This window comes from Lethenteron reissneri, chromosome 25 (assembly GCF_015708825.2).
Source record: "Lethenteron reissneri isolate LAM-NWPU_2019-01 chromosome 25, ASM1570882v1, whole genome shotgun sequence".
NCBI lineage: Eukaryota > Metazoa > Chordata > Hyperoartia > Petromyzontiformes > Petromyzontidae > Lethenteron > Lethenteron reissneri.
In genome coordinates this window covers 6,858,077-6,917,380 of record NC_083803.1, presented here as the reverse complement: position 1 = coordinate 6,917,380, position 59,304 = coordinate 6,858,077, and the positions used below count along the sequence as shown (strand labels likewise).

At 41.4% G+C, this 59,304-nt stretch overlaps 2 protein-coding genes across 2 annotated transcripts; both read right to left on the bottom strand.

Moving 5' to 3' along the window:
- Positions 1-6,653: 6,653 nt before the first annotated feature.
- On the bottom strand, positions 6,654-20,609 carry LOC133347119 (glia maturation factor gamma-like). The gene is made up of 7 exons (XM_061559103.1): positions 20,487-20,609; positions 17,677-17,773; positions 15,539-15,588; positions 14,034-14,083; positions 13,108-13,190; positions 12,449-12,522; positions 6,654-9,936 (listed from the first exon to the last, which is right to left on the bottom strand). The coding sequence occupies exons 1-7, from the start codon at positions 20,487-20,489 to the stop codon at positions 9,865-9,867; spliced, it is 429 nt and encodes a 142-aa protein (XP_061415087.1). The 5' UTR covers positions 20,490-20,609; the 3' UTR covers positions 6,654-9,864.
- Positions 20,610-27,632: 7,023 nt separating this feature from the next.
- On the bottom strand, positions 27,633-35,463 carry LOC133347118 (leucine-rich repeat-containing protein 15-like). The gene is made up of 4 exons (XM_061559102.1): positions 35,079-35,463; positions 32,837-33,030; positions 30,594-31,292; positions 27,633-30,043 (listed from the first exon to the last, which is right to left on the bottom strand). The coding sequence occupies exons 1-4, from the start codon at positions 35,081-35,083 to the stop codon at positions 29,859-29,861; spliced, it is 1,083 nt and encodes a 360-aa protein (XP_061415086.1). The 5' UTR covers positions 35,084-35,463; the 3' UTR covers positions 27,633-29,858.
- Positions 35,464-59,304: the final 23,841 nt, after the last annotated feature.

Sequence of the window (59,304 nt, the reverse complement as noted above, 5' to 3'; positions counted from 1 at the left end):
TGTTTTTTTAATCTTTTTTTTTAGCTTGGAGAGGCCTTCATCTAGCAGTTGCTTGATCCTGACTAATGCGTATATACATTGTCATGTGGAATAAACTTAGATGCGTAACTCGTTTGCTTTTTCTAGTACTGTACAAATTGCTTGGTAAACACGTTTGTACAGCCATTTATTATTTCATCATCAGCTCCGATCATGTAAAGTTTAAACTTTTATGCCATACAGTATCATTTACAGGGGTAACGGTCACTTTTAAGATCTTTTACACAATTGTCTACTCACAACCCATCATTATTTTTACCCTGCTGATGAGACTCAATGTTGAAACCGGTTCCATAGTTGCTTTTTCAATAAATGTTGCTGGAAAACATGTCCCCAAGATCGAAAGATTAAGATTGTATTTTATGACAAGGCTAATGCTTACTGTATCAAGTTAGGAAGAATTATATTTACATTAATACAAAGCGTACATGTATAAGCCATTTGTGGAGATGGAACTAATATTGAGACAGGGACACGCTGCAAGAACGTTTTGATGGTGCATTATAGGTCAAGAATGACGGCGACCACCTTCGAGGAGATGGAGCGATGTCATCAGCTCGTGTACAATTCCTTAGTGGAATGTTACAGCGCAGGATCGTGAGAGATTACCATGGCAGCGATGATGATGATCTGTACAATTTTTATATAACAATTTACATTTATAAGGCATAATTCATCCAGGGGTCTCTGCGCCATGCATAAAGTTATAAACATTTTATTCTATTTCACGAGGCATTCGACGGTATTTTTAAACAGCACAGTATAACCCAATTACAGTCAGCCATTATCTATTCACTGCTGGATGAAGGCCTCATGTTGTCACGGTCTTGCGCCGTACGTCATCTCTTGTTTGCTCCGCCTTTTGGCTGCCATTTCGCCAGTCTCGTCAATTGGCCATCATTTAGAAGTACTGTATGTGTTCTTCCCTAGCCCACTGTTTAAAGTCAATGTGACGTTTTTTGTGATCAATGTTTTATTCCCTTCACTGCAATTCCCAGCACGTGTTTTGTAATTCTCAGCTTGATAGCCCATTTTATGTCAGAATCCCAGTTTTTGCTCTGTGGCACAGCTGATATGCTCAGTTTGAAAACCCTCTTCATTAGAGGCATTGGAATGTTGTTTTTCATAATAAAATTCCACTTTACAAAGCACTCTAACCAATTATGTACTGTGATTTATATCAGGCACCATAGCTGGGAAGTCACTCGTTCTGCAAAGAATGTAAAGTTTACATGTGTTTACGCGAAAACTTCCGTCGATTACTATACTGTATTGAAAGCTCTTTTACAGTGTCTTTTCCCATAGATGTGTAATGCTGTGCGGCCATTTGTTTGCACATTCAGTGAATAAATTGTGAGCACTTATCCTGGCAACAGGCTTCTGCTTATGTCTCACTCAAAAGCCCTCATGTCATCCAATAGTACAAGAGAAAAATGCTGATTCAAGATCTCTTCCCAGCTTATCCATGAAGAATGTTTACTTTTTAGGTGTATAGATGGCATGGATGTATGTAATTCAGGAAATACAACTAATTGAAGAGAATTGCTATTTACATCACCTGCACTATAATATAACAATGAAATCAACCTTTCCCACTTGAGTAATTGAATATGACATTCTGGTGGTGCATTGCTACAATTTATCTTGGAGTTAGCGATTTAAATCTTGATGAATCAGAAAGTACCAGATGCCTCTGGACACATCACGTTTTTCAAGTGAAACAAATACAGTAACTGATTTCTTGTTAAATATTTTAGCATACACACGTATTATTTTTCTTATAAATTCATGTGGGAATCCTGCTCGGAGACTTTAGCATGTAACAAAAATATGTTCTAGCTAAATTTATAATTTTCTTAAAAATATAATATGCCAATACTTTAATAAAGTGGTGTATTATGGAAAAAATAAGCAGAGTAATACATTGCCAAAGGAACTAAAAAAAGTTATTGGTTTATAAAGGATTTCATTCTTGAATAATCTGCTTATTTTTAATGGTGGCATTTGTTATTGTTGTATGGAAAGTGAAGCTACAATAATTCAGTAAATGAAATCCTTGTGAATAACATTCTGAGGCCAAACACTGTGGCCTTATGAGTTTTTAAAGAAATTTTCTGCGGGTTTGTAAGGCGTGTAGTCCAAAGGGTCCATGCAGACACTGAAACCAGTTGTCCAGAAGGTCCGTTTCTTAAGTGAATGAGGCAGACAATAGTCCCTTTTTCCTGTAAAATGTATACTGTATGATCATTTTTACCAACCCACCACTGAATTAAGGTCTTTTCACGCCATGTCGGTCCTGTGGGTTATTTGACCATACTTCACACCGGTCAGTACAGGTGTGTCAAGGAGGAGATCAAGCACTGGCTCAGATATTCCTGGCCTCTGAGGGTATGCATAGCCTGGAATTGAACTCGGGTGATTGAGCTCATAGCAGTGTGCTAACCACTATGCCACTGTTCCACCCTATAAACTACATGTACTATACATAACCTAACATAATTAGATGAAATTAACAGGCAGGGATGTATCATCGTATGACAAGATACTAAATACTGTAGTTTATTTCCAGTGTAATTTGCTAAATACTGAAGAAATACTGCTAAACACTGAAGGAATACGTCGTTTAACTTACACTCACTCCCTGAAGACAATTGCTGTCCTCGGGGAGCTAGGAACAATTATTAAGGAGTGCTGAAAAAAACCCATGCAAAAAGAACTAAGGATATTCAAATGCAAATACTGTAGTTTATTTCCAGTGTAATTTGCTAAATAATCTGAAATGTTCACAAGTCTTTTGCATATATATTACTTTTTGTTATGAAACTGCTTTTTATCCATGTAATATTTTCAAAGGATACCATTACATTAATTCCTTTGCTTTCATCTTAATTAAACAGAAATTGCCAAATAACCAATACATTTTATAAAGCAGTATTCTAATTTGCTAAATGTGGGAAATACCATAGCAACAACCAAAGTAAAATCATTTTCACAAAACTTTTAGCACCTTTACTCTAGATCAACATGTAAATATTTTTTTCTGAGCCAGCCCAGTTACACGGGTTTAGATTAATATGCAAATTTGAAAGTATTACATTTATTTATGTCAATACATTTATGCAAATCCGTATTTTTTTTATGGATCAAAAATATACCTGTTTGTGCGACACACTGATGAGGTAACAATTGACATCAGTTGTTTGACATCACACTGAACAAATATGAGAGTGATGTGCCTCCCGAGAAACCAAGTTAAGATGACATTTTTGTGACCTTGAAATTTGCAATAATAAAGTCAGCTTGTTAAATTCATTGCTTTGTTTTATTTATATTGCCGGTGCTCGACTTCTGGTGGGGGAGCAACGTGAGTGGTCGATGTGAGCATGAAATAAAACTTATGGATATTTAATTAAGTACAGATTTCCAAGTACATTTGGTTAAAATTAATGCTATAAATGATATAGAAGTACCATATATGATGCTATGTAATGACATACCATGGACATAAAGAGAAAGTTACAGGAAGCTATCATATAACAAGTTAAACATTGTAGTCATACAAAACGTTTAATCGAATTTATCCATGTTTGTGAAGAAACATATCACTATTGAAACCGACGATGACAAATTACATTTTACATGTGATAATATGGTGATTTGCAGTGAAACTGGCATACAATGAAAACCAAAGGGATCAATGTTTCTAAGCCAATGCAAATTAAGTTAACATTTTTTTGTCTTGTCCCACCTTTTTTTTTTCAATTATGCTATCGACCTCAGGTGATGAGATGAAACAAGTGGATCACCCCATGTTAGACAATAGACCAGAGAAGGAGAACTCTCAAGTGGCCTTTCTAAGCCACACTTGGGGGCAGAAGCAGCACTTTCCCACCCACCTTGCTGCAGAGTAATGTTCGTCACGTGACATTCACATTTATATACGTTTTTGATTCTCAGTTGGGAAATATACAAATCAAGTGCAGAACCACATTTTACATTATAATTTTTTTGTGCAATTACTGGTGACCATCAATTCACTACAATATAGAACCCGGATGGCTGAAACCCAGCTTCAAACCCCAGCTCTCAGCAGTGCCAGCTCAGCCCTCTGACTTCTGACCTACCCAGCCATCCATCTCTTACGTAAAACATTGTTATACAGTATTACATAAACAAAAACTATGTTTTTTTTGTATATTCAGCATACATTTTGAAATGTTTGTCACGTAAACAATGTTTATTTTCAATATCATTTCTTACGCATTTTCTTACGAATACAAATGTAAGCGTTTAAAAAATATATCACAGGGTATGTTAAATGCTCTGTTAGAGTAATCACGTGCTCATGATCAATTTGATTGCTTTGTTTGGGGTTCTGGTTCGTGCTCAACACACAGTCAGCTAACTGATCAAATGGAAAGGAGCTTTAAACAAAACTTCAAATGTCAACAGCAAGACAATGAGGACCCCTGCTACGAACAAAACTATTAGTAAAGCCAATTATTGTCGTATGTTCATAAACTGTGCTTTATTTGTATGAAAACTACTTTCACGTGTATTTCCTCAAACGTAAATAATCTTGATTTGAAGCTTTCGTTACTGCAGGAATCCATACTCTTTGGTTCTTTCGCTAAAGTCACGTAGGTAGAAATAAAAAGATATCAAATAAAACAGATCACGACGTTTCGATCGCAACACAAGCAATCCTCATCAGGTGAGAACACCACAGCAAGAAAAAAATGCTGAAGTGGGCGAGAGAGCTGCCGTGGCAAGAGGTTATATAGGTAAGAAAGGGGGGAGGAGCAAGGGGGGAGAGAGAGGGGGTGTGTGGGGTAGTGGAAGGAGGTTGGCTGCGTGAGCGCTAGGGGGAGAAGTGAAGCTGGGGGGGAAGTAGGCGGGGCTAGAAGTGGAAAGCTGGGGAAACGGGCGGAAAGTGACTCGGAAAAATAGACTAGTAACCGGCAGGTATGATGGAAACAACCACAACAGTTAAGGCTTTACCTGGTTAATAACATCCTTCCAATGATTGCTCAATTTGTATCAATCTTCTCGGTTGAAGTTAAGTCTATGTTTATATATCTGGATGGCTTCATGAACAAACCTTTGAACATACCTTTGATAGTAGCCCGAAGGTTTGCAGAGTATTGGTTCTGCCATGTTTCAGATCTGCCTTGTGTTCGCGAACACGGTCGGAGACATGTCATTTCGTTTCCCCAATGTAACAGCCACCACAGGTGCAACTTAGTTTGTCGACTCCAGGATATTGCACGTCAGGAATGACATCCTTCACAGATGGGATTAGATCAGGGATTTTGTGTACTGTATTGAATCGGACCTGGATCTTGTGTTTGTTTAAGATTTTGGAAATATTTTTGGTAACACCTGCTATGTATGGTAAAGTGATGGTTTTGATTGGCTTTGCGAATAATGCGGTCCGAGTACCCATTCATCTTGAGGGTCTGGTGTACGTGTTCCAGTTCACTCGCTAGGTGGTGTTGGTCAGAAATTGCAGTGGGCCCAATGGTGTAATGTTTTGATGAGGGAATTCTTCTGGGCCGGATGGTGGTGGGAATCAGGTTTCAGATAGGAATCTGTGTGGGTAGATTTCCTGTAGACAGTGTCCCAACGAGCCATCAGGTCTCTTCTCAAAGAAAACATCCAGGAATGGTAGCTTACCATCCTTCTCCACTTCCATGGTTAATTTGATGGATGGGTGTATGTAATTGATTTGTTTGAGAAATTGGTTCAATGCTGGCAGGCCATGTGGCCAAATGACGAAAGTGTCATCTATGTATCTCTTCCACAAGGAAGGACGTAGGGTGGATGTCTGGATGGCATCTGCTTCAAATTTCTCCATGAAAACATTCGCTATCACTGATGCAGTTTACATTGTGACATACACAACACCCGTTAAAATAATTGCAACACAATTTATTGCAAAACTAAATGTACTACATTGTACAGAATCTACTTAGCCTGTACGGTTGTAAAAATACTAACAAGTGGTATATGCAAGTATGAACTATATTTATAGCGCATCATATAAAGAATGCAACAAGCTAATTCTGTTAGATTATTTAAAAGATAACGGATATTTAAACATTTGAAATGTAGAAACTGGTTAAGATGTCATGTATGTGACCCTAGTGGTGCTAAGTAATCACACTGGTCAGCTATTTTTTCAGACGCTACATTACTCAACACTGCACGAATTAATGCATCGTTGTGTTATTTACCCAGACCAACTTGGGTGCCCACTGATCGATGCGGTAGAGCCTGCAAACAACAGATGCTGTGCCCCTGTTGAGTCCCACTCCAAAGTAGTGGGCAGCTGTTATAGGGCAATTCAAGTCCAGCCCAACAGTTTATTCTGGCAACCAAACAGCTGAGGTGAGAAGCTATGCCTATTTACAAATACTACATGACTGATACATGTGTGACTGCTAAATAAATCAGACATTCAACGTCTTGTGCTTTCGCTACATCTCGCTAATTCTATGCAGCTGAAATCATTTATTGAATGCCATATCTCATTTACAAGGGACTCATCTTTACGCTGTATTGATTTCACGTTGAGTCCAGCTTTATTGATAGACATAATGGTGACTAAATGGTCTCGAAAGACAAAACTGTTTTATTGCTCGTAATTTTGACAGGTTTTTATCACACAATGTGGAGGAATATGATGTAAAAATTTTAACATGTCTTTTTAAAACATACCACACAATTCAAAAAATAACCAATAATAATATAATGATCAGAAATACAATACAAAGCAGTAAAACAGTGCTTACCTCCAAGGCAAAGTAAACAACTTGTAAATAAATGTCACATTTGATAGTCAACCCCAGCATTGAGTATATATCAGCTCTTCACACGAGGGCACTGGAGTCTTGGGAATCTAGTCCTACTTATGTCCTTCATTGAGCACAGTCTGCTACGTGTTTTCTTGTTTTCTTATAATGAATGACTGATCCTGCTAATAACGAGAATGTTGCGCGCGCTTGAATTTAGTTTAACCCGATTAACCACACCTGGCTGAGAAAAGCATCGACTGCACACCCACTATAAACATGGGAAACAGTGCCTTCTCATCCATCAGCGCAATAAAGCACAAACACGATATCACCCTTTAAGCAATGTATTTGTGTAATCATGCTTTAGACATTTTTTGTAAAAGCACACTAAAACGGTAACCACTTAATTATTATATATTGTACATTTTTATGTAAGCTATGCCCTTTAAAAAAAAACAATTATTTTAAAACGTTCTTTAAAAAATAAGGAAATATTTCAGGATCATGACCCTTACAAGTAATTGTATAAGATGAAAACAAATGAGATGAGAATTCAATTAAACTTTAAGGACATATGCATGTGTAAACTAAACAAAACGTCAAAAGTATGATTAACTGCTTAATGCAGTAAATAATTTTGCTAGGGGCCTTGTTAAAAATTAATCAGGTTTTAAGCATAAGTACAAAAAAATGTATTTTCAACAGCAGCAACAGCAGAAAAAAGGGTCATACACACATTGAGTTAATACCCTCCACTTCGCCTATAAAACACTTTACATTTAGCAACCACGGACTTGTTCCCTGCAGTATTAATTTAACGACCTGACCAAACTTGTCATATCGAAACATTTCCCAGTAAGTTTAACAATGGCAAGTGATAATTAACAGCAACACTGTACACATCAATAACATTCATCTCGTATATCGCTATACCCTTCTTTGACAACTGCATTTCAAAATTAAAAGTGCAATGGCCTGGAGGTGGCATCACCATTATGCTATGCGATATGTGCATGGCCACAGCTGATATTATCAATGGTAGTCACCATCCTATTCCAATGTATTATTTTTTATAGGTTTCACAAACCCATTATTGAGCTCAACCTTAAGGCCAGAATCCTTCCAATGGGTGTACAAAATAGCATTTTAGCATGGGCAAAGGTCTTTCACACATGCAGTCATGACACTCCTGGCAAAATAACCATTTAGAAGACATGAGGACTGATCACAAATCGGTGGGTAAATTGTCACAAAGGAATGGTGTCCCTGATAAGTAAAATTACTTTATTTTCTGCTGCTGGGCAGTGGTTTATGTAAAAGTTGACACCACACACTGCCTAGCTGCTTTTTACAATGCAAGTCTTAGAAATTATTCATTTAAGTTCGCCAAATTTTGGCATGCTATACAATATAATTTTTTAAATCCGAAAATTGTGCAGAAATTACACTTATTACATGAAGCTCGCAGACACAGCATTGTAACAGTGCATGACATATATTGTGGGGAAATGTTTAGACACCTTTGAATGGTAAGTACCGTAAACAAATTATGAAAGTAATGTAATGTTGTACTGTATTGCATAACAGTAATACAGAACAACACTTTAGATCTATTTTAAAAACACAATTGATGTCAAAAAATGTAAAAGTCCTTTCGAAACATACCAAAGCACAGCATCAAAAAATAAATAATAAACTAACAATATCATTTTCAGAAATACAATACAAAGCAGTAAAACAGTGCTTTGTATTGTAATACAGAACAAAACTTTAAACCCTATTTCCCAAGAGTGTTACAAGAGAGAATATAAAGCATTATTATAGCTTTTCAACTTAAAAAAAAAATCTTTGACAATATTGTATTTAATATATGGCAGACATTTTCCCTGTCATGTAAGGAAAACAAACGCTCTTGTATAACCGGCAGGGATACTGCTCAGTAAAAGTATCACTTAAAAATACTTCCAAATCTCTTCCTCATTTCGTACATTTCGAAAAATCTATCAAAAGCTCTCACATTGATCTCTCATTGCAATGTTTTCATTACAATGCTGGTCGACTGGAGGACTTGCTTCTGAAAGCCATTGGTACGAGACGAGTGTGTCAAGTAAGGCTGAATTTGAGAATGTTGGCTTATCATTTGAGGTAGAAAACATGTTGGTAAAAAAAAATACCATGCTGTATTGCATTTACCAAACATTCACAACTGCACTTTAAAAGGTTTACTCATGCATAGCGATAAAACGTGTACTACATTGGCATACGACTGTCATGTTTGCATAAAATACCGCTTATGCTACCGTTAACGTGTATGGCTATAGGCTATGTTAGCTCCCATGGTGTTTCCTGATGTCACCTTTCATTAACTGTAAAACAAACGTCTAAGTATCTCCATTTATCACGAAATTTTGTAAAAATGTATCTGTGTACATACCATGAAGTAAACAGGCATTTCTTAAATCATGTCAGTCGGAAGTGCATTTAATATACAGCCTCCATTGCACTGCTATATTTTCTGAAAAGGTGACAATCACGTCCATTTACCCTGAATCAAAATGTTTAAAACACTACCAGGAACCTACTTTCCGAGGATGTGGTTATCAAAGCAATCACGTTCTTATTGAAAACTGTTTATAAATAAGCACGTGTTGTAGACATTGAAAGGGTTTTATATATTAAAAAAAACAATGGGCCTTTTTTTTAATAGGCCAAAACTGGAAGGGTATACTGAGGGATTTCTCATTGTACCACTCTTGATCCCACATGGGTTGTTAGTTATGGCCGCCACCTCTGAGCTATGAAAAACCAAGGGCATATCATGAGAGGAAGAAGAATATATCATTATGCCAGAAGAGAGAACTAGATGTCAATGCCTTATCTTGAGCGGTGTATTATTATTATTCAATTGATAATAACTGGGACTTTTAATGTTCCAGGAACACTTCGAGATTTCACAGGACAACTACGTTAAAAATCCTGGGAAAACAAGGACAGGTGGCAACCCTCATCATAGTACCTCATCCGTGTTTTAGCGGAAAAACTTGAGTTTGTCTTGAAGCCACTCTTCTGTGAGCTCCTCCACACTGCGGATCTCAAACACCTGATGGGGAGAGTGAGTGAGGCAATACATCTGCAACTAATAGGCATGTAACGAGACAGAACATCGAGGACAGTACAAGTGAGGCAGTTGGTTTACACGAGACAGACATTTCTACCAAGTATATGCAAGCCAAATCATGGTGGGGGTATCATTGACTACAGGCCTACGATTTAAACAACAAAATAAAACAAATACATATATTGTAAATTAAACTCCCACATGGCTTTGGGGGGGCCCTTATACAGCAGTGGATTGGCAAAAGGGGCTACACATACACATTTCCACCTCAAAATAATACCTCGCAGATGTTGCTTTGGAATGTTTTACAAAATTGCACAGTCCTGCAATGGATGTCGAGTACTCCTTGATGACAATTCCTCAGTTTTCTGTATGTAACATGCATGCACCTGTGCTGACCTTTATACAGGATTTTTGTTTTAAATAACAAGTATAAAGATGAATGTTCTATAATACTATAATGATTCAGAATTTAATCAAGTGGTATCACCAAATCTCATCAGGGTTGCTTTATAGTCTAATTATGCCCATTTCCACATCTGAATATGGCATTTATATTTCTTTATTGAGCAATGCATCTTTATACTCTGTTCCACACACATAATACACCGAATGTTCTTGCAACATTAATGCAGGAATGTTTATTCCGCCTGCAAATGGTTTTTAAGCATGTTACGAGAAAATGCCACACTATAAGTGGACTGACCCAGTAACATCACATTAAGTATGAATTAATCAATGGCCGACCACATAAATTGCTGTAACATCATTAACGATACGGTGAAAGTTAGTTATTCCGATAATTTTTCCAAGGAGCAGGAGGTCATAGGGAATGGGGGGGGGGGGGTAAAACCTAAAAGACAATTATTAACAGGAAGTAAAAATATATAATATATTACAATTTATTCAGTGATTGCAGTGCAATATTAACATATGTAGGGTGTTCATGAAGGTATCATCCATTAAAGAATTAAAATATGACCATACATTGAGTTCGGTCAATACAACTATATATACACACACACGGGACTGAAGATTTCATTGTACGAGTTTTCTATAAATTTCCAGCTGTCTGCCATAGAGTGGGATACACAAATAATTTTGAGATATGTTAGTCCTATGTGTTCGCTAACATCCCCGGTGTGAATGTCTTGAATGCGTCTCTTACATGCTGTTCAAGATCGCTGCAGCTTTTGGCAATATGATTATAGTTATTTAATATTGGAAATGATAATATAATCTGTGCATTGGAAGTATTTTTTTCTGACGGAAACATTTGCCAGAATTGTAAACGCGCTCATATGTGTCATGAAATTATTAGATATCACATAAACAAGCATTTGGTTTTAACAGGAATCCACTTTACTGCAAATTTATTTCATATTTCAAACCGTCAACGTGTATACACAAAACAGTGCTACCATCATACGTTTCTAAGAAATCGTACTTATCAGTTTGGAACACTGGCTTGTATGGCCACAGAATAATCTAAGAAATGACAGATGAACACTATACTCGTTTTTTTCGGTCAAGTAACGTAGGTTAAAAAAAGGAAAAACAAATAAGCACTAGCTGTTGAACAAATGCATAGACAGTGACAATAAGCACTGCTAAAAAAAACGGATTGCTGATGCAAATGCTGAAGCATGCGAACGCAACCAGATTTCCATTTGGCTTGTACTCGCACACATTCATGTTGGCAAACCATTGCTCAGCATTGCACAGCATTGCACGGGATGCATTACGCAAGCTGCCGAACGTGACCAAAAATGCCGGTCAGCTTTTGGGTTCAAAGTCTTCCCTGAATGATCCTGAGTATAAGAGCAGTTGGCGGTGTAACATCACTGTATAGCATGCGGGATAACGCGTGCAGATAGGACTGCATTTCTTTCTCGAGCAGTCATCACAACTGAATGCTGGATGAAAGAGAGACGGAGCCTCTTGTTAGGCAAGACTGCAGCCCGAAAACAAGTAGACTGCTTGTAGTCGACGGATGTGATTGCAACCATCAATATGCTGCAGCGTGGCATGACACAACATGCCACTGTTCATTTTTATAATAAGATTTTTTTTTACAAAACCAAACCTGTCTCACGGGTTTTATATTGGCCCATTAGCATTAACGATGACAATCCCGTTGCTTCCTGTGGCCACGCTACGAGCTAGTAAGAATGGTAGAAGAAAGTGACATCACGAGATTGGAGAGGCATTTCTGTGGCGAGGTTGGTCCGCATTCGCACGCACACACACCACACACACACGGGAGTGAGTGTGCACTCACGGGCGAGGTCGGCTACAATTACCAAATTGACCCGGTAGGGGGCACAAGCCCCTCTTGTTGAATAAAAAGAGCCATGAACAAAAGGGATAGTGATGACCGGTACCTTTACCAGTTGTGACCCACACCCCCATCCCTCGCCCTTAGGAAATCTAAAATGAAATGGGAGATGCTGCACAATGCATTGTCAATGCACTGTGTATCCCTGTTGCATACCTTGGTGAGCTCCGCTGTGTGCACCAGCGTGTTCTTGCTGCCAGCGTACATCATCTGCTGCTCGGGCTTGCAGCCTAAAACAACGACACGCACAGGCAGTTTTCATCCGACAACTAAGGGCATCCCAGACATCCACACTCGTGTGTTTTATATCAACCACAACAACCTGATGTTTTGCCTTCATTCATGGAAAATTAAAGACAAACCGCAGTGTGGCTGTGGCCATGCCACTCCAACTATGGACCATAGACTAAACCACTGTCACATGCACTCCTTCAATCGCTCTTCTGAAGACCTCTCCTGGCTATCACACCTCGACATTGGCATTGAACTCCTGAACATATCGCCGTACGCAATAGAGAGCCTGATGTTAACTTCGTTATAATCACCATTTCATTGGGACAGAATAATTGACTGCAGCACGGTACGTGAATATACGTGATACATCTCGAAAGTACAATTTGATAAAATGACTAGAAACGAACACCACTATGATCACAGTGACGTGCACACTTCTTATTTTGTATGGCATGTACGCAACAGTTTGTATAGATGTCATAGTTGAATGGTAAGGTCATTCAATCAATCCAAGGCGACAGTAAATGCTGTATGGATTGCAGTGATACCGTGCAAACTAATGCACAGGTGCAGTCACTTACCCAGGGGACTGCAGAAAATGAAACACAGTGGGTAGGATATCCGTCCATCCGTGTGGTGGTATTTGTAGCTGTACAGGATGAATGTGAAATGCAGTCAAGGACCTACAACAGCATCTGATATATCACACTTCTTTAATGTCGATAAAATAAAATGGGGGGGGGGGGGGGAGACATCTCTTTACAGCACTTACGCCAGTGTCAACCATGTCAACTGAAGGTAACATATAACTTAACAATCACATAGAAAAAAGTATAATTTCATGTCAAAGAAAATATATTGGAGATGATAACTTATCTTCTTGAAAGTATAAGGAAAAGAAACGAGAGTACATTGCTTAAGTTGGAAAATATCGATGACAATAATTTATTGATATGAGGTCATATTGGTTTGCGAAATAAGATTGTCAGGTTCAAGTGTATCTACTCAAAGTTATTAACCCTTTCCCGATTAAGAGATATGAATACGATGTGTAACAGGGGCAAATAATAGGCCTTACTCTCCATCAACAAGAGATATGCTGTGAATAAAATTAACCATCACACTGATGACTTAGCCATGAAGTTATACTGTCTGACCAGTTAGACCAATGGAAGCTTTTAAGACACACATTTTTACCTTGTTGTATTTATATATTAATTACGTAACTGTCTTTAAATGTTAACATTAATCTCTGAAGTCTGAACAGTATGGCCCATGCAACAGGTGAAGTTATCCGCGGTTTTGAAAGGAGTGACAGAGTGATCTTATTTTCGCAATACAGGAACCAGTCTCTAAGCTTGCTTGTTGTTTTCACTGTGGAGCTCCACATCACTTTCAGCTGGCTGCTGCGCATGCACTGACTCATCGGCTATCACAGCCAAGTCGAGTGATCAGAATTACAGTTGGCCTCATGTGAGATTCCACAGACTGCTGTTTTCAAGGATATCTGGGCTGCCTTTCTGGCAACTCTTCCTTGAGGTCCTCCGGTGATATGTCCTGATCGTTCCAGTTGCACAGACAAAAAGTTAATAAACCATGAATGTCTTGCAGAATACACACGTCTATTTAATCCAGTATTCTACAAATAGCCTCTCAGCTGGAAATTCTGGGGATTAATAATTTTCACCCAAGTATATTTACAAGAATTAAGTATTCAAAGTATTTACCTAAACAGAAGGGGTTTTTTTTTTAAACATTTGCCAAACCTGACATATAGGTAGGTTTACCTTCTGACTTAAAACTTTCGTGACTGCAGGAATTAATATTCTTTGGTTATTTCGGTAAAGTCACGTAGATAGAAAAATAATATAAAGAAAGTGAATAAAATTAATAAAATAAAAAACATTAGCTGCCCCGCCCATGCTGCTGACACTTGGGCTACGCCAATTTTAAACCTTTATAAACAGTTTGCCTTTAGAGGCGAACCCCCTTTTCCTCACGACCGCTTGTGTTGCGATCCAAACATCGTGGTTTTAGTTTTTAATTTTTATTAACTTTATTTTTATTTTTCTATCTATGTGACTTTACCGAAAGAACCAAAGAATAGGTTAACCTTCTTTTTGAATTGTCACTAATGCTTTACTCTAATTGCTCGAAATGTAACAAGTCGGAAGTAAACAATACTAAAATAGTATGACTCAAAAGTCAAATACAAGACAAGATTTTATCTTTTGAGCATTTGGCTATTGAGTAGCAGCAGGTTACAGAGTTTTATTGTAATTGTTCTACATTTCTACAAACCAAAAGCAAAGAGTTAGATTTTTCAATGCTGAAATAGCATAAAAAGAGGATAATTTAAGAAACAGTTTTTATACAACCCTTGAAATTAATATGTACAGCCTACAATAAAGTGAACTGTGTGCTAATCTAATTAATTATGATAAGATATGTACTGTACAGCCCTGTATAAATCCACTTCTGAATTAAGGCCTTCCCACACCATGTCGGCGAAGGGAGGAGGCGGCCTCTGTTTCAGATATCACTCACCAATAATGTCAGCTGTGGCTGAGGATCGACTGATGTAACCTGGGCTATAAAACATGACCTGGAATTGTATATGCAATATTCCCTGCAAACGCATATATATGTAAAATACTAATGTAAACAACATTATGTTTATACAGCAGTTATAGGCCTTACATTCACTGATAAACACTAAAGCCAGCGATGATTTGCTGTGACATGTAATTATAATGTGGCATTACTAGTAATTTTCAATATTCTTGTGGTAAAATGTTCAATTATGACATTTAGCTTTTTTTACAGATAGTTAAAAAAAAAATTAAGTGTTTGTTTTTATTATTAATAAAAACTATGGAACATGTGATAGATACTAAAGACTAATTGGACCGACAATCTTGCAAATTATACGTTCCAGCTCAAGCGAGTTTCCAGGTGAAATATTTTAATCAAGAAATATAACATTGTAATTACTAAATATGAACATTGTACCTCGTACTCTTCCTCCATCACCACCACTTGGCGGTCCTTGTCAATCTTCACTGTAAAACAGGCTCTTTGTTTAAGCAAACCAGTAGACACATCCAATACAACGTGGAAAACAAACCATTCCTTCTCAGTAGGAAACAAACAATCGACAATGTTCACCAATGTCCTTTTACTCATGTAAAAAACATAACCTTTAAATATGTAAGAGCATTAATTCACCACTACAGTGCTATATTGTCTGTGCCTTTTAAATTAGATATTGTAAGCATGCAAATGAATAATTCACTGAAGGAGACACGCAATACGGGTTAAGCAACATATTTCTTAACATATGTTGCTTAACAAAAGTGGCGGCCATTCATAGCTGTTTTGGTCAGAAACGCAGCGTATTAATTCCCCAAAATACCCGTGGTAATAATGCTCCTCGCCGATTACTCTCTGTCCATACACAACAGCTGTGCACTGTGCATGGTCTAATCACATGATTGCACACATGTGAATAGATATCCAATGATTTACATGATCGTCCCAAGGGCAATAAAATGTATTTATGATGGAGCATTGTTTTATGAGTAGAACATATCACAAAAATTGGGACATTACTCAGTGGCACCGTAGCCTTGTGGCGAGTTTGCATTTACACACGCTCAAGGGAAGCAAATGCTCGACCAGATAAGGTGTTTTGTACATTTGCATAAGACTTACTTTAACCCACAATGATAACGTTATTTCCACCCGGTAACGACTACCACATACAATAAGGTAAGGTAAGCATTACTCTACACTGGCAAACATTCCTAACATAAAAATGGGTTTTAAATAAGATACGTGTGTGTGTGTGTACACGGCATGCAAAACGTATTATCTATAGTATATGAACTGCAATAACTCAAGGCATTCTGGCTGTAAAATATTGATCCAGTCACCAACATAGGAGCATCCTGCACATGTTATTCCTTCTGTTTAAGTAGCAATAGTTAACATCAACGACCATGGGTCAACGGTCGAACTTTATCAGTGCTCCAGAGTATTGAGAGTTAAGAGTATTTAGTATTTGAGATTCGTAAAAAAAAAGCTTCAACATGAGTGGGCCAAATGCACTTCCTTTGCAGACATATTTTGCACCGGTTATCGTGCGATTACAGACCAATGGATGTTATCTAAAGAAACATGTTTTGGTCTCTGGGATATGTTATGCTGGCATAGATTTAACGTTCAAAATGACGTAAAACCTCACCCCTACCAGTTGCGTGACTTGAATACAATCAATGTAAATGGCACAATCTTACTTTAACCGATGATGGTGTTCATAAAATAATGTAGGGCATTAGTCCACTGTTAGATTGAAACTCTATATATATCAAAGGTGTGCCACAATCATTGCATGGAATACCTGATAACTGTGGTTAATATTTAAATACATATTCCTGTGTAACGTAATAGCCAGAGCTACTTTTTTACGTTTACATATTTCCAATAACTCTTTTGCCTGTTTATATATAAAAAACTTTAAAAACTTAAAATTTCAATGAATTGGTATTGATTTTTTGTTGTTGCCATTTGTCAGTTGCAATGTATGATTAAAGAAAAATAAACTGCCACATTAATAAAAAAACAATGTCTACAGTTCTAGATTTGAAGCTTTCGTGACTGCAAGGATTCATATTCTTAGGTTTTTTCGGTAAAGTCACGAAGGTAAAAAATTAAAATTAATAAAAGTAAAATAAAATAAAAATCACGACGTTTTGGAGGCAACACAAGCTTCCGTCTTCAGGTGGAATAAACCTAAGAATATAATATCTACAGTAGAAAATCTTTAGGTGTGGCTTCTTCCATAAATGTATTAAAATAAAAAATAAATGTTTAACACGTAGGCTGATTTAAGAAATTATTCTCATTTAATTGCACTAACAAATGTTTTAAAAAGACCATCTCGATACCTGGATGAAGGCAGACAAATCTGATTTATAACACAAAAGATCGTTTGGTATGTTTCTAAAAAATATATTAAAGTAAAACCAAATCTGCATTAGCCTTGTCTTTGGTAATATTTAAAGGCAAATGTTTAAGTGTGGAAAATGCAGAACTAGTGTGTATACAGTGCACGTATATTATCAGTGCACAGATGGGTGTTGGCTCACTTATGATGGCCGCATTGGTGGTCTCTTTGCGGAAACGAAATTTCTTCAACTTGTCTTTCAAGCCTTGGTCAACCTCGCACACCACCAGGGACTCCGTCTTCAAAGCAATGTCACCCACAGGCATACATACATGTCACGTTTTATTGCCGTTTCATTGTCACCTCTTTTCATAAACGTTTCAACGCATACACCTTATATAGCTAACTGCAATGTGCTGTCCAGTTTAAAGGTTGGAAACGTGGCACACTATTAAGACCAAGAGTTAAACAATACCGTTCTAATCTTTAACAGACAGCAATCCCACGAATAAGCGTAGACAAAAGATGTATATAATCTTTTACGATATTAATGATACAGTAACGTGTATATGCCCAGCCCTTTATCAATCCACTGCTGGATGAGGGACCTCCACACATGCCGTGTGGGTCATTGGGATTAAATGACCATGGTTTACCTAGGTGGTCAGTGCATGTTGATCACTTGCCTTATAAACTAATTTTAGATCCATAATTTAACCAGTTAGTGATTTAAAAAGCACAGCAAACTTTGGGCGGTATATTTCTTGTTGCTTATGAATCGAACGAAAAGTTGGCGAACGACACTGGAGAACAGTTGAACACTTTCCACAACTCACCAACTTACCTGCAACCTTTTAAAATCCCCACTTAATTTTGTGGCTATAAAAAAAACTGCTTGCGTTACCAAATATAAGAGAGATTCAGATGTTGTATTCTGCCGAGGGGTGACTGCATGCGTTCAGCAATTTTTTGACGCTTATTTATTTATTTTCCAATTCATTTTATCCCATTCAGGCTATGAAAAGAACGGCGTGTTTATATTCTGCTGGAGCCAAGAACACTGTACTTTTTTTTATTTGCAAGGAACAAAAGGTCAATCTGAGACGGGCAAACACTTCTCTATTGATCGACTTGACACTAATGCTGAGCGGCAATGGGGGATGCCAATATGCCACAATGAAGCACTGTATTAAAGCGTCTAAAGATACATGTACAGCCCTTTGTTAATCCACTACAGGATGAGGACCTGCACATGCCGTGTGGGTCATGGGGGTTATGTGGTCATACTTTACTATGCTGGAAACAAAGGAGTAGAGTCCCACAAGTTGATTTGCTGCACTGCTCTTTGCTGCCCACCAAAAGCTCCAGAAGCCCTACGACAACCTGTTTGAGCAATCGTGGTCACCCATCCAAGCACTATCCATGCTTAACCCTGCTCAGTTTCCAATCATTGAAAATGTGAAAAGTGAAAATACTAAACCTTTTTAAGGATGCCTCAACAATTTAAACCCGATGTATATAGAACATTTGGAGCTGGCAGATTGTTAAATAACAGTGTTATGAGAGATGATGGTGACTTGGGGAGGCATATCGACCATGGCTGATCATGACATAGAGCATTTGCATAACAAAAACGAAGTAAAACACATTTTGTATTACACTGTAAAAAGTTAGATGTTTCACAACAGTCTTTAACTCGGCTAAAAATCAAGCAATTGAACTTTGACTTTACAGTACTTACAATGTGCCCTTTGAAAAACCTGGCATGGACATTTCTGCTCTCAAGCGGTGGCTCCATTAATCAAGAAATGTGCAAAGGCTTATGGAAAACTAAACGCTCATTAAAAATTTGCAACACACTTTCTCGTGGGGTTGCACCATGCAGTGGTGAATGAACAGACCAGTGTTCATCGCAGCGTTAAGATTTAAGAAGGCGCATCGTATGCACCTTTGGCATATCTCACGCAAGTCTACCCCATGTTCTTTTATTCCCACCGAGCTGACACAGTTACTGATATTCTGAAAACTGACAGATTGGACCCACTTGATTTGACATGTTGAAGCTTTTAATCCATTGAACTCCTCTATGAGAATAGAAATGTGGCCATTCAGATCCTCTTACTCTCAAACGCCAGCAAATATACCATTCATTTATAATTATCCATCAGTTGGTAGTACAACAAATGGGTTCGTGAACAATCTGTGTGGATATCCGTTATCCCCTCTTATGTGTGGGTTTTCTTCAAGTACTGTACTGCAGCTTCCTCCAAAAACCTAAACAATAATTTGTCAATTGGCCAAACAACCCAGTAGAGGAACCTCATGAAAAAGCCTGAAGGCTCAATATTTCCTGGATAAAAGGCCAAAGTGTTACCCATCGTGTTAAATCCATTGTCGTGTCAGCAGTTTTTTTGCAGGTTAATTAGAAAATGAATCCTAACCGCACTGAGATAATTTCATGTCTCGGAGCGGATAATGATCTGCCAATAGCACCCCAATATACACGCGGATATAAGGAATTCCAGTTATACTGTACTCTCCTATTTCCCAGTACATCTATAAATATTACATTTATCTCTATTGTCCCACGGCTCTCACCAGGCAGCGTGACACGCCAAATTAGAAACCCCAATAACGCGCCTCGTGCCATGCCTCCAAAACAGCTGCCAGGGCACTCCTTCAAAAACTTCCCCCACACCCCCCGACAGAGCTTCTTCACGTAACCCGCACAAGTCACAAATAGCGGTGGTGAAACAATGGACTTCATTCTCCGGTTTTTACACAAGACTCGGGCAAGTGAGATTGCACACCCCCAACCAACAAAACCCTTGCCCGCTATAAGTAAAGTGAAACAAAACTGTTCTGCATCCACGACTTTTGCTTTAAAACACCGGTGCGTCTTACAATGCGGAGAATACGGTATCCGATTAAATGTGTTCGCTTAAACAACGTTAAGCCCAGAACAAACTTGCAGACCGTGTTACTTGAAGACTTGTAGAGTACGTCTCTCACCATGTCGTCGTGGAAGACGCGTCCCTTGGAAGAAGAGCGATGGTTGAGCTGCTGCTGCTGCTGCTGCACGAGAAGCCCTCCTCCTCCTGCCGCTCTAAGTCGTCTGTCAGCAGCAGCTGCTCCTGCTGCACGCAGCCGGATCCCCGACTCCCCCCGCCTTCAGCTTCCTCCTCCTCCTCCTCCCCTCCACCACCATCATCATCATCATGACGTTTCCTCCTCCTCCCCTCCACCACCACCACCACCACCACGTCTCCTCCTCATCCCCTTCACCACCACCACCATCACGTCTCCTCCTCCTCCCCTTCACCACCACCACCACCACGTCTCCTCCTCATCCCCTTCACCACCATCACCACCACCACGTCTCCTCCTCCTCCCCTTCACCACCATCACCACCACGTCTCCTCCTCCTCCCCTTCACCACCACCACCACCACCACGTCTCCTCCTCCTCCCCTTCACCACCACCACCACCATCACGTCTCCTCCTCCTCCCCTTCACCACCACCACCACCACCATGTCTCCTCCTCATCCCCTTCACCACCATCACCACCACGTCTCCTCCTCACCCCCTTCACCACCACCATCATCACGTCTCCTCCTCCTCAACTTCACCACCACCACCACCACCACCACGTCTCCTCCTCCTCCCCTTCACCACCACCACCACCATCATCACGTCTCCTCCTCCTCCCCTTCACCACCACCACCACCATCACGTCTCCTCCTCCTCAACTTCACCACCACCACGTCTCCTCCTCCTCCCCTTCACCACCACCACCATCACGTCTCCTCCTCCTCCCCTTCACCACCACCACCATCACGTCTCCTCCTCCTCCCCTTCACCACCACCACCACCACGTCTCCTCCTCCTCCCCTTCACCACCACCACCATCATCACGTCTCCTCCTCCTCAACTTCACCACCACCACCACCACGTCTCCTCCTCCTCCCCTTCACCACCACCACCATCATCACGTCTCCTCCTCCTCAACTTCACCACCACCACCACCACGTCTCCTCCTCCTCCCCTTCACCACCACCATCATCATGACGCCTCCTCCTCCCCTGCACCACCATCACGTCTCCTCAACCTCCACCACCACCACCACCATCACGTCTCCTCAACCTCCACCACCACCACCACCATCACGTCTCCTCAACCTCCACCACCACCACCATCACGTCTCCTCCTCCTCCCCTTCACCACCACTACCATCATCATGACGCCTCCTCCTCCTCCCCTTCACCACCACTACCACCATCATCACGTCTCCTCCTCCTCAACTTCACCACCACCACCATCATCATGACGCCTCCTCCTCCTCAACTTCACCACCACCACCATCATCATGACGCCTCCTCCTCCCCTGCACCACCACCACCATCACGTCTCCTCCTCCTCCCCTGCACCACCACCATCATCATGACGCCTCCTCCTCCTCCCCTTCACCACCATCACGTCTCCTCCTCCTCCCCTGCACCACCACCATCATCATGACGCCTCCTCCTCCTCCCCTTCACCACCACTACCACCATCATCACGTCTCCTCCTCCTCAACTTCACCACCACCACCATCATCATGACGCCTCCTCCTCCTCAACTTCACCACCACCACCATCATCATGACGCCTCCTCCTCCCCTGCACCACCACCACCATCACGTCTCCTCCTCCTCCCCTGCACCACCACCATCATCATGACGCCTCCTCCTCCTCCCCTTCACCACCATCACGTCTCCTCCTCCTCCCCTGCACCACCACCATCATCATGACGCCTCCTCCTCCTCCCCTTCACCATCACGTCTCCTCCTCCTCCCCTGCACCACCACCATCATCATGACGCCTCCTCCTCCCTTCCACCACCATCACGTCTCCTCCTCCTCCCCCTCCCTTCCACCACCATCACGTCTCCTCCTCCTCCCCTGCACCAAAGCTCCCCCGTATAGCCTGTGACAGACTATTGCGGCAAGTGCTGTTCGCGAGCACCTACGAAGGTCGGCACAGCACACGATGGGGTGGGTGGCCGGACCGCCTTTATCTCCGAAGCAATGATGTTTACACATCGCACCAGCGACGTCATTTGAAGTTGAGTCGACTTATGGGAGCCCCAGGATCGATGCAGACAATCGTCACCGGTGCTGTCCAAGAGCGCGCTAACCGCTGCGCCACCGCTCCCCACACCACCATAATAACGCCTCCTGGAAGCGGAAGGTCTTCACTATTGTTGTGGACTTGGCCCTTATTAAGGGTTCTCAAATCTGCAACATTTCGAGAAAACACCATAATTATAATGACAACAGCAGAAGTATAACAGAGGGCGTAAAACCACAAGTTTCAAAGAATCACGGGATGTCAAGCGATGGCGCAATGGGTTGAATGGCTTGTATTGTGATTGGAGAACTTACTCTTTGGTCTTTTCGGTGAACGTCACGTCGGTAAAAAATAAAATACAAAATAAATTAAATCACGACGTTTTTACCTACGTGACTTTTTTCCGAAAAAAACAAAGAGTATGGCCCCTTGCAGTCACGAAAACTTCCAATCTAGAACTGTAGAACTTCTTTCGCACCGTACGTAAGCAAGCGCACATCGTGGGTTGATTCACTTGCCGTGGGAGTGGAACGGACTCCTCTTATCCGCGCGGCGATGTGGGTGGGGGATGGCCATCACAGATCATACTAATTATCCGTAACGTTAAGAACGACTCCACTTATCCGCAAACAACGGTGGGAAATCGCAGATAATAAGAAGTGGGTGCGGATATTGGGAGGTTTTTTTATCGATCACGAATACTGAGTCACGGTTTACAGATAATAGTGGGTTTTTTGGTTTAAATAAAAAAGGCTTAAAATCGCACAACAATTAAGAATCAAGGTTCCGACAGACATGTATAGCCAGAATGGACACACATCATTTGATCATAAACATAATATCTCAATGTTAACTTTTTTAATACGCGCAGCATGAATTGCTATTCGCCAAATAAATTGCCACACTGCGAGAGAAGCCCTAAAAAAGAGTCATGGAGCCTTTCCGAAGTCAACACGCACGATCTTAATAAGAATAATGATTTTGCAGATAGAAGCGTGTTTCACTTCACAGACAAACGCGAATTGTGAAGGCATAAACAAACAAGAGGCTTCGATTTAAAGCGTTCGTGACTGCACGGATTCATATTCTTGGTTCTTTCGGTAATGTCACATAGAAGGGAAATAATAATACAATAAAATAAAAACATAATTATGTATTATATTTTATTTTTATAATAAAATATATAAAACAAAACATCATTTTTTATTATGTGTTATTTTTATTATTTTATTATTTCCCTTCTACGTGACTTTACCGAAAGAACCAAGAATACCAACAATAGGCTAATTTGACGCCTCTGGATCTTGGTTATTGTCTGATCGAGTTGCACTCGCCTCAAAACTATGGTTGGGTTAATATTGGCCGATTTTTTTGGGATGCTAAGACATTCCCTGCCAAACTGAAAATGAAATATGTAACAGGGTTTTGTCTGGCATCCACTAGAAGGTCCCTGGCAGTAGACTAACATTCAAGTTACGTGATAGATTTATGCAATAGGCACAGGAGACCATGTGTTTTGTATGGAAAATTCATCAGTTCACACGAATAAAATATGCATGCTTTTCCATTTCAACTTCACTTGCTGTAGTGTTTGGGAAGGTACTTGATAATTGGGACGACATATGGAAAACATATACAATTAATATATAAAGTACACAGAGCGCTGTACCGTATTGAACATTGATAGATAAACTTGATTCACTTGTAAGTTATTACAGGAGAGTAGTCACACGCATCTTCTATAAATAATTTCACAGTTGATACGGAAAAGTATGATCTGTTCTCTATATAGATTTGGGTCTTTTTAAGATGCTATTTTGGGCGATGTGATGCTGGTTGTAATCATCAGCGAAACGTCGTACTCGAATTGTAAATGTTGTGAGTTTACTCTTCAACGCACCTGTGTGCTGAACTAGTAACTAATTGGCACGTTTTGTTTGCGTGGCAAACCTTACAAATTGGCTGTGTCAGGTGGCGGCGGATTTAACGGCATATTCATATTCACGCCATCCAATCCAAAAACACATTCCTGCGGAGGGAGCTGGTAGGAACGTTGGGTTGCTGGGTCAATGGCCAGGGTCAACGGCGGCGTGGTGTATTCCACAAATATGGCCGACTGTGAGGGCGGGCACAAGCCGGCGGGAGTGGGTTAAACGTTGAGTTTTATAAGGGCACCACGGGGTGACCAGCCCCTCCCCACCCAGCCCCACCCTCCCCACCCAGCCCCTCCCCACCCTCCCCACCCAGCCTCACCCTCCCCACCCAGCCCCTCCCTGCACGACGGACGAACGGACACAATAATCCCCTGTGGGATGGTGTAACCAGGAGGTTCCTACCAGTACAACGTTAGTTATGGCTATTGGTCGCGAAAGTCTACATGCGTGTTAAACTGCATTACAGCATTTGAGTCTCTAGAGAGCGCTCTTCCACCAACAAACGCGGGTTCACTGCAAGTGTTGGCTTTTGAATAATAAATATGGTTATTTATTCAAACCATTAACCTTCACGTAATTAAAATGATTTACGGCAACAATGTTAAAATGTTCTAGCTTTATGACTAAAATATGGTCCATTTAACTGACATTCATTGCGCCGTAACTGATCTGCATATAAATTAGTGAGCCAACTGCCAATAAGAGATATGAATACTGTGGATTCAACTTTTGTCAATCCACTGCTGGATGAGGGTCTTTCCACACGATTTGGGACCTTGAGGATTGTTTGTCCATACTTCACACTGGTTAGTGTGGGTTGAAGGCATGGAGCTTACACGCAGTAAAAGTGGGAGCATAGAAGCTTTATTGGACCATCTGACGAGATGTGGCACATTCTTGATGATTTAGTCACAGGCCACGTTGTCACGAATAAATGTGATTACACTAAAATAAACGACTTTTTTGAAATTATTATTTTATTACAGCTCAACGTGAGCCCGGTACAACACGCCGATCACTGAAAGGAGGGGGAACAAAAATCCTGTGAACAGCAGCAGCCTGAGTTAGGCCCTGGCTGGTCTTAATGAAGGAGGATAATTGGGCTCACTGCCCTACCCAGGTGGGGACCGTCTAAAATAAAAACATAAAATTAATATTATTTTTTTACAATTTAAACTCCAGCATGTTGAGCATGAGGGTAGCACTATATAGGGAGGTGCCTGGTGGTTGAGAAGTCATAGTTGCTATGGCAGTAGAGCTGAGATTCTATGTTTCAAATCATGTTTCAGCCACCCGTGATTAAACCGGGTTCTCAAGTGTAGGTGTACTGAGTTCATGGTCTCATTGCCTACACAAAAAGCCAATTACCGTCTGTGTAGTGTATGCTGTATATAACCCTGTATTTTCACTTCTGGTGGCGCAGTGCGCTGTTAAACCAGCAACCTTAGTTTGATTTGCGGCCACGACTAACACAAATGGATCAATGGTGAATGATAACAGACGGTCCTGGGGCCCTCCTTCGTCAACACGCATTGACCATCATGGTGCCGTATGGTCAAACAACCCCATGACTGATGCAGCATGGGAATTCTTCATCCGGCATGAATGTATTTACATTTGACTCTGCTTTTGCACACCAGTCTGTGCAGATTGGGGGCCTAGGAATGGTTAAAAAGTCACTTGCCACAGACGTTTTCCTTCGCCAGGAATTGAATGTTAGCAGCACACTAACCCCCCATTTTTCATTTAATTTAGCAATTAAAAATTACAGAATTAAACTCGTGGCTTGACAGACCTGCAATGATCTCTGTGCAAGATACAACAGCCTTGATATGGGTGAAAATGTCATTTGATGGAATCTCAACAGTAGTTATGTGATTCCGACTTCCACACTGTCACTCGCCAACTTGGGGAGATGCTCCCATGGAATGCTCTGAAAGAATTCAAACTTTGTCTCATGACACAATTGTACAATTGAGGGAAATAATTGAGGGGAATTCTCAAACAACAAACAAATTAAGGTGTATGTTAATATCTATAACAAAAGATATTCTGTTTTATATCCAACTGTCATAATTGTTTCCCCTCTTTTTAGGGCACCTGGTGCAGCTTTATTAACCCCGTGCACATGTCATCATCTTCGGCCATATCATCATCAGACATGGCCAATCCACTGCTGCGTGAGGCCCTTTATTCAATTATGTGATGTGTGCACATTTGTCATTCAAATCCAGCTATCCAAATGTATTGCCTTGTCGTCATCTTTAAGCAGTCCATATAAACGATGCACTGCAGTGCCTGCAAAAAGGAGATGTTCAGTTTTATATTAATTGATAACACAATTCATCTTCGTGGTTCTTTCGGTAAAGTCATGTTATCAAGGTTATTGATAACACAATGTCAATAACCTTGCGTGGCAGATTGAAGCAGTGTTGAGACACCTATGGAGACACCCATGGCTAGCACAGTGTATCGGGCTACCCATCATATCCCTCAGGTGACTCGGGTTGCTTGCTCAAAGTGCGATTTCCATGCAATGTTAGACATGCAGCCTTGCCATGACAAATGCTCCCTTTCATTGGAAGAAGCCCACAGGGTGCCTGCAGTTAGTCTTTGCGAGCATGGCACCGATCTGTGAGTTATCAGTTGTCAGGAAAGAGAACATGTGGGACTGCTTCATGAATGCAAATGCCATTTAGTAGGTAAACACAGACTTTGAGCACACATGACTATCTGATACGAATGTTAAAAAGGTGTTGCCTTATTCAATTTTGGATATTTAAATGCATAGCACTCGTAAATTTCAATTTTTTTCATTGATTTTTAGTTTTAAATCGAGATAACGCTTTTACACAGGCAGCACACTGATTCAACTCGTAAGCTGCGTACACTGTACGTGTACAGATTTGCATGCATATAAGCTAATACATTTAAAAGAGTACTCGAACAGGTATATATTTTACTTGCAAAGAATATGATACCGTCGATTGCAACATGATGGTGAACAATATCAATAGTTTTTGCTTTGTTTTAATTTCCTCGACTCAAAAACATCTATGTAATAAACAAAAGTAATATGATTTAGAATTAAACATGTTTGCGAAATATTACAGGCAACAATATTAGTTTTATGGCCAAGCAGCTACAATGTATTGTTGTTGTTCAATTGTGTACTTTAATGATCCTTTCAACCAAACACAAAAGCCACGATATGCAATTTAGAAACATTTATTGAAGTTATAGAAGTTACACGTGTTATATGTGACAAATATAAATGTTGTTTAAAGAAAGCGAGAAAAGCAAATGAAAAGATTAACCAGCTTTTCAAAACAAGCCTCAACATCCATCTCTGTACAATCTCTGAAACTCGTCCATGCATTACACTTGCAATGTCTTGAAGACTAGCGTATATTCGAGCGTATGTCGATATATCCTGTAAAGATAAGTATTAACGTAAGAGCAACAAAAAATACACAGTGGTGATCATTATGTGCTGTTAACTTGTGTGCAACTATATTGAGCTTGAGAATCATGACCTTGTGATTAAAATAACTCAGGGTATCTTCATATATCCAACAGAGTAGGACTTTGGAGGCTTGGTGGAAAACGTCTAATTTTCGGATCCCCCTTATTCGGTCACCTGCAAATATGCTGCAGCTCTGTTGACAAGGTGCACACATATATCATCATCCATGGCCAGGGCAAGAAGTATCTGTGATCATATATTCTACTGACGGGTTTGCGTTTCTTCCCTTTGATTAACCTTTGCTCTCAGGTAAGTGCAATTTCACAAAATTCGGCTCATTTGTGGCACACGAGACCCTGGCTTTGAGTGACCGTGCACACATGTCTCGCGGTTTATGACTTGTGCGAACATATGCTTTTAGGTTAAGAGCGTGAATGTGTGTCGGGTTCTACTTTCCTCCTTCTGAGTGTGTGCTGTACCGAGCGCTAGCGAGCGTGTGTCTTGAGGAAAGTATCCAAACACGTGTGGATCTCAAAAAGGGCTTTCTTCCACAAGAAGCCTGACAAGCGTAAATATATTTAACTATTCATAGCTTGCGCCTTTGCATATCTGGTTGCTTCGTCTTAAGAGGTTTCTATTTTTAGCACATTAAATGGCATTATGCGTTACTGGCTCTTCCCCGACTCTACAAAACATGTGCAACTCTTTACATTATAGACAAAATCGTGTCCATGTCACGATGTTGTTTTGAAATATTTTAGAAATATTATTTTGTGGCATTTATTTTCACGAAGTATATATTCACAAACATGTTTTGCCTCTGCTAATTAATATATTGACCCAATGATATTGTTGCTGCCAGAGCAATCAAATGACAGAAACACCACTTAAACATTTTTTGGAATTATTCCAATACGAAACATTTAATTAAACTCTATTTGTTTTGCATATCATTGTCATTATCAGCCACGGTCTATCAACTTCTGGATGAAGGCCTCCCCATGCCACCATTATCCCACATGGTCCTACAGTGCCACAATCCATATAACTCATGCAGATATATTTAATATAAAGTATTGTAAGTATATATACACACACACACAATTAGATTTTGAAATATATTTGAGAAGAAAAACAAAACTACATTATGTATTTGAAAAGCATTCATTTCCCTCATTGTAGATTACTGTGTTTTTGATGTTGTTCCTAGGTAACCAGGGGGGGGGGGGAATCTCAAAATTAAAAGTTTTTGTTTCATGCATTTCAACCACAGGGTGTGAATCTGTCTACTTTCAAGTTCTGATAAATGACGTTTGGCCGTAAGTTGGTTTATTAATTTTGTAGAAGCGAAACAAAGTATTTGTTTTCACCTACCTTTAATGAAGATGGCTGCTTATTCTAATCAAATACTCTAGGTCAAGCTGGCACTACTGCGGGATTATTGTGTGCATCTCTAAATATGCACACAAAGCCAATCAATGTGCTCTTCACTTTCAATGGTACTGTATTCCAGTTCCTTATTTAGTAAAATATTTCCATTGATATTAAAATACTAACATTTTATAGGTAACGTCACACCCTAGCTGATAAAAAAGGAATTCAATGATCTCAGATACAACCATCTAGGACCACACTACTGCATATGTTTGTTTGTGTTTTGTGCTGTATTGCTCTCCGGTTTGTTTTTGGATTGTAACGTGTTGTTCAGGAATTTCATTTCAGCTCCTGAAGAAGCTGCCAACACTTGGAGTGAAACTTCGGACAATCTTGCCAAACAACACGTGATAACAACCCGAAAACACCATCGGAGAGCCGAGGGACCACTTGACTAGCCTCCTATCTCTGGGAGCTTTTCAGAGGGATGCTATTTGGATCTTAGCACTTGAGGTCAGTGGACTTGAGCGTCTGGAGTCGCTTGTCCTGCATGGTTTTTGGCGTGTAGCACTTCATCACTGAGTTGGGTAAGATCTTGGTCTTGGTTGTTGCAAGCCACTGCACCAGTGGGTTGAGCTTGCAGTCGCAGTGGTAGGGGTTGCCGTGCAGGTAGATCATCTGCAGACCTGCGAAAAGTAGGACAAACGCAAATTTAACGTGCTGACTACCATGGTGTTAAGCTATTTGAGTCTTGACCACCTGGGACCTGTAGTGTACATCAATCTGCAAAGGTTGTGCCCCACAACTCCACAGAATGTTTTTGTTATACGGGTTGTCAGGTATAAACCTCTCGAAAGCTAAACATGTTTGAGCCTGGATCGTGCTTGGATGGGTGACCACCATGCACAAAAAAAAGATTAGATAGGCGTTACATGCAATAGAGGGCACTGCAGCAACATTCTTTGTTCTCCACTCCGTCCACTTTCATCGACTTGTGCTGACCAGCATGTTGAAGTATGGCCAAATATCCCTAATGGCCACGCAAGGTGTGTGGAGGCCCTCATCCAGCAGATAATTGATAAAATGGGCCCTCCGTGGGCACTGATCTGTTACAAAGTCCCAACTGCTGTTTCCATTAAGCTCATGAACACTGAAACGATGCTGTACACAATGCGATTTTAAGTTTAACCTATTTTGTGATTATACTTGAAAAGGGTAATAAAATAACCTCCAAACCTGAAAGTGTAGAAAAGGTCCCTGCTTCGATGACTTTTACTTTGTTGTCACTGATGGTGAGCTGTGCGAGCTTGATGTTCGAATTGAAGGCATCCTTCGTCAGTACGCTGACCATATTGTTGCTGAAGTAAAGTTCACGCAGGTTGGTCAAGCCCTTGAAAGTGCTGGACGTCACCCTCTTGATCTTGTTGTTATTGAGGACTAGCATCTCAAGCTTCTGGAGCGACTGCAGGGTGCCGGGGGCAATGGTCGTGATCTTGTTATTGTCCAGGTTTAGGTAGTCCAGGTTCTTCAGCCCAACAAAAGCCTTGGGCGAGATCTGCTGGATTTTATTGTAGGCCAGGTCCAAAATGACCAGGCTGGGTGTGTGCTGGAAAGCGAGCGCTGGGAGGGATGTGATGTTGTTCATGGGCATGTCAAGGTCGGAGAGGTCTGAAAGACCTTGGAAGGTGCTGGAGGTAAATGAGAGAATGCCATTCTTGCCCAGGATTAGGTACTTGAGGCTAGGAACGCCCTGAAAGGCTTTGCTTGGCAAGCTGCGTATATTATTGCCATACAAGTTGATCATCTGCAGACTTTTGGCTCCGGCAAAAGCTCTGGAGTCAAAGCCACTGATATGGTTTGACTCCAAGTGGATGTGTTTTAAATGGTTAAGATTCTGAAAGGCATTGGCATCAATGTTTGTAATCTCGTTATTGGCTGAAAAACAAAACAATTCAAACATATGAGAATTTTATCAGTTAGTTTGAAATGAATGTCACAATCCATTCAAAAGAGATAACATGAATAACAAATACAAGTATCTAATATATGCCCTCTCGATTAGATTCTCAGAAAGAAACCGCAGATTGTCAGTAAATTCAATACATGACGTGACCACAGGTTGGATTTAAATGCATGGCAATTGCCAAAGAAACTGGAGCAGCAAGTGTAAAGTATCTACATCACGGGATCTCCTTTGCCAGTACCAACATATGATAATAGGGGTTTTCCCTTTTTTTCTGGCAACAAAACAGGTGTTAAGATGCTAAAACACCAAACTGAAACCTTTAACAAGGAATCATGTCTGCATTCACCACAATGCATGTGGTCAGAATGCTGGTAAAATATTGTAATGGTAGATTATTCTAACGTTATTGTCTATATTTTTTCTATGGGAATTTAACACTTATGTAAACACCAATTAGCAGCGCATATGGGTATCTATGATTAAATTCCTCCATCCACTGGGTTATCTTGGACAATACTGTATTTGGTTTTCAATGGATAATTTATTACAGTGCTCACAAAAATTCTGCATCGATCGTTCACTCATTAAATGCACACAATTCCTTAATGCTAAATACAATCTGTGGCCAACTACCTCAAGTGGTGCAGAGTCTTGGATGTTCTGGAGACCTTTGAGTAGACAAATCGCTCATTATATTATCATTATGCGCAGTGGATTTAAGGGTCTCCGTATGGTCATGATGACTGCATCGGAAACTCTTTGTACTGAGCTGAGAGTGGAGGTCAGTGTCACACGCCGAGTGGGACAATTTACTTGCCAATGCACCTTAAGTGGTTTGACATAAAAGCCAGGTAAGAAGGCAGACTAAAGGACGCATTGGAAGTATCTCACACAGACACTATTCCTACACAGGATGCTCATTCCATGGTCGACTGCCCAACCCCACCCAACCCTACCAATCACCCCTGACATTTATAGTCGGATAAATGTTACCCATACTGGCAATTTCCATTTAAATAATAAAAATGACAAAAATTAGAGCAACACAATTTTTCACGTAAAAATGTATTATAGTATGATCAGTATCTAACTATAGCATGCATTAATCTACAACACATCGTTTTATTTTGTATACATTAAATGCAAGTCTAGATTTAACACACATATGTGATAAATATGAAACATTGGCTACCTTTAAAAAAATCTTCTTTGATGTCTGAAAATGTATGAGAATACCGTGTTGTGTTGCAGTGTGTCATTGTTTTGTGAATTATTTATCCACTTATGTTATGCTTTTACATGGGACTCAAGCAGATTCATGAAGAAAACAAACTGACAAAATATGTATGTAGTGCACTATTAATATTAATAAGCCAGCCAACAAAGATGGTGAATGTGAGTTTGTTGAATGCCATTTGCAGTCAGATGGGAGCATTGGATAATTTAGTGAAGGTAATGCGTTGTCTCCCACCGAATTCATTACTGCCCGAATTTCAGGGTCTGTGGCGCTCACCCAACTTAATGGTCGAGGTGTCGGAGGGGATCTTGGACGGGACTGATTTCATCCTTTGGTCACCACAGTCAACATCCAAGCCGTCCTGCTGCGACTGCTTTGCACACTTGCAGCCGGATGGGCAGCCCAGCACCTGTCGGCTCACGCTCACCAGCACCAGCATCACCCAGCACAGCGAGGCTGTCCTGGATATACTGCGGGGCAGAACAAGCAGGCACGTGTCGCTTTACTTCTGCCTTCTTCTTGGTTCTTTCGGTAAAGTCACGTAGAATGGAAATAATAAAATAATAAAAATAAAACACAATAAAATAATTCTCACGACGTTTCGGCCACAACGCAAGCAGCCGTCCTCAGGTGAAGAACAGGTCTGTCGGAAAGACAGCGTCTGTTCTTCACCTGAGGACGGCTGCTTGAGTTGTAGCCGAAACGTCGTGAGAATTATTTTATTATATTTTATTTTAATTATTTTATTACTTCCCTTCTACGTGACTTTACCGAAAGAACCAAGAAGATGAATCCCTGCAGTCACGAAAGAAGCTTTAAATCGAAATTCTTCGGCCTTGCCAGCATGCGTGCCTATTACTTTTACGGTAACTTAATGTCGCCCAGCATCCCGCATGGGTGGATAAATTGAGTACCACATTGTGTGGGAAGTCAACGCATAGACTCACCCCTGCGCAGCCTCATTCGAGCACTTGGTTTTAATAGAGTTCTGTAACGCCAAACCGAACCAGCTTATTTTTAAACCTTGTGTTTGTATATTCTATACAAATTACAAGATTATAATACGCGCAGTGCAATGGAGTATTTGGATAGTCGGTCATTAGAGTTGAGTCTACTTGTAACATTTATAATCTGTTCTCACACGTAGATTGTTTAATACACATTAAGCATATTAGCATAAATTAGCATTTCTATAAATGTGCGTTTTTTGTTTACTTAATTGATATTGTGTTACTGGGAAAGCAGCAGGTAATGCGACGAAGAATGTAACAATCTACGTGCAAGCCACACTTGTGCACACTCAGAGCACCTTCCACATAAAGCACCGGCGTAGGAGGGCAGATGATTTAGTGACTGGTACGGCGTGTTCTTGCCTCAGTGACCCAATCCGATTATAGTCTTCATAGCAAGCAAAAGGCCTGTCTCAGGTCGGCTCAGCATGAAATTAGTCCTCGATTCTTTAAGCATTGACCACCCCCTTGTGTGGCGAGCTAAGAAACACAGGCTGCCTAGCAGCACTGCTCCCCGTGGTGCTTTAGGGCATGCAGCACAGGGCACTTTCATTTTGTTATAATTGCAATTTCCAAATATGTCTGAAAGCTTTAATGCATTAGCCCTGTCCTTCTCTCTGTCCTACTACTGTCTGTCCGTCCGTCTGTAACATGAAATCACAATAGCTCTCGTCAAGCTGGTTCAATATAAGAGAAAATGTGTTGAAAGTTGTGTTGCTATCAGGGAATTATTCGACAGGAAACCAGCCACATTCCTCCAAGAGTTGCCCCAAAAATTTGGAGACCAATGCTAAAAGTAATATTCTGAACTGCTCATAAATACTGCTGAGGAAACAAGTATGCAGGAACGCATTACAAAAAATATGCATACCCTAGGATGTTTGATCGGTGTTCAATTGCACATTGCATTGTTGTTACTTTTTGCAATCATGTGAAGATAAATTGCTAAATATTATTTTGCTGAGAAATATAAAAATGTAAAGTTTTCACTGGCTGCATTTCTCAACGTCAAAAAAATTCATTCCTAAGTACGTTTTTTGTGATAATTTGTGGAACAGAACGTAAAAAACCCCACAATGTTATCTCTTAATAAAGTGCGCGGCATAGGCTAACAGTGTCAGAGACTTTATTATCTGTAATACAAATGATAAACAATGAAGGGTGCTTCTGAACCCCTTAATATAAATGACTTCTTATTTTTCTCCAGCAAAAGATAGTTTATTCTTACCATATGCTCGAACGCATTTCTGTCTGATAATACAAATATACAAAATGCTGCACGTAGGAGCGCAGCAGTAACAAACAATACGAGCAGGCAACGCATAGCATGGAAGAGCTGCATTCAATATAAATTGTAACATTCGTTTTCAAATGAGCATAATAACTGTATTTATAACGAGGAAAAGTATTCAGGAAAATAAGTAATTGTATATCACGCATTGCATTTACCAAACTTATTTTGAGCTCGTATCTTAAGAAACACGAGAATAATTGTTAAAGTCACTTACCGCATGACGAGTCAGTTTCCTTTGCACTTTTAAACCGAATGAGCAAAGTTCTCGCGTGATGTTTTTCTTCTAGAGTCAAGTTTATGAGACAGGCTTCAAATTTTGATGTCGCCCGCTAATGAACAGGTATCTATCTCTCTCTCTGTCACAAAGAGCGCAGTGTGTGCTCGTGGATGTTTTGGCTTGGCGCTGAGAATAGGAGTACACGGACAGTCTTGGAAACCACTGCGAATCACATTTTAGCATTGGCTTCCTATGTTCAACATTCACGGTGGCTTATATAACCTGTGATCGAGGGTGTAAGTTCTCTCCAAGTCAAGCAGACCAGTTCCATTTCCTCACACTCGGTTGTTTTGCACTCATTCTGGAGTTGTTCAACGTGGCATAATTGTGAAGCTGTTTTTTTTTCTGGAAAAAAGTAGCAGTCCTGCCTTCCCATCTGCTGATAATTATGCAGCCACGCTTATTTTTATCATATTATGTCATTATTTTTACTGTTTTACATTTTTCAATAAAAAAGCTGTATTGCCCAATAATTTTGATGTGAATTTTCATTATTATGATAGGGGCCGTGAATTATGGCATAACTGCAGTTACAAACCTTAATCTGTGCCCTTCTCTTCACAACCCGCACTGACCAGTGTGGTGAAGTATGGTCAAACAAACCGCATTACCGACATGGTGTGGGGGAGGCGATCATCCAGCAGTAGATTGATTTCGGGGTTATACATGATTATTATTAGAGCCCATGGATACACAAAACACAAGGGTACAAAACTCATGTTGTGACAGAACAGTAGCTCGGCGGTGAGCAAACTGTGATATGACCTCGGTGACCTTAGTTTGATTATCACCCATGGCTAATGTAATTGACGGGCGATATCTAAACTGGTCCTGGCCCCCCCAACCTGAACCAGTCCAGGCCCCCCCGCCCCGCCCACCTTCACTCACCCACACTGCCCAGTGTGGTGAAGTACAATACCGGTTTTGTCAAATATCCCTGTGATTGGAATGGCCTGGGAAGGCTTCCATCCAGCAGTGGATTAACAAAGGGCCATATATTATTTGGGTCTTTCGGTAAAGTCACATTGATAGGTTCAAATACAATTTTGGATGTTTTGTTTTTAAATCCCCTGCGGATATTGCAATATTGTTTAAATACGATCCATATTTGTTCATGGGTTAGGCCACGTCGTAATAATAATGCCAATGTGTAACGCGCATGATTTCCAAAGCGGACGATTGTTTGAATGCGACTACGTTCATTTGTTTATCTCAATTTTATGCCACAATCAGCCATTAATCCTCCACCACCCGACAAGATTTGTCACATTCACAAATGCATATCGATGGAATGACTAATACAGTTCACTGGTGACTGAAGACGTTTCACGTAATAATGTAAATTGTTTAAAAACTATTTCGAGGTGCGCTCAAGTGAACGTGGAAGCATATCGATGATAGTAAACCGCAGACAAATTGCATTTTCCCACATCTTCATTGCTAACTTAGCAGCATTTTGTTAAGTAAACAGCACACAGTTCGAATGAGATACCGCTCGCACCCAGGCTGCAGATTCCTGCAGGCTGTAAGCTACACCGGCTAAGTGTGTGGCTGTCACTGTGGGCACTGTATCTCATGCACACACAAAAACACACACACAGGAGGCCACAGTCAGGGAGACGCCGAGAGAGAGAAGCACATGGAGCCAATGTTCCAAAAAAAAGCCACATTTGTTTTGCGCGTGCTGCTTAACCCCCATTCAAACCTGACCCAAAGTGTTTACACGCCCGAACTTGGCACTCATTTGAGGTTGAGTCGACTTAGGGGAGGGGGTTAAGGATCGGTTCAGATAAGCGTCACCGGTGTTTCCAGAATCGAACTCGGGGTAGCCGGGTTGGGAGCGCAGTGTAGCGCTAACAACTACACCACCGCTCCCCCCCCCACATAAAGACAAAGATCCCCCATATAGCCTTCACAGACTGTTGGGGCAAGTGCTATTAGCGAGCACCTACGAATGCCGGCACGGCACACGAGGGGGTGGGTGGCCAGCACCACGCCCGACCGCCTTTGTCTCCCCAGTGGCGATGTTTTGCTACACACCGCACCAGGTACTCATTTGAGGCTGAGCCTACCTAAGGGAGGCCCAGGACCGGTTCAAATAATCGTCACTGGCGTTGGCCGTGAGCGAAAATTGAACTCGGGTCGCTGGGTTCATAGCGCAGCGCGTTAACCACGGCACTACCGCTCACAAAAAAAGACAAAGATCCCTCCCACCCCCGTGTAGCCTTAACAGACTGTTGGGGCAAGTGCTGTTAGCGAGCACCTATGAAGGCCGGCACGGCACACGAGGGGGTGGGTGACCAGCACTCCACACGCGGCCACCTTTGTCTCCCCAGTGGCGCTTTCACACGCGCACTCCCAGCGCGAGGATGACTCCTTACATCTCGTGGAGGATCGCTCCACTGACTAAAATAGTTCAGCGGTTCAGTTTGCAAGTGTGAGTTTGCGTTTTAAGTCATTAAAAAAAATTTCACGGAAGCTTGTTTGTAAGTGAGGGTGTTTGTAAGTCGGGTGGTCGTAAGTCGAAGACTGCCTGTAATAATTATGTTTGAAAATAAAATTAGCAAGCTGGCAAAAAAACAGACATTGTATGTATGGTGTTCTTCTTTTGCAGCCTACATAGCCGACCGTGCTAATCGGAGGTGTGGAAATGCTAGAATTTCAGTTGTGTTAGCTATGTCAGTTATATTATGCACCTTGACATACAATTCATAATAATTATGCATAAAGGGTAATGTATTTCATGAACAAATGCAAAGTGTTCATGCGGTCATTTAGAAACTTGGATTTTTATTTCCCTATTTGGTCATTCAACAATCTCAAGATCTTGATCAAATAAATAACAGAAAACCACACTAAAATAAATCTCCCTCATAGGGCCTCTAATGTAAACCAGGGTCTCAATAAAATGGCCACATTCTAACCGCTGCCATGTGTACCGAAATATTTTGCTTCAAAACTATTTACACTATCTGTTAGACTCTGACCTGGTATGGCAGACACATAAGTCATTGGCCTTGTTTTGGACGTGTTGCCTTTCCATTTGTTTTCAATTACAGTTTCACTTGTATTTGAGGCCCCTATTCTATTCATGATCTTCTCATACTAAAAACAGAGAAATCCAGTCCAATCGAATAAAATAACAAGATTCAGGTTACGGGGCCCTTCACAATCATTATCAAAGTCCAGTTTATTTCTCATTGTGCATGAGGGCTTTCATATACCATCGCCATCTCTCACAGAAAGAGAAGTGTTGTGACCTGCAGTTTGGTGGTTGAACACAGCACGTACGAGACAAAAACAATCATTTTGATTGACCGAATCCTCAACATGGGCAGAGGAAACAGATAGAAATTCACGGGAGCAGTAACCATGATAGAAGCGATATAAGGGCAATAAAGAGACGACTGAACGCTGATGTGTTTGATCTTTTGCCATGGGTAACACGAGTGGAAAATTACATTTGCGCTGGTCCTCATCCCTGCTTTACCAACCTGCAATGAGCAGCAGAGTAAAGTATGGCTAAATAACCACCATGGCCTTCATTCAATAGCGGGCGCGGAGGCAGTATGGGTGAAATCCACGTAGTGGCCTCACCATATAAGGAATAGTTATTATCTCAAAATATAGTGCAAGTCTTTCTGCTAGGGCCATTACCCAAAACATAATTTGATGAAAAAAGGAATAGGCTTTACCCTATCCGACAAGAATACAGGAGGTGTTGAGATGTTCGAACATCAAATACACCGATTGCAGGGCATAACGTCTGCATTGACCACACATGCTTGTGGTAAAACATTCAGACAAATGTATGTTGATAATAAATGTATTGTCTTTGAAATGGATTGGCCTACACCAGAGACGGCTTCCTTTATGCTAAAAGGAGAACAACAAAGGTGTCTTTATTAGATGACCCACAGGTAACGTCCCCGTTCATACAGCAGCTAACACGCCACGATTCAGCACTCAGCATCCAGACCCCCCCGCCTCCTCTCGAGCTCTCCTCTGCTATACCCTGGTCCACATGTCTTACCAGTCACTCATTGTCCAGGGTTGTATCTCAGATTATGATTAACTGGCCACGCATATTAGAGTTCCCTACTTAATGCCTGTCCAGGGCTTTGCCCCAGGTTGTGATTAACTGACCACGTGCCACCGAGTCTACAATACAAGGGACACATATCAAAGCATGAACAGCTCGGGTTGAGCAGGTCTATCTATGGGACCATTTGAACATCGTGACACCTGTAGTATTGCCGGGAAGGGTAAAGCCTATTCTGTTTTCATTATTTTCAGTCCCATAGATAAAACGTAACTTGTCACATATGTTCTCCTCTTTAGAGCAGTGTTATTCGAGAATGTGTTATGAGTGCTTGTGCACCACTGCTTATGTAGTGTCGAAAAACATGTTTGTTTGGCATAAAAGGAATCTGTGGCAGTGTTGCGAGATATCTTGGAGGAGGAGACCCGGAGACAGCTGGCAAGCTCCGTGTGAGGGAGATAGAGAACCGGGACGAGGCTGTGCAGGCGGCGGTGGTCGTTGTAAAGAGACATGGGGAGATGGGGATGGACATAACTAAATGGAGGTTGCGATGGGGTTAAAAACAAAAACATTCCAACATCATGAGGTCATACATCATTGTCAATGTTAACAAAACACAGGTGAGGTGTTTCCAGTGTTGTGGACATCGTATTGTGGGATCTTCTGGAGGCATAAAATGCCACATTCAAAGCCGCACTTTGTTCAGTGGTGATATACAAATTTGATGCAGAGGCTATCGCGCCCGACATTATCATTCGGTCAGATCGCGTGAGTAAACTTTGTGTCATACACCGATAATTATCGGTCTACAATTTTTTAGACGTCATCTGCTTCAGAGATGAAAAGTGCTGTTTATTATGGATTTTGATGTGCTGAATTCAAATATGGCAAATCAAACAACTGATTGGCTACTGTTCCCAAGATATTAAAGTTTTTACATTTTACGTCCATGTATATTGTGTAGATAGTAGAGTTTTACTCAATGGTAAACTTTGGTCCTTTCATGTGTTTATGGTTGCTTTACATGATAACATGTCATCTGTCCTGTTCATGTAATACTTAAAAATCAGCAAAAGGGATATATAAATAAAATGTATTATGAAACAAAAGGCAAATAATTACGATGTAAAAAAGTACATAGTTTAGTCCTTATTCAGTGTCTACCCAGCGCTTCTTGTCTTGTCTCGTGTATTCATTAAATGGAGCATCTCTTGTCACCGTCCAGCAATAGTCTGCAAGCATTGATGGAGTTCGGTGGGAACAAATCTAGATGAGAGTGCAAAAAAGTTTCTTTAGTGACATGTTGCAACCAAGGCTTTTCTATGCCTAGAGGAGGTTTTCCACCAACCCCCTGTAGTTGTCTGCCTTGTTGTTTCCGAGAAAATGTGTTGCCACTAACTGGAAGGATTTCCATGCCGTCTTTTCCTTGCCACGCAGTGCACTGTAAAATGGATCTGAGGACCAACAAAGACACCTTCCTTTATCTTAGCTTCACTTAACCTTAGAAATTTTCCAAGGAGGTACTTGAAAGATGCTTGTGTTTTGTTCATGGCTTTGACAAAGTTCTTCATCAGATCCAGCTTGATGTGTAAGGGTGGTAACAAAATCTTCCATGATTCAACAACTGGTGGATGCTGAAAACCTTTCCTCCCAGGCTAAAATGACTGTCGGAGTGGCCAATCTATCTTGATGTAGTAGGAATCTCTCGCACGACTATCCCATTCACAGAGAAAACACCAGTACTTTGTGTATCCAGTCTGCAGACCAAGCAAGAGAGCAAGAACCTTCAAATCGCCACAAAGCTGCCACTGATGTTGGTCATAGTTTATGCACCTCAAAAGTTGTGTCATGTTGTCATAGGTTTCCTTCGTATGGACTGCATGACCAACTGGAATTATTGGAAAAACATTTCCATTATGCACCAAAACAGCTTTCAAACTCATCTTCGATGAATCAATGAATAGTCTCCTCATCTGGATCATGAACGATGCTGAGGGCTGCAATCACACCATCGATGTTGTTGCGGGCTACAAGATCACCTTCCATAAAGAAGAATGGGACAAGATCCTTTTGATGGTCACGGAACATGGAAACCCTAACATCACCTGCCAGGAGATTCCACTGCTGCAGTCTGGAGCCCAACAGCTCTGCCTTACTCTTGCTTAGTTCCCAATCCATAACAAGGTCTTTCAGTTCACCTTGTGTTATGAGGTGTGGTTCAGAGGAGGAGGATCGGAGAACATCTGGGTCATGTGACCTTTATGGTTCAGGACCAGAAGTTTCATCCTCTTCTTCTTCCTCGTTTGACTCAAGTGAGAAAGATTCTGGTGCATCGGGAACCGGCAGTCCTTCTCCGTGGGGAACTGGACGTATAGCTGATGGGATGTTTGGATAATGCACAGTCCACTTTTTCTTCTTTGACACACCTTTCCCAAATGGAGGCGCCATGCAGAAGTAACAATTGCTGAAATGATCTGTTGGCTCTCTCCAAATAATTGGCACTGCAAAAGGCATATATTTCATTTTCCTGTTCAACCACTGGCAAAGATTTGTTGCACACGTGTTGCAGCATATGTGTGGGGCCCACATCTTGTCCTGATCTCCAATTTTGCAGCCAATACTATACAAGGACAGAGTGTAAATGGAGAGTCATGCGGAGTCTATTTGCTTTCACAGAACACCTGTAAATGCTGCTTTTGACTCCGTGTAGCCTCGCCACAGGGATGAACAGCACCATAATTTGCTTCTGAATAGCCAGTGCTGCTTAACTCTACACGCAATAAGCCTACATTCCTGCTGTGACTGGCTTTGTTATATTAAACCGCAGTAGTGAGCAACTAAGATAGCGTCAATATGTATATATGTTGAATTTCTTTCGCATCGTACGTAGCCAACCATGCGAATCGGAGGTGCGGGGAAGGACAATAAACTAAACACAAACATGTACCATTTTAACAAATTGGGCAGAAGTTGAGAGTTACAAATGTAAAATCTCGAACTTAAAGAGGCTAATGAGTGTTGCGTTATCTCTTGATTCAAAAAACCCACAAGTGTATTTTTTTAGTGTGACTACGAATTAATTATAATTGTGACCGAGACTGTGCAGTCAATTATAAGTAATAATGTTACATATTTCCCCTGTGATGATAATAAATTGCATTTATAAGCATCTATTTACTAGATACTCAAGGCACTGTACACCACACAAAATCATAGGCCAAGGAGAGGAAAAACGAAGACAAATGGAAGCGAATTCAGACAACCGAGAGCATTGAGCGAATAAAATAACTTAAGGACTGGACATTGGAGTCCATAGGGGTTCAATTTCAACATTACAGCTAGTATTCAATAATTTTATAAACATCTGCTTCTGATGAAATTACATTCAACGATCCCATTTTATAACGGTTTCACAACATATTTTCTTTCCAGGCACATTTTAAATACTTACCTCCCCATGAAAATAATTCAAATCACATTGCTCTCACAAAACAAAACTTTGCACTGAATATTGGGGGACAAAGATCTGTCCTTAATTTATCATTGCAAAACAAAATCATCATATTGAACACGCAAGGTATGAAGAGGAAACGTCTGTGGTGCAGAGGTCGCAACCGGGTACCCGATACCCGTACCCTACCCGATACCTGGCTACCCGTACCCGGCCAGGTACGGGTACGGGTACCCGTTTGCGACCCTGGTGCGGCCGGGTACGGGTACGGGTGGGTACGGGTAAGGAATCAAATCCCGTTTGCGACCTCTGCTGTGGTGTGCAAACTTAACATTAAGGAAACCTCTTACCAGCAGGGGGTGCACATGCATTTATTTAACATTCACATTCCGCTCTCTGTGCTCAATCCTCAACTCTTAATGAAAACAGACTGTAGCCCAAAATGTCCAATTAATAAACGCTTAAGATTGATTCATCAAAATGGTTATCATCTGAAGGAAAATGCACCTTCTGTACTCACCCAAATCGATTGCGTTTAAGTGCTGATTTTCAATTGAAAATTTTTCCCAATAAAATCACTATGTATGCTGAACTTCTTTCACACCGTACATAAGCAACCCCCGCTAATCGGTGGTGGGATTGAGCAAGATGGATTGTTGCATCACTTGACCGTTAGGGATGGAGATGGCTTGGGGAGGCCTCCATCAAGCAGTGCATAGATCAACACTGCATATGACGATCAACCATTGAAACTAAAATATTTGTTTTGCACGTATTGCCTTAAGCCAATGGCAGATGTGTATGTGGTTGGCAGATGATACCTTTAAAAAAAAACATGAAATATGATGTGCAGAAGCCATAATTTGAGCCAAGAGTAAATTGCTTGCTGTTATGGAACCATAATGCATCAGTCAAATTGGTCGGTCTATTTGCATCTCTACATTCAGTCCAGAAAGCAGATATACATCTTCCAGAGCAGCATTTTCTTTAGCCACTGCCATACCACACGCCACACATGGGTTCAGAGAAGGAGAGGAAACAGTGTGCCAGGTTAAGGGGGTGATTGTCACCACATTTATTTCTGCCATTTGTATTGACACCCCATGGCCTGCCAGGCACTCCAGAGGGTCACAACGCTGTGACAGCAACTCAGATCTGGCATGGAGTTTTTTTTTTGGACAGCCAGGCTATCAATCCTTAGCATTCTTAGCATGCATGGTTAATGCTCAATCTGTGGAACTCGTTAAAATATAGAATTCTACTTCACTTTTCTCGGATTTCATCTGCATCTCGTTAAATTCCCATATGGCTTCTGTGCCACGTGCGATTTGTTGGCTTACTGAAATCATTGCAAAATTGTCCTGAGACTTGACAGATGTGTTCTTTTTTCAAAACATTACTTTTGTTGATATTAAAATCAGGCCAGAATGAATGTCCATATCGCAATAAACTCGGAATTAAATATATGTATTATCCGGATTGAGTATCTTGTAACAATCTGCAGTAGAAAATGTGAACTTATTTAAAATACACCACATTCCTATCGTTACGCATTCCATCACTAATTGTACAAATAAAGCCTCGTAGAATGCAGATACAGTAAGAAAATCAATAACACCGACTGATATAGCAATACCATTGACATTCCTTGCACATTTCCATAGGTGACACAGCCACTATGTAATAACATTTTATCATGATGTTTATTTCACGGAGTATTGGCCTTATTTTAAAAAAAATTAGAGCCCTTTATTAGCCTTTGGTTTAAAGAAAAAAAGTAATTTTCCACGGTAACACAAACCACTTACAAAGTAATTACAAAGAAAAACACATTTACTGTGCTCGTTGATTTCAAATCCATAGTTTGAATCCTCAGATTGGGAAACTGAGAAGTGATTTGAAAATTATTAGTTCTGGAGACCAAAAAAATAAATCTGTTTTATACATAGAACAGCAACACCCAATTGCACTATTTATAACGATATCGAATAGTCTACTTTTAATTCAGATTTACAGACTCTGTATTGCTTGTCAAAACATCGTCTTACATAGTAAAGATTTAGAAAATAATAACGTTTTTCACAATTATCGTACTTATCTAAATCGTGAAATCATAAATAAAATATTTCAAAGAGAAAATCACATTACTGGTATAATTATCACCGACATAATAAAATCACATTTACAGTTACTTACTTTTGGGTTAGATCGTGAAGGTATAATGCCAAGTTTCAGCTGTACAATCTGCCACCCGACAGAGCCAATCAAATGAAATTGTCACGTGGGTAAATATGTCAATTCATTTGGATTTTCACAGAATGTTGAAAAGCCAGCATTATTTTAACAATTTTAAGCGACGTTTCGATGGAGGTTGCATCACCAGGCGTTAATAGCCGCTCTGTTCTCGCTTGAATGAGCTCCCTCACCTGGGTGCTCATGTAGGTGCCCTGACGTCATCAGCACAATCATGTACGTGATCCTATTTAATAATATAATTATAGTTTATTGTTGGTTGCGATTGGCAGGTTAGATTAGTTCAATTAGGTGCATCAAGTTAGCGGTTGGTGAAAATATGCTATTCTTAATTATATTAATGTTGACTGTATTGGTAATGAAGCTGAAGTGTAAATTATATTGTGATTTTAGTTAAGCGTCAATTTGTTAAGGGGATAAATGAGTTAATATTATGGGGGTTATCACAATGAGGAATTGGTTATACAGGTTGATTAAAGACATTGATGGTGCTACGTTATTATTAAAATTTATCATTTTATGACATCTAAATGGCTGGAGTTGTTTGCTTGCTATCATGAATTTAGCTGGGTGTTATTTAATGAGATTAATTAAAATATATATGAATTGGTGCACCGGATCCCACTCTCTTGGCCTTCAATCAGTGGCGGCTCGTGACCTTTCCACTAGATGGGCTGTTGTGAGTGACCTCTGGAAATATAATGTTGTATTTAAGAAAAACTTTGTCATGTTATTGGCCTTCCCGTGAAAGTGATATAACTGTATTATCTACCAACGGTAGGTTTTCATAAACAATACGAAATAAAATAACAAAGCACTCAAATGCTGTCCCCATAACCCTGAAGTCCACACTACACAACCCCTTTGACACTGCCAAAAGCAGAGAGCATGTAGGCGGTTATCTGCTATATATGCAGAGTGCAACCTCGCATCGTGACACAGTCCCATTCCAGCCATGGGTGCCTTTTTTCACCGCCCTGAATGGGTCTCAAACGGCGTGGCTACAATGCTGGAAGCTCATCGCAACGAAAGAAGGGGAATCTCTCACTCATGACGCCTTCACAGCCGCCGAGACATTCCCGATGCACAAGTCAGACTGTGGGGTTGCAGCGGTTTCTATTATGAACAACTTAAAATGTTATCTTCATTCGACAGTTCACGTTGGAAGAAACGAATTTTTTTTTTTTTACAGAAAGTAGTTTTTTATTAGAAATATAATTTCTCATCTCCAATGCACCTCGAGGACGAACCGCGCCTGCCTTCAATACCTCCAGAGCCCAGTGTACCACTGACCTATTCCTCCCTGGGAAGGTTGGTTATCCCAGCTGCAAGTGGGTTGCTCGGTTACACTTGCCCATTGCTATTGACCGAGTGCTTTAAGTAGCTGTCCAACCCTTCCCTGCAGGTTGATTACCCCAGCTCAGAATCAATTGCTCAGGGTGATGTGAGCAACCAACCGTCTCATCCCCAGGGGGTTGGTTACCCAAGTTTAGAGAAGGTTGCTCGGTTATTGCGTGTGTTGTACGGGAATACGCCGATTTACGTCTCCCCCTTTGACGTCGTTTCGCAAACACGTCGTCACGTTATTAATACCACGAACTGATTTGCGTCGCCTCAACACACACTTGCGTCGCTGACGGCATCTTCCGTCTTTTCTCGTATCTGTCGCCTCTCAGCCTTCACCTCCACCTGACCTATACATCGCTTTGATTTGAATCGCTTCGATATTCGTCGTCGCACATTTCAGGAACGCATCCCCGATGTAAACCGGGGAATTACTGTACCGTGAAGAGAGCCATGTGGCTAACCGACCTCCTCCCCTGGGTTTGTTGTTACTCGGTTTTCAATTACAAGTCAGTAACTGACCACTCAGAGGAGAGGATTTATATATGAATACGATTACATAGTAATAGGTTTTGACCCTTTCAACTGGTACAAAAAACTGACACCTTTATACAAGGCATCATGTTGCAATAACCACAACACAAGCAGTCAAAATGCAAACAAAAAGAAACAACTCTGATGATGATAAATTACATAAATTAGTACTGTGGGGTTATTACCATGAGGATGTTAGTCACAAGGGTTGATTGAAGAGGTTTAGTATGTAATTATGAATTTAGTTGGGTGTTGTTGAATATCAAATTATATTTGGTTAATATAGATAATTGTCTATTTATCATTCGTTTGCAGGCAGAATTCAGTTTACAGTTATAGGTTTGATTGAAGTTATTTTGCGTTTCTAAATTTCTATTCATTCCTGAATTATTTTTTTTCAAATAATAATAATATTTATACATGCCTTTAACCTCAAATTCAATTGTGTGCACTTCCTGACATGCACATTCTGCAACTGGAGATAATTGAGGCTGTGGTTATATCATCATTCTTTGGTGTTCTTTTAAGTCGTTCACTAATTTTGCGACCTGTCTGACCAATGTAACGTTTCTGCAAGTGCACATAATCTGATATAGGCATTCTGATCTTAATAATAATATATGTTTATATACACGCTAGGTAATGTGGTATATGTGTATGTGAGTATGTATTATTTTACAAACTCGACGTGCCGAGTTATATTTCCGTTCACGACCAACAACAGTGGCAAATACTTGAACCAGTTCTAGGCCTTTTATAAGTCGACTCAGGCTTAAATTACTGCCTGGTGCGGTGTGTACGCATCAGCACAAGAGTTGACCACCCATCCCCTCGTGTGCATGCATAGGTGCTCGCTCACAGTACTTTCCCCCACAGTCTGTTAAGGCTATACAGGGGATATTTGTCATTCGATGATTTTACAAATAAGATATCAAATGCTCGTGAAATAAATAATAAAACTGTTATAGAAATACAACTTGGGTCGCGATTCCATATACAGTATCTAAGGAATGTATTTTAGGTTGCTGATAGACTTTAATTTAACATGAACTAACATTAAATCTTAAATAAAGGATAAAAAATGTAATGATTTATGACAGAACAATTAGAACCAAAATAGATTCAGATTCAACAAAATCTGGGAATGACGTTAAAGCATTAACACATTGCCACAGGTTGACAAAATTCCCTGTTTCAGTTTAATTATTAAGATCGTTAAAGTACAAATCAGGGCATGTCTAAAAGTGTTAATTAAATTTCACATTGGAATTATATAAGGCTGGAATAACTTTTCAAAAGGATGAATACATATGTTGTACTTATGTTGAGCTTCTTTCGCACCGTATGCAGCCAACTGTGCTAAGATTAAACCGCCTTTACGGGGAGGGTTTTCACAAAACTATTAGATCTTTTCACAAACTTCGAGACAAGAAGCCTCATCTGATCGAGTCGCTCACTTTTCTGAAGAGATGCCACGACACCAAGGTAATACCGATCGCCTTTACACTGACATCTGCTGCTGTCAATTCTCCTAATGCTAAACGGATCTTGTTTAGGGCTGCCTAGCTCTGATCTCAGAGAGAATAAGACTGCTCCGATTTGAACTAGACAATTTAAACAAGACTCTCCTGAAAATCACACTTAACATTGACGGAAAAAAATGTCTACATCTGATTGGGAACATGTAGATAGCATGACAGCCTCTTCAGCCGCCTCAATGTCAGGTAAATGCAAAGATAACCTGATTTCCAAGTTCAACCTCCTTTCCAAGAAGCAAGATCCACATATCAAAAAGTTTGATGTTGACAAGATTGTTATTAATCAGAGTAACAGTCCAATTTCAGACAGCCTAAAATCGCTTCTAGCCAAAGGGTTGAGTTTCGCAGTAACCCCTAAACACATCCCAGTTGATGATATCATTGCCCAGATTGACGTACCCCTTAAGGGTCTGGGACATGTGGCAGACGTGGCAAGATCGGAAATAGCTGCAATCCTCAAAAACGCTAAGACACCTATTAGCAACATCAGTAAAGATGAGCGCTTTGAGCTTTCTCAATTAAAAAAGAGAGATGACATCATCATCCTCTCAACCTACCAGGGTAATGCCACAAAACCACATACAATAACAAAATTCAGGACATACTATACCAAAATTTAAAGAGATCCCACCAACCGCCTCATTACGAAAACCAACAATATCATCACAGATTCGACATCTTTGATTGAACCAACCAAGCGGTTTTCCTTAAAACCCTTTGCTGCTAGACCACCCAGATTGTATGGCTTACCAAAAATCCATAAAGAAGGGACACCACCCTCGTCCTGTCGTCCCCACCATTGACTCACCCACCTACAAACTGGCCCAATATCTGTCTGAGGCCTTACAAACATTCACTGGTAAGACCACCTCAGCTGTACTCAACTCAGCTCACTTGGTATCGTTAATTAAGGACATCTCACTATCTCCAGGTAAGTTGCTCGTTAGTTTCGATGTGGTCTCTTTATTTACCAAAGTTCCTGTGATTGACACCATTGCAATCATTGAAGATTTGGTCCAACAAGAACTGAATGCTGATGTACTGGACCTGGTGAGACACTGCCTCACCAACACTTACTTCACCTGGAATGGAACATTCTACAAACAAGTTGAAGGTACCCCAATGGGTTCTCCCTTATCTCCAGTTATAGCCAATGTTTTCATGGAAAATTTTGAGACAGATGCCATCCAGGCATCCACTCTACATCTATCCTTGTGGAAGAGGCATGTAGATGACACATTCGTCATCTGGCCACATGGCCGACAAGCTCTGAACCAATTCCTCAACCATATCAATTCCATACACCCAGCCATCAAATTCACCATTGAGGTGGAAAAGGATGGCAAGTTACCATTCTTGGATGTTTTAATCGAAAAGAGACCAGATGGCTCAATGGGACACTGTCTACAGGAAAGCCACCCATACGGATGCCTAGCTAAAACCTGACTCCCACCACCATCCATCCCAGAAGAATTCCCTCATCAAAACTCTACACCATAGATCGCCTAGCCAGTGAACTGGAACACGTACACCAAGCTCTCAAGACGAATGGATATTCAGACTACACTCCGTAAAGCTATCACCCCAACCGTTGGGAAAGAACCATCTGAGGACCCAATCAAAACCATTACCTTGCCATACATAATAGGGGTCACTAAAAATATTTCCAAAATCATGAGCAAACACAAGACCCAGGTTCGATTTAGCACAGTATATAACATTTGTGATCTGATCCCATCTGTGAAGGATGTGATCCCTGACATGCAATACCCCAGCATCTACAAACTAAGCTGTGTCTGCGGCAGTAGTTACATTGGAGAAACTAAGAGACATGTCTCGGACCGTGTTTGTGAACATAAGGGCAGATCTGAAACACGGTAGGACCAATACCTCAGCCGTGGCTGATCATTGTTTTAATGCGGTGGGCTCACACGAAATAGATTTCTCTAAGACGAAGGTACTTTGCAAGCCCACTTGCTATCAACAAAGATTCGTTCATGAATGCATCCATGTATATAGACACAATTTCAACCGAGAAGATGGGTACAAACTGAGCAATCATTGGAAGGACATTATCAACCAGTTTAAGTAATAATTGGCTATGATGTTCCCATCCTACCACCTTCTGATGTTAGTTGTGCTTTACGGCCATTTCAAACTTGCGCTTTCACAATCACTTCGCGCGCCGACCCCTTGGTTGCGGCGCTGCGATCTGCCATTAACATGCTAATCTCTCTTTAACATGCTAATTTTCACCTGGCAGCCCTTTGATTGGTGGAAAACCAACCACCGTCAGGTTGGCTGTCCACCACTTACATTATCATTGGCTGCTGATATTTGGGCTACGCCCATTTCAAACCCTCATAAACATTTTACCTTGGAAGCTAATCCCCCTTTTCCTGAAGACGACCGCTTGTGTTGTGATCGAAACGTCGTAGTTTTTTGTCATTTTCTTTGAACCTATCTACGTGACTTTACCGAAAGACCCAAGAATATACTTCACTTTCTGCTATAAATATATGAAGTTGGCTGGCATTTTCACATCCAGGTAAATTTTAAAAAACATTTAATTGCAATACATACGACAAATGTATTTTTGATCCATGTCTTGTCTTTTCAATGAATATAGCCAAATATATCAGAACACAAGTATTTTGCTTGCAAGTATTCACTTTACAGTCAGTAAAGGAACTATAAAATAATGAACAAAATTACAAAATGGCAGAAAAGCAAAGAATCCGACAAGCAAGCAAGACACAGACATGCAAATGTAGACAGATAAACATGCTTGCAATCAGAGTGAATGTCAGATAATTGAAAGGCAAGCAGACAGAATGGTTAACCATTTTCTGTTACAGCGTTTACATGCCTAATGACTTCTCTCACACTGTTTGATGCGTCTACTCTTTACCAACACTTATGAAAATACACTTAACAGCTACATGGGGCCGATTCGAGCTTTCCATATCGTCATCGGATCATGAAACGAGATTCATTGTAGAGTGAAAACTGCTTTTGCACAAAACGAGACACTTGGATTGAATTTACAACTAAGTTAAACCAATTAGAGACAGCAGCAACAAGACCATATTTTTTTCACAGCTTGTCAAGTTCAATACGTACAGATGCTGATTCTCTATGATAAAGGTTGATGGAAGAATGAAAAAAATAACACACTTGGCAACACCTACACTCCACACAACTGAAATGTATTCATAGCTCGCATGTCAGTATTTGACAGGTACTATCATAATATCCCCACAGTAGCATCTCTTGCTACAAGATTATGTCCATGCATTCTGCAGAGGTTCAGACATATGCATGCCTCTCATTGAGGCATCAGGCTATTCAAACAAATCTTCAAAAAAACACCTATATTAAGTGCAGCCTCTAAGGTTACTGGAGTGATATTATTTGTGTGCTTACAACAAGCATTCGTTCTCAAAAGGTTCACGAATTTCTGGGATAGTTTCCATTGTAGACAGGAATCCCTGCACATTGAGCCCTCTGCGAAGAAAGCGCTCACAATGTTTAACACGTAGTAGGCTTTTGATGACGCTAGTTATCTGGCTGTCGCTGATGATGCTAGCTTTAATTACTGGCGGCAAAACGTCGTACTCGAATTGAAACAGTTGTAGGTTTACTCTGCAACACACCGATGTGCGGTACTCGTGTAAGGACAGTACGGGGTGATGTAAGGACAGTACGGAGTGATGTAGGGACAGTACGGGGTGACGCAAGGACAGTTACGGGGTGACGCAAGGACAGTACGGGGTGACGCAAGGACAGTACGGCTCCCAGTGGCCACTAATTAACGTGACATGGAACAGGCAGGGTCACGTTAATAATGATTGATGCGACGGGCACTAACAGGCTCACGTGAGGATAAGCACGGGACCTAAGTGGTCGTAAATAGTGATAGAGACAGACAGCGCCAGGTGCGGTGAGAGAGTGTGGGGTAAATGGGCGTGGCCGGGTCGTGAGGGGGATAAAAACTGGCGTGGGACAGGGCTCTGGGCTGCCGTTGTGGGGGAGCCAAGGGACCGTCGTTGCCGTCATCTTGGAGTGGGTCATCTTCATCATCTTGGATCGGGCACCTTGTTGTCTTGGAAGGCTAGAGTTATATTGTGTCTGTGACGACTACGCGTCTGCTCCTGTGTAGCCAGCCAACTACACAGCGAGTGTCGCGTAGAGTAACAAAAGTTACCCAGGTGTATATACAGGTAGTCCCCGACTTACGATGGTTCGACTTACGGTATTTCGATCTTACGATGGCGATAGCGATATGACAAAATTGTAAAATATTTTGCATTTCGCGCGGCAGGCAAATGCAGCAGCATACGAGGTACGATACTGTACATTGGGATGCTGCCGGGATGTACTGTACGCATATAGTTTATACAGTATGGTACTGTAAATTGCTCTGTTTTGTTAAATCATCACCATTCTTTAAGACTCCTGGGTAGGCTAGGGCATTTTCGACTTACGATGGGGTCGTCGTAACGCAGCTCCATCGTAAGTCGGGGACTACCTCTAGTCACTCGCGGTTACTCGTTTAGTTATCAGTGAGTCAGTGGACTTGTCACAATAATAATCATATAAATTGAACAAGACTGTCTCTGAGAGCTACATTACACTAGTAACGAATTGCCATGTTTTGTTTATGTGATAAACCTTACTAATTGACTGTGTCGGGTGATGGTGGGTTTAGCGACAAATTTACATGCATGCGATCTAACCCCAAAAAAACCCCTCTATTACGCTCAAAATATAGTATGTGAGCACTGTGCCGCACAGTAATAGGAATGTGACAGGAGCATCACTCTACCACACAGCAATCTGATCAGCCTTGGCATCTTTTCTCCAAGATTCGTTACATAGTTCCAAGCAACTGCACGTCCATCCAAGAGACCTTGAGCTACTGGCAACAAATCTCATCCGATGAGATTTTCTCTAAATGTTTTTTTCTATTTAAAATTAGTTTTTTTGTCAGTTTGTTTAACATTTGCAAGTTGCCTTTTGTACGTCGCTGCTGCATTATATCCATGTGGTATGCATTTTGACCTGATATAAGTGTGAATCTTGGCTTACTTCAAGTGTTTATTGACACAACAGGCCAATACTTCATTCAAACCTTTATGAAATGCTAAATAGTGCATTGTTATTGGCACTAATTATTAATTTGCTTTAATAAATTCTTATTAAGCTAAATAAATCACAGCCTGAACTGTGATTTTTGCTGCTTAAAAATGCTTAACATGAAAACAAAATGCATAACACTTGAAAACAAATCTGGAATGTACATCTACTTTGAGAAATAGCAGTCATGTCCAGTGTCTTTACGTAACAAAAAAATCCCAGCGCAGCAAATCACATCGGCAATGCCGTATTTATAATTATGAACTCTAACAATGATATCTTCATGGGATGACGAACAGAATTTCCTTAATGCTGGAGGAAAGTGGCAAAAAAATTGAGAGGGTGTGTGCTCAAACAAATATTGTATTCAGATTCGAGCCTCTGTCATCGCAACACAATTTTGCTTTTAAGTGGCCCTGCGAGAATCTCCGCATTATTTAAAACAACCATTCGTGGAGGCTGTCGTGCAAATGGCAGCACTTACAGAGTGCGGAGCAGGCGGTGTGTGCCATTGTTGTAAATTGCTGCCGTGGCTATGGCCCCAGCTGTGCCTTGTGGAGGAATAGGCCTCTCTCACGGGCCGGACACGGCTTAGGCAGACGTGCAGCAGATGAGCCGGCACCCCCCCCCATCACCCTGGTGTGCACTTACTGCACGCTCCGCCACAGTTGGGAAAACCTGCCTGCTTAAGATCGATGCCACTTGAAACACAAAAACACAACACGTTAATAGATCTCTTATGTTTTTTTCTTTTGGATTGCAACATGCATCGTTCGCCACGATGTCCAACATTTTACTCCACGTGCGAGAAAATCTTCGGTTCTTGAAGTTCGCGTTGTTCAGCATGATGTCTGATGTTTCGCTCCAGGTGATGAGAACTTATTTAAGAACTTTAGGAACATCATTATGAACAATGTGGTACAAACCCGAAAACACATCCGAAAGCATTATGACACAAGCAGGAAAACCTTTGCAGTCATAATGGAATCGCGCTGATTTGGAGCCCATGATTCAGTGGAAAATGTAAACATTTCATGGATGTTCACCTTATTCTCACGATGCAGCAGCGTATAAATGTGACACAGGTAGTGCACCCCTGATGATTTATTACATTTACAGTGGAATGCATACACGCACCACTAGTTTCCAAGCACTACATAACCATCGCTCTCTGTCTTGAGAGATCAATACCGAGGCTGCACTTCTGGGCACTGGTGCATCCCTGCGTCATGCAAGGGCTGTGCTAAAAGCCCCAGTCCCCCAAATTAGTGGCACAGCTGGTGGAGATTGTCTTCTTGAAATTAAGTATTCCTTCCTCCTGTGTCCATCTGTTTCATAATCTCCTAATATAGAGCTACTTAATGTTTTATTAATGTCAGAGAATGCGAACAATTAGGAATTATTGATCTATAAATATGAAGTGTACTAATTCACACACTAGTAAGAGGTACTCTTTTATTCCGGCCTTCATAGCCTTAGGGGATAACTACATACTGGGTCGGGACGCGAAGATCACGACGACAACGGCATAACGAGTTCCATTCCAAATCGCTGCCGCCCCGACTGCAAGTTGGAGCTCGCATTTTTATCTTGCCCAGGTTGGCCAGGCTCCGCCCTCAGCCCCGCACCCATCAGGATCCCCCAGAGGGCTCCGTGCCTTGCCCACAGGTCCGACTGGTAGGATGGGCTGCTACCCCTCATTCCATTGTCTACCAATCTCCCAGCGGCATGCGCTGCAGCGACTCATTTAATGCCACTACATCACCCCCCCCCCCCCATGAAAAAAAACAGCCATCCCAGTTGACCTCAATATGTCACGTAGCGGGATGATGAACACCACAATATTCGCAATACATGGCAACAATCCAGCCCCCAAAATAACAGCAACCCAACGACGAGTAGGGGCGGTCATCTCTACCGAATTGTCTTGGAACGGGTCCTTGTCGCCGGTCCTCGTATGGGCCCGGCATGGGTCCCCCAGGGATCCGTCCACCCTGGTCCGCCTGTGGGCGGCACCGCCGGCGGTTCCATGGGCGTCAAGCCCTGGGATCCTTGCGGATGGAGGAACAGTCTTGCAGAGGCGCACCCTCCGTAACTGTACGTCCGTCTCCACATCACACACCCGGCCATCAGATGGTGGAGATGAAATTCCTTCATGAGGTGAAAAATATGGTTTCAGTCATGACGGGTGCACATACCAATGCCTGCGACCAACTTGGATCCGTACACACTGCGGCTTCCTAACCTTAATTACCTCCACCTGGCCCTGCCATGGCCTATGTAATTTAGATGTGCCCACAGGCACCTGGGGGCAATGCAGCCATGCCCTCTCCCCAGGTTTCCACGATTTCCGATTTCTTAAGCCCAGCCATTTGGCCGCTTTGGAGGCGCCCCCCATTTCTTGTGCAAGACCAATAGTATTATTGCGCGCTACCCCTAGTACAGGTAGCGGAGCATCCACTGATGCAACCACGGTGCCCGGTTCCCCCGCATCCACCGGCCGGTGCCCATCAATCATGCACGCTGGTTCTTCGGTGATAACCGTGACAGAGTGTCCGCATTGCAGTGGCGCAACCCTTTCCTATAGGTGACTTCGAATTAATAATCTTGCAAGATTTCCAACCATCGTGAGAGTTGCGCGGACGGCTGGTCAACACGTAGCACGTATTGCAAAGCCGCGTGATCTGTGCGTACTATGAACTGCCTACTGTAGAGGTACGGCCAGTACTGTTGTACAAAGCGCACGATAGCCAACAACTCGCGGCGCGTAACACAATTGCGCTACTCTGCAGGGGCCAGCACCCGGCTCCCGTAAGTGACCATGCTCTCCACCCTGTTCTCCACTTGCGACAACACGGCACCAATCCCGGTATCGCTGTCGTCCATATTACAAGTAAATGGCAAGGAGAAAATCGGGGTATCGAACGGGGGGTGCGTTTACGAGGCCATCACGCAGCGCAACAAATGCGGCCTCCTCCATCCCCCACCGAAACCTCTGGCCCTTTGCCGTGAGAGTGTGGAGCAGCTTCGCGATTGTCGCAAACCCGGGCACGAAGTGGCGGTAATACGACACGAACCCCACAAAACTGCAGACCTCACCCACCGACGTGGGGGTTTGGCCATTTATACACCCACGCAGTCTTGTCAGGGTCCGTGGCGATCCCGGACTTCGCTAACAATGTGCCTCAGATTCGCAACCCCCTCCACCGGCGCTTCCTTACCCAGCTGCTCCACCAGCACTGTCACTGCGGAGAGCAGCTCCACGATGCGTTCGCTGAGTGCCCGCAGCCCTTCTCCAGCCGGCGGCAGTGCAGGATCGTCATCCTTCACCCGCTGCCCCGCCACCCCGGGACCCCCCGCCGGGGTCTCGACTGCCGGAGCTGCCCAAGAACCCTCATTACCATCGTCCTCTTTGTCTAAGGACGTGCCGATGAGAGCCTTCCTCTTTGCGAACTTCGAAAGGAAAAAAGAAAATTCATTACCCTACAATATATATAAAAAAATATTTTTTTCGTTAACACTCCTGACACCAAATGTAGTGTACTAATTCAGAGACACTAGTAGGAGGTACAGCCAACATGCTGCCAGACCCACAGCTTGAATAAGGCGAAGATCATGCCGACGACGACACGACGAGTTCCATTCCAAATCACAGCCACCCCGACCATGAGTCGGAGCTCGCCTTTTATCCTGCCCAGGGTGGCCAGGCTCCGCCCTCGGCCCCGCACCCCTCTGGATCTCCCAGAGGGCCCCATGCCTTGCCCACAGGTCCGACTGGTAGAACGGGCTGCTACCCCTAATTCCATTGTCTACCAATCTCCCAGTGACGTGCGTTACAGTGACTCATCAAATGTCACTACAAATGTAACAATCAAGTTCAGAACACGTTCCTTCGGAGTGGGCAGGTAGGAACTTGGTTGGACAGCGCATTCGTGCGATCCGTGTCACGCGGCGCAAGCTGCGTGGGGCGGCGCGTCACGTGCTGCTGAGCCCGCCCAAAGCGCTTTATGAAATACAAATCGAGGGCATGGCTATGCACGACAGACAGACAAATAATCCCTATTGGGCAGTGTGGAACTGTTGTTCCTACCTGTATTAAGTATTATGTGACCAACACAGCCCACCATAGCCCCAAAAATGAAAGACAACGATGTGCCCTGGGCATAGAGTTCATGCCACTACATGGAGGAGGATTTTCTCCGATTTTAGCGATTTAGCAAAAGCTTTGCACAGGGACACTAATTGGTAAAGGTTAAGGTGCAGCTCTTAAAATGTCTTGCTCATTATGACAGTGCTCAGCAGAAGGGCCTTCACACTCGAGAGAGCTCTCGAGAGACCTTCTCTAGGCCACCATCGGAGAGATAAAAAAATGTATTATTCCTATTCCTTACCATTCGTGTTGAAGCCAAATCTGCAGAAAATAGTTAATCGCAGAAGAGAAATCTATTATGATAGTTGTTGATTCATATTTATTGTATAAATCTGAACTTTTCTCTTGGAATTTGGGAGTCCTAACTATTGACTGGGGGGTTACATTTTTAGATATTTACGTGGACCATTTTCATACAATTTAGAAAACAAAAGCATCCATATATGGCAACTGAAAAGCTGTTATTTATACATATAGTGTAGAACGTTCATTCACTTTCTGCAAGATGATACATGTAATGTTACTAAACACTGCAGCTGATATCACTGATTAGTACTGGCAGAAGCCTGGCAGATTATGGAATATCCTTGGCTGACTTATAAATATTAGAAAACAAGTAAACATTATGTAATAATGTTATTTTGGTAAAAAATCAATCTAACATCACGAATTGAGGAGACAGTTTATTTATGTACATCACAATGTAAATGTTTACCTACATTAGTTTGTTGGCTGCTTTTCGAAAATTGAACACATGTTTTATATATGCACGCCGTATATTCTAACCAATTGTTAAATATTTATAGAAAGAAAAATGTTCACAAGCAAAATTGTCCCTTGCTGCTTCTGGGAATGAAAGGGGTAAATTATTGATTAGAACAGAACGACGAAGGTAGAGGGCAATGCGGAGACGGAACGTAAGTTTCCTCCTTGAGCTCAGCCCCCCCGTCAATGTCGCATAACGACCGCTTTTGTGTTTGTCTGTTTGCACACTTATCTGATAGATTTTCAATGCCTTCAGTGAGCTCGGCTGTATACTGCGGAAAGCAATAACGTGGGCGATGTTGAGAATAAATTGCAGAAGAATAGCCAAGCACTTAGTTTGCCGGAGGCAATTAAGATCTTTACAAGAACATAAACACGAAGTTAGTTTTATGTAATAATATTTAGAAAACTATCAATGTTTGATTTGTAAACGGCCAGGGCATTATATTATAGTGAGTGTAGGACATTCATTAACACCGCCATAACGTGTAACGTGAAGCAGGTCAATCAATATGTATAAAATACTTGACTAATAAATTGAATAACTGTAAGCTAATTGTCAATCCAATGCCGAAATAAGAACTCCCCAAGCCTTTTGTTCATTGGAGTTGTTGAGTCATACTTCAATTCAGACATCACTCGCTACTGATGTGAGCATGTCACCAGGCTCGTCGTGCAGTGCGCTAACTACTTAACCAGCATTCCATACCTCAATGCTTAAATATTTATCCCAATCTCCACCATATCATGCATTATTACTTAGGAGGAAAAAAATATATACTTTGGACTTACTATTCCAAAAGCCATTAAATTGCCTCTTTTCAACATTAAGATGGGTTAGCAATCTTTTTCCCAGCAAACACTGGATTTTAAAATGCTTTCATTTTAAATACAAAAATTCCTAATTTTCATGAAATGCATTTTTAGTTTCTCCGCCTACCCTCTTG

Bases quoted from the DNA above. Each gene is read 5' to 3' on its own strand.
- LOC133347119 (XM_061559103.1), bottom strand. The intron at 14,084-15,538 runs GTACAATGTTCA...TGGAACGATCAG, and splicing joins TGATGGAGGAAGAGTACGAG to GACATATCACCGGAGGACCT. The intron at 13,191-14,033 runs ATATCCTTGAAA...ACTGCATTTCAC, and splicing joins TTGCCAGAAAGGCAGCCCAG to ATTCATCCTGTACAGCTACA.
- LOC133347118 (XM_061559102.1), bottom strand. The intron at 31,293-32,836 runs GTGAGCGCCACA...TTTGTTTTTCAG, and splicing joins CACCTCGACCATTAAGTTGG to CCAATAACGAGATTACAAAC. The intron at 30,044-30,593 runs GTTTGGAGGTTA...TACTTTTCGCAG, and splicing joins GACCTTTTCTACACTTTCAG to GTCTGCAGATGATCTACCTG.